Source organism: Photinus pyralis, unplaced genomic scaffold (assembly GCF_008802855.1).
Source record: "Photinus pyralis isolate 1611_PpyrPB1 unplaced genomic scaffold, Ppyr1.3 Ppyr1.4_LG1, whole genome shotgun sequence".
In the NCBI taxonomy this organism is placed as follows: domain Eukaryota; kingdom Metazoa; phylum Arthropoda; class Insecta; order Coleoptera; family Lampyridae; genus Photinus; species Photinus pyralis.
Genome location: NW_022170249.1, coordinates 35803309 through 35875397, shown reverse-complemented (window position 1 = coordinate 35875397; position 72089 = coordinate 35803309). Strand labels below are relative to the sequence as shown.

The 72089-nt window shown below is 34.9% G+C and overlaps 4 protein-coding genes and 2 long non-coding RNA genes across 8 annotated transcripts in view; 5 read left to right on the top strand and 1 right to left on the bottom strand.

Annotated features, from left to right (window-relative positions):
* The window catches only part of LOC116169245, a 7241-nt gene extending 5476 nt beyond the window's left edge, over positions 1–1765 (top strand). The window contains exons 2-4 of the mRNA XM_031485283.1: positions 948–1418; positions 1467–1553; positions 1603–1765. Coding sequence (XP_031341143.1) covers positions 948–1418; positions 1467–1501 — 506 coding nt within the window. The 3' untranslated portion in view covers positions 1502–1553; positions 1603–1765. The remainder of the gene's footprint in view (positions 1–947; positions 1419–1466; positions 1554–1602) is intronic.
* A 15426-nt stretch (positions 1766–17191) lies between these two features.
* LOC116169235 lies at positions 17192–20223 on the top strand. The gene is made up of 2 exons (XM_031485272.1): positions 17192–19780; positions 19827–20223. Exon 1 carries the CDS (start codon positions 17842–17844, stop codon positions 18862–18864), a length of 1023 nt encoding a protein of 340 aa, XP_031341132.1. The 5' UTR covers positions 17192–17841; the 3' UTR covers positions 18865–19780; positions 19827–20223.
* Positions 20224–21745: 1522 nt separating this feature from the next.
* Positions 21746–28290, top strand: LOC116169217. 3 transcript variants are annotated; one of them, XM_031485263.1, is made up of 9 exons: positions 21869–24592; positions 24641–26764; positions 26817–26951; positions 27004–27090; positions 27249–27344; positions 27402–27503; positions 27562–27763; positions 27814–27973; positions 28025–28290. In XM_031485263.1, exons 2-7 carry the CDS (start codon positions 26569–26571, stop codon positions 27660–27662), a joined length of 717 nt encoding a protein of 238 aa, XP_031341123.1. In that variant the 5' UTR covers positions 21869–24592; positions 24641–26568; the 3' UTR covers positions 27663–27763; positions 27814–27973; positions 28025–28290. The 3 variants fall into 3 exon arrangements, with proteins under 3 accessions (XP_031341107.1, XP_031341115.1, XP_031341123.1); XM_031485247.1 differs by lacking the exons at positions 27004–27090; positions 27249–27344; positions 27402–27503; ... (1 more) ...; positions 27814–27973; positions 28025–28290 and adding an exon at positions 21746–21778 and having other exon boundaries at positions 21829–24592; positions 26817–26901; XM_031485255.1 differs by lacking the exons at positions 27004–27090; positions 27249–27344; positions 27402–27503; ... (1 more) ...; positions 27814–27973; positions 28025–28290 and having other exon boundaries at positions 21779–24592; positions 26817–26901.
* An 8566-nt stretch (positions 28291–36856) lies between these two features.
* On the top strand, positions 36857–44391 carry LOC116169207. Its single transcript, XM_031485238.1, has 13 exons — positions 36857–37293; positions 38787–38846; positions 39036–39095; positions 39432–39659; positions 39720–39881; positions 40253–40390; positions 40481–40807; positions 40892–41344; positions 41620–42761; positions 42815–42963; positions 43016–43213; positions 43406–43461; positions 43512–44391. The coding sequence occupies exons 1-13, from the start codon at positions 37255–37257 to the stop codon at positions 43530–43532; spliced, it is 3033 nt and encodes a 1010-aa protein (XP_031341098.1). The 5' UTR covers positions 36857–37254; the 3' UTR covers positions 43533–44391.
* Positions 44263–45450, bottom strand: LOC116169254. The gene is made up of 3 exons (XR_004144912.1): positions 44883–45450; positions 44594–44825; positions 44263–44536 (listed from the first exon to the last, which is right to left on the bottom strand). It is a non-coding gene; the product is annotated as an uncharacterized LOC116169254 (long non-coding RNA).
* Positions 45451–66500: 21050 nt separating this feature from the next.
* On the top strand, positions 66501–67818 carry LOC116169258. Its single transcript, XR_004144913.1, has 3 exons — positions 66501–66967; positions 67023–67541; positions 67627–67818. It is a non-coding gene; the product is annotated as an uncharacterized LOC116169258 (long non-coding RNA).
* The last annotated feature ends 4271 nt before the right edge of the window (positions 67819–72089 follow it).

The following is a 72089-nucleotide window of genomic DNA, read 5'->3' as shown; positions in this document are numbered from 1 at the left end:
TGACATTTTGAAGTTCAAACATGGAAGTACCCAACGAAGTACCTACTTGTACTAACTTGTAACTGCCAACTTAATAGATGAGTTACCAAAAAGAACGACTATAATCACTGTCTTTGTACAACTGCCGAAAACAGTTGTACAAAATCATCAATGTGACACCGAAATAGAAAAAAAATATTTTACACAAAACTTACCTTTAATACAAAATATATGAGAAAATTTAAAGTGAAAGTTAAGAAGTTCAAACAGTTGACCGTGACCGTAATGATAAAATGGAATCTTAATAATAAAAAAAACCACAAACTGGAATTTGTGTTTACCTTTTTTCTATTAATTGGTATACACAACAATGTCTTAAAGGTAAAAAAAATAATATGCTTTGATACCGTTCTAAATAAAGATTTGGTAGTGCGGTATACCTAAAGTTAAAGGTTATTGAAAAAGACCCGTAAATGTATCTATAACTATCATATGTGCATTTTAATAATTACTTATATAATTTTTACTGTGATGTGCAATTTATGGTAATGAAAAACATAATAAGCGACAATTTTTTTACGTTTTTAAATCATACCTTTCAAATGCAATGCCAAAGTTCGTTGGGCATCTTTTTCATCATTTATATTAAAAAATGTATATTAATCTTGCTACAGTTTGTTTTATATTAAATTCTCCAGTTTAATGAATAATTTTATTAAATAAACAGTAGCTATATTAAAAAAAAATTGGTTAACTGTAACGTTACGCTATATATGATAATGGACCTTTTCTAATTAACAAATATTTCAAGATTATTAGCCGTTTTCATATTAATTGGTAAATTTATGATTTTTTCAGCTAATTTTTTAATTGTATTGATAGAATTTTTACCGTTTTTTCATAATAAATCAAAATTTTGTTTGTAATAGTTATATATGCAATTTGGTTAATTATTTGTCTTGTGTTAGATAAAATGGCTGCATTTTTCGGGTTAGGAGACAGTATTTTAAGAAGAGTGCTGGTAGAGGGACAAGGTGTCTCTACTAGTCGAATTTATGGCAAGCTCGTCGTGAACTTCTGTATCGGTGGGCAAACGATTTCGCAATTGAGAAAAAGAGTCGCACGCTCACGAAGTGATGAATCGGAATGGTTTGTGCCTAGAAATACGCCTCTGCTCGTTTTGATAGGAACCAACGATATTTTAAAAAGTGGCAGAGCTTCTGTTGTCTTTAATAATCTTAAACGGTTATTAAGTACATTGGAAAAGTGGTCGTGGATAATAACCCCCATCACATTGTGCACTCCTCCTCCAATAAAGCGTGCAAGTCCTGATGTTCGACATCAGTTGCATAAATACAAACGTCGATTAGAACATTGTGTTCTAATCGATGTGATGTATTTAGGCTATTGGACGCGGAGGATTACGAGGGCCACGAACGGTAAGTTTCATTATAGTATATTGTTGTATTTTAATTTGTTATTTTTAGTGACGGTGTTCATTCGAATAGAGAGGGATTATTGAGAATCTATGATTCTATAAGTTACCTCTTTAATTAATGGGTCTCGTACGTTCGGTAAGTGACTTTAATTGAAAAAATATAATAATTGTGTTATTAATTGTAGAGTACATGGTAACCATTTAGGATTATTTTTGGCGATGGAAGACTACCCTTTTTTAAGATCGTTCGGCAAACAAAGCAGTTGTGATTCATTTGAATGATCATTTTATTTTAACTATAATTGTAAACCAATTTCACTATTTACCTTAACCATAGAGTAAATACAATCCTTAACTCACTTACTGCTGTCTTTCTTTTCCTTACTTGAAAATTTGTGATTTTTCAAATTAACGACGATTACCAGCACTTTCTGAATGTATATGTTGAAAAATGGATATAATAAACCACTCATGCTCATCTAAATACAAAACACATGGATGAAAAAATGGTAGACTGCACAGAAATAGCTGTTATAATCTATTTAATAATAATAATAAATGATAAATATGATTGGCAACAAATAAGAACTATTCCAGCGATTGTCAAAATTCATTCGAGCATGAGATCCGAACACCTCGAATTGAACTTCTGGAAAGTAGGTACTGGCAAACAAAAGACTATGGGGAATGGTGGAACCCAAAATTTACAAACCTAGTGGAATTCTCTCCATATTCGTTGTCCGGCCAAGAATTGCAGTGGAATTTCTTTTTCAAATGTTCAAAAACTAATTCCAGATTCATGAGGCTCATGTTAAAAAACCCCCAGAAACCAAATTCAGAATTTTTTGCACCCCCAAATAGGGGTGCGCCTTTTCATGGTAGGAATTTTGAAAAAAAAATCAAAATCGGATAGGACATACCCGAAAACCTATTCAAAGAAGTGCCACCCATCTTTGTAACTCTCATGGTTGCTGAGAATAAAATTAAAAAAGAAATTTAAATTTCACCACTTCTTTGGGGGTGGCTCCCAAACGAAACACGTTGGACCCTCGATTTATTTGGAAAAAGTGCTCGTCTTGGTCCCCTCTATCACTCACTTTTTTACATGCGACCATGTAACACCCTGTATAGTGCGCAGATATTGCCATTGCGAGATTTTGTTTCCAAATTAGCGAAAGCACCACCTTCAGAATTTCTGGAGCGTGGGAACTAGATAGAGTGCAAACAACGAGGAATTCTGAAAGCGGTAAGCCTATCGACTGGATTTAGTGAAGGGGAAGTCCCCTAAATGAGCGAAGCGGTAGCCCCGCAATCGTCGGCCGCAGCAAACTGAAGTTTCCGGAACCCTCCCGCACCGAAATGGCGCCCCAGGCGGATGGGTATGGGCCGCCCCGACCGTGAAAGACGTATTCGCCTTACAAAGAAGAGAGAAGAGCTATAAGGATACTAATAATATACCCTACCGAAATGACTGCAGTCTTTTAAATAACTAAACTTTAGTTACTAAAGGTATTAACCCCGCCAGGTATGTGTGTGTGTGTGTGTGTGAGAGGGTGTGTGTGTGTGTGTGTGTGTGGTGTGTGTGGTGTGTGCGCGTGTGCGCGTGTGCGTGTGTGCGCGCGCGCGTGTGTGTGTGTGTGTCAATATGAAACTTTACCCCCAGATTTAATAAACTTGAAACAAAGTAAGAGACGCCGACAATTACCTCTCTTTGACTCTAATAAACAAAACCTGGATTGCAATGACTGGTTTAATTTCAGACAAAAAATTGCGTAAATTTCTGTTTTACAAATTGTTACAATTTTAAACAGATAAATGACACACAAAAAAAAAACAAATTACTCAAACATTACAAAAAAAACATGACAAAACAAACACTAACTACTACTTACTTTTAAAATTTGTCCGAGTAACGTACCCCGATACAAAGAGGTATCCGTACACGATCACGCAAACCAAACACTCAAACACCGACGTCTTCTCTCTTCGGGTACCCACAATTATTTTCAAAACTTCCGTGTTTCCGCAAAATAAAAAAAAACAGGACGGCGACAAACTTCTTAAACTTTTCAAAAATTCTTCTTAAACGGCAAACAAAAATTCTAATTAAACCTGGATCCAACTACGCAAGAAACTTCCACAAAATTCAAAAATAACGTAACCGAAGAAGCGCCGGTTGGCTTTGTAACGACCAAAAAGCCCCGCTCTCTTCAAAAATTTTCTATTTAAGCCAAAAGCCCTTCTCCTTTCTTCCACATCCCGTCCGCCAATCACGCGAAGCGTCGATTTTTCAACTTCTTGCTAAACGGCACGTACGCCCGGCAATTCTGCGAAGACAACCTTATCTCTACTTCGCGCTATACCTCGTTAACGGCAAATAAAATTTAAAAAGAAATTTACATCGAAAAAAATTCTAGGAATAAAATAAAAACAGAACACTTCTAAGAAATTGAACCAAAACTATAACATGAAATTTACGCAATCCTGTGTCTCAAATTATTAATAACCCCCCCGGTTAATTAATTGAACTAAACAAAATTGTCACATCCAGACGCTCTATAATTTCTTTCAAGTTACAACTAAAACAAAATAACACAACAATATATATATATATATATATATACATATATATATATATATATATTCTATTGAGTGCATTTTGTTTGCAAAAGACAAACAAAGCACATTCAAAACGCAGGCAGATTTAGGTTCATAAACATAATACTAGGCAAAAGATCCATATTAGAACCGATCGCGAGAATGTGCAAAGTCGGGAGAGAATTTCAGATTATCTAAGACTCAAAACAAATTTTTCAGAAGGTACGTGGGTATCACTGCCCATTGTACATTCAATTCCAAAAAATTCTTATACGTTAAGTGAAGGGTTAAGTTAACTTTAACACCTGTTTATGTGTTTCATAGTTTGTACAATATTCATATTAGTTTCAGTTTACTTAATATTTAACATTTTTATGTATATGTATAGTGCTCTCTTATTTTTCATTTGATGTAACACCAATATAGTTTAAGTTCAAGACTTTTGTAAGCTCTTTTTTTTTTACTTCAATTATAAAACATTTTTAAATGAATATAGAGAGGGCCACTCTTTCAAAATGTGTTGTAGTAAGGGGCATATGAAAGGAGCCGCAAGGAGAATCCAGTCAACAGCAAGTCCAAGTCAATGCCGATACTGATACTGAGATATTATCAAAAAAGAAAATCTGGAGTATGCTTAAAGTTCTGAGTGAGCAAAAAGGAGAAATTATTAATCTTGATTTATTTCGGTGGAATATGCTTCAGAGACATGAATCAATTTCATTAATTGCAAAGGACTTAGATGATCTATTTGGTTTTAAACATGTATACCAAGATTCCCATCTCTGGATGCAACGTGCATATATATTGAACAACAGTAGACTAAACCCACCTGATTACACAGAAGACGGTTTACCAGTCCCTGGACCAAATTGCCACATTAATCAGTTAGGGGGCTTAGAAGGAATGAAGCAGAAGCTTTGGACAATAATGACCCTCATGCTAATAAGAGTTGTAATAGAAGAAGAAAGTCTGAAAACAAGCATAATAGGCCAAGGCGACAATATTGCCATACTTCTCAATTGGGGAAATATCACAACCAGAGAAAAACAGACAAAACGTACGAGGTTCCTTACAAAATTAGCTACTAAGTTCGAAGAGGTAGGTTTAAGATTAAAGTTGGAAGAGACTTGGACGTCTACACGCCTTTTAGAATATGGAAAGATGAGGTGGCTGAATGGAGTTAGCGTCCCAAATGGCACGAAGCGAGCTATGCGCCTTATTTCGGACGAGCATGACGGAATTCCAACTTTTGATACTTCTCTTACGATGATTAGCACAGGAACCGAGAATATAGCCATGCAGGACTGGATACCAGATCCAGCCTTTATCTTATATGGTGTTGAGACAATGTAAACAAGTATAACAGGTTGGCGGCGACCAGCCTATAGATACTTCAAATTCGTCATGCGAGAAAGGATGATTACAAAACTCGTCTGCAGGTGACGCGGGACCTTGGATAATGTTTAGAATTAATTCATTTTTCATGATACGTACGCTCTTGCAATAAAGCGAATGACATTTTGTGGTTGTGATTTTAAGGAAGTATCGAATTCTACTTGCACCGTTTAGTCATCCCAATGAGCCCGTAAACATTTAAAGCCTGGGTGGTCTGGTCATTGAGTGGCAATAAATTAGTACCAGTAATATATACCCAAAAACTTGGAGTCTCACAGAGGCGTAAGTAACATATGTGTGATATCTAAAGTCGTAACAAAAGCATGCCTTCTTTTGTAGTTCGGTTTACGGATAGCCATTAATCCCAAGACGAGTACCCTACCGAAAGATAAATAGGGAAACCGCCAACATTCGTACGGCTATAGAAATGGTATATTAATACCTACCCCCATCACGCTAGTGGGCGAGTTCAGGGATAGTCGCTTTGTCGTTCGGGTAGTTTCACAGAAGAAGGAGCGCAGTAGTTCGCGTACCCATCATTATCCCTCTCTCCGGGAATTGGGCCTACCTTATCGTTATCACGAACATCCAACTTCAGGAATCCTACCTACGTGTAGGGGAAGGTTTTGCATGGTATGTTGTGTGTATGTGTGTTAATGCATCTTGGGTAGCGTATGCGCGTATGAGTGTTTGTTAGTCTGGTCATATTGTATTCTTGTTTATTTATATTTAAGTACCGGCATGAATTGTAATAAAATCTATCCGCCTTTTGCGTTACGTTAGTGAGTGTCTTCCGGTTACTGGAGTCGTACCCGCTGATATTATATCAGGGTTTCGCCGTTCCTCTGTATTGTCCAAACGGCGTGGCGCCCTTATCATTTCCTTATTACTTTGCTACGGGTTGCACCCGATCTTGTTACTTCCGATCAGCAGGTACGATTCAGTGGTATCCACCCCGACTCCCTGAGCTACTGGGCCAGTGACACAAGAGACCGTTACACAAGTAAGCGAAATTTCCCTCACAAATTGAAATTAAATGTGTGTAATAAAATTATATGTTTTAAAAGGAAACCCAAAATACGACCTGCCTCTAACATAGTCAAATCCGTTTTGCCTTTATTAGGCAGAGATTGGTTAAATATTTTATTTCCACGATGGCAAAGTAATTTTACATTAGCTTCGCGATCTTGTAGTCAAGTCGAAACTTTAAAACAAATGTATAAATCAATGTTAAACTTGGAATTAACCACCCCTATAAGAGGATTTGAAATTAAGCTAGCTATGAAAGAAAATGTGAAACCGATATGTTATGGTGAGAGGTACAGACGATTGAAAAACTAAAAGCAGCATTCAATATTAGGCATCCCAAATTGTATTGTGAGTGATAATAGATCTCCGTTCAATTCTGGAGAATTTCAAAAGTTTCGTCGTGTCCAATAATCACCCCCAAAATCCAATGGATTAGCGAAAAGAACTGTAGGAAGTGTTAAAATGCTCTTTTCACATTTTAGATTAATGAGAAAATCTATTGAACAACGTGAACGAGAATACAATACAAATTATGTTTTTACTATAATGACAATTACATTAAGTAACGGGGCCACTATCTCACGCCCCAAGGAATTGCCACGGATCCCGCCAAAACGGAAGCCATCACAAAGCTCTCAGCACAACGTAACCTTAAGCACTTAACGTCATTACTCCACAACGGAAAGAGAGGCCCTTGCCGTAATATGGGTCCTCTCAAAATTCCGGGGGTATATCATCCCCGACCACAAGCCTTTGAAGTGGTTACTGACACTCAAGTCCCCCCACAGGCCGACTAGCACGACGGGCACTAGCAATCCAAGCGCACGCCATAAGCTACGATATACCCCAGGGTAACAAAACGTCGTCGCCGACACACACTCAAGACCGCCTTGCACAACACGCAAGACGATTGCCTCATCTGCACCTTCACTGTTGACCTTCCAAACGGTCGAATCAGGGAGATCCGAAACGGCCAGTTAGAGGACCCAGAAGTCCGAAAAACACTTCGAGAAACCAGGCGACTCGGACTAAACTACTGAACGAAGTTCACGACCTACCCACCGCCCTACATTACGGATTATGGGATGCCATGACTGTTACGCAGCGACAATGGGTCCCAATTCGTTACTAACACCATGCACCATGTCACCCATTACTTAGGGATAACGCAGTCCCTCCCGTCAGTATACCATCCACAGGGTAACCCCGTGGAGAGGAAAACCCACGACTAGCGATACTGGTAAAAGACAATCACACCAACTGGCCAAACAAACTCGCCCCAATCAGGTTCGCTATGAACCCACGAAATGCCAAACCACCGGGTACACTTCAGCGTACCGATCAATGGGAAGGGACTTAAGAACGGATTATTCTCTCGGAATATGGATTATTGACTCGTGATGTAATTAACCCATATATACACACAACACCTATACACAAGTTGCTTTTTATAAAAAAATACATATATCTTTGTCCTACCACTTTAGTGTCCTTCATACTTTCCCTTTTTAGAATTCTGTTTTTGTTCAACACTAAAACGCTATGGTGAATGTTTCAACATACTTTAATTGATGTGGTATGTGGTAGAACGTTGGGGTACATAGCCGGGAGTTCGGGTGTTCGAACCTGAGTTGAGGTGAATTTTTCATCTGTGGCAGAGATGGAAATTTCCTTACATCAGTTTCAAGCATTCTGCGGGTTACTCCGAATTAGGTCTTCCTGCAGTTTTCCTAATTCGTATGGTAACTACCGGAGCAGCATAGAACAACTTAAGACCTTCTGCAGAGGCACCTCTAAAAAGCATTGCGGGTTACCACTCTGTATAATTACACAACAAGAACCACTCCTAACTTAATCAACTAGAAGAAGTAGGAGAAAAAGGAAAATTTGTAACAATCCGTTACACTTCGTTATGAACAGGTGTGTTTTTGTGTCCGAGTCATACTCTTAGTGTTGGAGATTGTTTAAGTTACGTTGATTTAAGAAATGAACAATACGGTGTACGCTTTGAAAGGTGAGTCATTGCTATCATTGCAGGGAAACAACACCAACAATTCGACAAATGAGAATTGCCATTCCACATAATATGAATATCCGAGTGTTCCTGATTATGGAATCAGGGAATGCTATGGAGGCAGTCGAATTTTTAAATCTTGAAGCGCTAAGTACTGCTGCAGAACAAGATGAGCAAGTGGGAAGAAAGCTTACCACTCCGTCAACCAAGCAGAGTATACAAACTGTACCCAAAGCAATAAGCAATGTTACATTTCTGACAATACTCACCAACACTGGAAACGGCATCAAATGTATATGTCGCAGGTTATGTTTGTCATAACATGTACATTAACTGTAAAAATTGTTCACTTGAACTTTTGTGTACAGAAGATAATCTCTTCAATGATCGAGAATTATTATTACTGCAGAAAGAATATAATTTTAACGAAACAATTAAATTATTAAAAAGATAAGTGCTGAGTTTGTGAGAATTTTTACTTTATTATTAAGTGAATTTAACATTATAACCAGCGAGTGAATACAGAATGGTTATTAGACAAGGAAGTGTTGTACAGAGGTCATAGAATCGTAATCCCAAGAGCAATGCAAACATTTGACGCACTTAGAAGTGACGAAGATGAAACAGTTGGCAAGAAGATATTGCTATTGGTCGAACGTTGACAAGGATATTGAGCGCCTAGTCAGAGCATGTGTGGATTGTAAGAAACGTTTACATTATCTACCCAAAACAGATGTCCATGTTGGGAGTTACTCGAAGAAAACTGGGACAGAATACACATTGATTATGCCGGTCTCTTTCGGTCATGATTATTTCCTGCTGTGTATAGACGCGCAATCAAGGTGGGCCGAAATTGAAGTTCTGGTTCAATTCGACAAATATAATAGGACCGTATTTTCAGCCGAAATTGTTGGTACCCGAAAGAAATGGTTTCCGATAAAAGTTCCATTATCACGAGCAAAAACTTATAAACGTATTGTAAAGATAATGCCATTTTTCAAAAGTTCATAGCCCCTGGACACCCTGCGACAAACGGCCCTGCAGAAAGGAATGTGAAACTCTCAAGAACCGTCTGAAATCCATGAAAACTGAAGATTCCACTGGAGGCGAAAGTTATGAAAGTACTATTCCGATACAGAGCAACTCGATTTCTAAACGAACGTTCACCAGTTGATCAGTACTTAAATCGGAAATTTAGGATTCGTTTAGATTCCATATACACCCAGACGTAATCGTAACCAGCTCCTTCATCGAAGGCGTTCTTATCAAGTTATTGGGGAAGATATTTTTCACGAACAAAATTTAGAAATTCAAGAAAAAGTTCGAAAATTTTGTATCAATGTCGCAACGCGTTGGCACAACGTACAAAGAGTCCATCGAGATTTTTTAACGAAATATGGTAGTTGGTTAGAAGGTGACTTTAATTTAGGAATATTTGACGAGAAAAATGAACTATCTATCCACCTCATTTGAGAAAAAAAGGACTCCTTATAAAAAACAGTCGGTTCGTAGAAAAGGACGACATGCGTCCGAGCTGTCTAAGACTCGACATTATGAAACTGAGGTAACTAGAAGATACCCAACGCGTATGAGAGCAATGCCAGATAATTATACCTTGTCGCTTGCAAATCCAACTAAGTTTTTAACTAAAAAGTCAACTAAGTCAAGAGGAAATGCATCTCTTAGAATGCCTAGCATGCAGTAAGATCTTGTCGAGAGCTACCACATTCTCTTTGTCGGAAAATAAGAAAATAAAATTTCACATAAAAAAATGATGGCAATGGATGGCGATTACCTCATCCACCTTCTAAACATGTTTGCCAATGCCTTAAGTAAAAAACTTAAGTAAAAACTCCCATATTTAAACTTGTTGCAGTTATTTTGGATCACCCGATATTAGAATTGTGCCGTAGTGTGCTGTCTGGATAACTATAATATACAAAAAAACGAATCACAAACTAATAAAAAGGAAATAATTTATTGAACCAACTTAGTGAACAACTTGCAAGGCCATGGCTAGAGCGCCGTTTGAAAGTACCAACTTTACAGCATTCGCTGAAAATCATGAAATCATTGTATTTTGCCTTAGTTCGTTCACATCTTGACTATTATTCCATAATTTCGGATCAACATAGTTGTGCGAGTCCGCATTTTCCCAAATGAAAATAGTGAAATCAAAATATAATCAGCTAACTGACGAATATCTCTATATCTCTCATCATGCTTACGATTGGCCCTCGGTAATTACGTTCCATCATATGAAAGGTTGTCGATGATTTGTAGTGCCATGCATCAACATCCAAGATTCAAATAATTATGACTTTAAGTTGGTTAAAATTTAAATGTGCAATAGTTTTCATATATATATATATATATATATATATATATATATTTATATTATATATATATATATATATATATATATAGGGGTTCTTAACTAGAATGGACAAGGGCGGTTTATTTTCTATGTAATTAATTTTCTTAATTACTTGTTTACTTTTAATGGTATGAATGAGCAGCCGAACTTACTTTTTTGGATTTGCAGTTACATTTTAAAGTATTTCTGTACCACGCGTGCAGTTCAATTTTTTTTTAATCTATTCAGAATTACCTGTTATTCCCTTAGATGCCAAGACAACCGGTCATTCCTCATGATGTTTTCAAGAAGGCAATTTTGGCAGTAGAAGGTGTAATCGATGAAGATGGTAAAATTGCTGGGCCAACTAGTGCAGTTTGGAAAAAAATCTGTCACAATGCAGAGTATAAGGTCAACCCTTCATATGTATATCTTTTTGTCAGTGAAAATCGCCATGGTGTGTTATCTGAACTAAAACATCTCAAAGGTATAAACGAACATGTTACACAACACAAATGGGAAAAAGAGCATAGTGAAAGCTCATCTTCCGAGTCATCATCATGCAGTGAAGATATAGATGTGCCCATCAAACCACAGCGGACATTTACGATAATCATTTCGCCATTGCAATGGCGAGAAATGGAACCGCAAAACCAGACATACATACGGAAAAAAAATGGAAGTAAAATTCATATTTGCGTTCTCCCACCGGGTAAGTGGACACCATTAATATCACGTCTTCTGTGGGAACAACATAAAATTCCCTGCCCCTACACTTTCAAGAACGCTCAAGTTTCTAGTAACACTTTTGAAAGATGCCAGTACATAAAAATCTTGTGGTGCGGAAGGCACAGGTAGAATTTTCACTGGAATGGAAGGCCAACGACACGCGCAATGTACCACATTCGAAAAAAAGGCACTTATCTGGTGCTGAAAGGCAATCTGCCGCCATAAAACTACAGCAGTCGTCGGCTGTAGTTTATAGAAGACACCAGGCTACGCTCTTAATGAACCTTGGTGATCAATTCTTTCTAGTCTTTCAGTTCTGAGGAAAGCTAAACAAGAGGGGAACAGAAATCCGCGTGTGGTGCATGGAGTATGAAGCACCAGGAACCTTATGCAGGAAGTATTCAAGATATATCCCTAGATAAGGTGTATAATACCTAAACAGCATGAAAACGTATTAATAGTTATTTGTATCAGAATCTCACTACTATATCACATTTCATCAATCAGCGGTTCGGAGTCTTGTTTGGGCCTTTTTTAAACGTATTTTGTCACAATGTAAATTTATGTTCGGAGAGTACATAGTTTCCTCTTTTTTTCGACATAGTTGACAAGTTTGTTCAAACACTTATCATACCTCTTAACGGATTTTAAAGTGCCCTCTTCATAGAAACTTGCCACAAGCTCCCATAACCAAAAGTTCACTGCCGTATACGTCGTCATCATTGTAATGATTGTTCCTGAGGTGATGTTTGAGGTGGAGGAACAGATAGTAATCGCTCGGTGCAGGATCGGGACTGTAGGGTGGGTGGTTTAAAACTTCTCAGCCAAAACGACAGTGAACTTTTAGTTATGGGAGCTAGCGGCAAGTTGCTATGTCTATAACTAAACTAAATATCAATAAGTGTAAAGTCCTTACTTTTACTAGATCGAAAAATCCCTTACTTTTTGACTATAAGATGAATGGAAAGGTCTTACTAAGAGTCACCTCCATTAAGGACCTGGGCGTGTTTTTCAATACCAACCTTAACTTCAACTTACACATTGAATACCTAACAAATTAGTGTTACAAACTTCTTGGTTTCGTTATCAGAAATACACTCAATTTCACGAATATACAGACAATGCTAACCTTATATAATGCGTTTATTAGATCCAAGCTTGAGTATGCTGCATGTATCTGGTCTCCTCAAACTCTCAAATACTCAGACATGATCGAAAAAGTGCAGAAAAAGTTCATCCGAATAATGTTTTTTAGGTCATCCCAAAATTATCCACATTTGATCTCTTACGGTACCCAGCTTAATTACTTAAATAGTACTTTCGGCTTAAATATAACGAGGTTAGAAACCCGACGGTACATTGCCTCCACAATTTTTGTCTTCAAAATTTTACACAATTTGCTAAACTCTTCCGAATTACTTCAAGAAATTAAGTTTAAGGTACCATTTGTTAAGCTAAGGCAAAATGATACTATTTTTGCAGTTAACAACACAACTTCCCCACTTATTAAGACCTTGATCACTTTAAATAAGTTGACCTCAGTTAATGATACCGACTTTTTTCACGATCCCTTAAATTCAATAATAAATCAAATTAGATCTTAAGTCCTAATGTTTGTTCAGAGCCCCAGTGCCATGTAATTGGAGTTTTTATTCTGTATAGTTTCTGGTTAAACAAATAAATAAATAAAAATGAACTTTCAAATTCGTTGAGAGGTATGATAAGTGTTTGAACAAACTTGGCGACTATGTCAAAAAATAGAGTAAAGTACGTACTTTCTGAAAATAAATTTAGTTTATTTGAAATAACTTTTCGTGGTGTACTTATGTTAAAACGGTACTTACTTGAAAAACATGCCCTGTATGTATTATACGCTACATATGCATACTGCAAAATTGAAGATATTTTCGATATTTAATAGAATGGCGCTAAAATTAATAAACAAGTACCTACCTAATGCAGTTCCTCTTTTTACTGCAAGGGACGGGTGAAATCTATATTTGCAAACAAATTAGTGGAGGACTAGTCAATCTGGTTCTTGTTAGAAAACTCAGAGGACTGAGGAATACAATGCAACGACTCATATTTCAATGTCGTACCGTTAGAGGGAGAACATTCACGGACGGACGGACGGACAAATCGCTGATAGTTATTTTTTTTAATTTGTTTAAAAAGGTGGCTTCAACCTTGCCCTTGATGCTTTGTTATTTCACATTTCCCATGCAAAATTAATGTGTAAAACGCGATTCAACAATACAACAATCGGAGTGCTGCATACTAACAATAAATTCTGATATACTAACGTACACTAACAAAATACTGACGATAGGTAATATTTTTAATGTATTTGACTTTAGTAGCGGAGCCAGGGTGAAGTTGGCACTGTAATTTTGAATTTTTTATAAACATTGAAGGCATTCTATACTAACGAAAATGTTTCTTTTACTAACGTATACTAACAAATGAAATAACTCTGGATGCGGCACGATACAGTGTCAGAGCCAACTTCACAGACCTCTTGTTTTGTTTAGATTATTTGTTTTGAGTTAGTTTGTAGTGTATATTTTCAGTTTACAAAACATGTTTTCCTAGTGTTGTTTATTTATTTAACTAATAATTCGATTTTCCATTATTGAATTTCTCTTGACAATACCTCTATGGCGTTGGGCACGTTCCTGAATGGGCTGATTCCTTACATTAACTTCTGCAAGTGGTGTGTTTATTGCTGTTTCGTCTTCTCGTAAAGTGCATATATTGTGAATAATGTAACATGCTACATACAACGTGATCAACAATCTCTGACCCAAAAAAATTTTAAGGTACATGCTAGCAATATTTACTTGCACCTTTGACATTCCTGAACGCGGCCCTGCTATTTTATGACATATACACAACCTCTCTTGTTTGTGTTTATTTACTCCTTTTTACAAAAGGTAAGGAAATTATTTCTACCGCTGGTTCATTTTTTGTCGTTTTAGCAGAATATTCTGTCAATATAATGCCTTTTATATACAATTCGATCAAATAGATCATTATTTTGAAATAGCTATCGCAATATGGATGGACTTTGTGTCCACGTCTGGTGTTCTGCAGGGCTCAAACTTGGGCCCTTTTCTTTTTTTGATATTTATTAACGACCTCTCTTCGCACCTATCTTCGCAGAACCTTTTATTTGCCGACGACTTGAAAATATTTACGAAAGTATCCTGTGTGAATGATTGTTATCGGCTTCAAGAGGATCTAGATAATCTACATCAGTGGTGCGAAAGTAATAGACTACGCTTGAATATAAGCAAATGCAAAGTAATTACATTCTCCCGTAAGCGTACAGATATTGAGTTTGATTAGCATTACCAATACTCCCTTACTTAGGACTAGCTATGTCAAAGACTTAGGCGTCGTGTTAGATAAACGTTTATCCTTTTCACTCCATGTAAATGAAGTAGTCAAACAATCTTTGAAGGCCCTTGGGTTTATAATTCGGTCAAGCATGGACTTTGAAGACGTTTCTACTATCAAGTGTCTATACTGTGCTCTTGTCCGATCTAAGTTGGAGTACTGTGCTTGCATTTGGCAACCATACTTTAGTAAATATATCGAACAAATCGAAAAGGTTCAACGACGATTCTTAAAATATCTATTTTTTCGATGTGAGGGACGATATCCAGTTAGAGGATATCCCCGAATCGCAGATGCTGGAAAAGTTTAATCTATTACCACTTTGTGTTAGACGGAAACGTATTGGTATGGCGTTGTTCTTCAATCTAATGAATAATAATACTGACTGTATAGCACTACATAATTACATAAAACTAAGCATACCAAGATTGTCGGCAAGGCGTGCCCTCACGTTTCACATACCAAAGTGTAACACAATTAGCCTGAAGAATTCGCCACCCTGTGTCACAATTATAATTATAATTTAATATGTCATATAGTAGACATTTTTAATTGTACATTAAAAACGCTAAATAGCTTCTTAGTTTGAAATAATATTTTTTGTTTTTATTTTTGTTTTAGTTTATACACAGTAATTATTGCATTTTCGTTCACTTATATACCTGATCTTTAGTTTTATATCTAATTAACATATTCGTTGTCACAGAATTCTATAGTTTTATTTTTAGTTAATTGCACTTCAACGTTTTTACTGTTTCTTTAAACATTTTGAAGTTGTCCAATATTGGTGTAATTGCTGTATGGACAATAAAGATTATTATTATTATTATTATTATTATTATAGAAGAGGACAAGAGTAACCGTAAAAGAAACGTTTCTGTCTCTATTTCTGTTCATAGACAACATCCACCATCTCGTCTTTAATTTCTGTTTTTTTTTATTATTACTCAACATCAATAATTGTATTGAAGAAAGAAGTAAACAACCACTTGCGACCACCGTATCGTAATCGTTGGCGTCCATGTTCTTAATGTTGGCATATAATCGCTACATATTGGCCATGTCCACGATACACTCACGCATGCCCTATGTTGGAAGTTGGCGATTTGGCATAATTTACATGATAACTTATTAATTCCTTATAGAGAAAGGCCTCAAGCATATATAGCTAAGAGGGATTTGGTTTGTGAGAGACTACGTATAAGAGTTGCATTTTAAGACTGAATCAATTAGTTCATGACAACTGCCATCAATGTCATGTGAGATTCATGAGTATGGTACTGTTCTATGCGTAACAGAATGGCTCTATGTTCCCATTTGAATGCTAAAATACATATCTTCAGGTAATTTTATTTAGCTAGTAGCATATGTTAAATTCACATTTTAATAGGTTTGAATGAGTAGACCTAAGTCGCCCTTTAACCGCAAGGATAGATAAAGGGAAACATATTACTATGTATTCTAGTGATATCTGTCATTCATAATTTAAATAGGACGCGGAGCGCGATATAAAATGACGTTCACAACCTAAGTTTGCTATTTTTGACGTCTAAATTAAATTCAGAATTGTCAGAAGACAAATAATTGAGTTATTAATAGGTTAAGAAGCACAAAAGCATTTTAAATTATTGCGTGAAAAATACATCCGTATAAAAAGAGACATTGATAGAAATCAACGCAGTGGACCTGTAATTATCGACATATGGTATTTGTTCGATCTCATTATGTTTTAAGTGAGATCACAAAACCTAGAAAGTATAAATTTCAGTTCGTATGAACTTGCAAGATTTTAACTAAGGAACTTCAACCGTTTTGTAAAAGTGCAAGATCGTATATTACAAACTAGTTACACTTTTCGGATAAAGTTAAAAACATTGAATTAAATACAAGTGATATTCCTACGTTACGTCCTGTTTACAAAAGTTCCAATTGAAGAATCCACTAATCCGGATCTTATCAAATTAATGGAACATTGCAAAAGTAAAACAAAAACACCAATATACCACAATAATATATTAGAACTTCTAACGCGTTTCGATAGCAAGACTGTCATCATCAGCGAACAACTGAACAATAAAATGCAAGTACGACCCTATTTATACTAATTACAAGTGAAAGTTTACGAGCTCTGTTTGGCCTAAAGGACCTCCCTCATCATTATTCATTGGGAAGCGTCTTTTTTTACGAATCTCTAAACTTTCAATCAATCTAATCTATTTTGACGATTTACCTGTTTAACTAGGCAAATGTCAACTATAACACAATTTTCAAGTATATGTGCGACAACGCTAGGGTTGTCCCAACGATTATTTTTGGTGGGCTGTGCTCTTTAAATATATCGTCGGCTTAATCCGCAAATGTTGTAAGTCCACTTTTACTTGAAAATTACATTTTGGCGCCATCTGCTTGTCCTGGATTGCATCCATTTATACAAAAAAAATAACGCAACTAAAAATTAAATAACCCTGCTTTTTCGACCGATTAACTTTAGACGTAAGTCCTTGTCGCTGTAGTTAGTAGGCAATAGTCGTATGTCCATGAACAGTAATGGCGTTTGTGTCACTGTGTAATTAACGACGGCTGAGTACTCAAATTAGGTGCTGTGTGGCAATGGATGATACCAAAATTGCAGCTGTAAGTATTATAAAGAGTTTTTAAAGTAGTGTTATTTCTCCAAACAATGTTTTATCTACATGGGTGTGGTACAAACTTGTGAGTGGACTTACGTCGTTTTCCACTTAGTGATATTTTTCCTGTTCTATCGTGAAACTGACGTATGTCCACATTGTAAGGACTTACGTCGTTTTCTGTACCTGTGAGAATATAAAAATTTAATGTTGTTTAGGTGAAATTACTTAACATAATTTTTGTAAGATCTATACTAAAAGGTTTTTTTCCCAGAAAATGCTTAACAGCAGAAGTATGAAAATTTTGAGGATGCTCAAACCCTTAACAGAAGATCATGAGTGCAATGTTACTGGTCAAGTTTCGGACAAAGAAAATGTTGCACCAAGTCAAAATACTGATGAGCATGTTAAACGATGCGAAGTGCAAAACATTGCAAATTACTACCAGCAAGAAATAGAAAAATCCCATGACATAATAGTGATACCTGTCATTAACAGCAATATTACAACCGAGTCTGATTTGTGCAATAATACCTCTTTGCCAGAAAATGTCGCATTCAATGAAGAGATTGAAGGTGATCTGTTGTTAGATATCCCAGAAGTAACAAATTTTCTATTAACTGATCAAACTCAGAGAGCAGGCTGCGATGAAACTTTAATTAATTTACCACAAGGGGACACGAACTGGGAAAAGGAAAATTCTTCTGCTTCCAGTGATCATTCCGTGCGAGGTTATACAAATGATCTTGACTATGGTAGCATAGATAGCAACGACCTGGATAAATCAAATTCGGATTCAGACAATAACAATCATCGTACAAAAAGAAGGAAGAGACATTTTGTAGATTCAAATACCTGGAATGAAACAGCCCAACAAAGAAAACGCGAAAGTGGACAAAAATATAAGGGAAAAAAGAAGGTGGACGGTAAGTGGGTTTACAATGTAAAAAGGGAAGAAAGAAAATTAAAGGAAAGATGCAACTGTAAATTATCCAAGAACACGACGCAACTTAAATGTAGCAGTATCACTGATAGTGATAGGATGCAAATATTTACCACATTTTGGTCGAAAATGAGCTGGCTCGAGAGAAAGGTGTATATGAGTTTTTTAGTGAAAAGGATTGCTGTAAAGAGACAACGTAATCGCAAGGACGATAATATTTCAAAAAGAAGTACGTCACTTGAATATTATTTAAAGCTGGACGATGAAAAGATCAGAGTTTGCAAAAAAAATGTTTTTAAATACTCCTGGTGTTGGAGAAAAGATGGTTTCAAACTGAATCAAGCAAAGAAAACTTGATAAGACGACGACAGTTGGTACAGATGATGTAAAGTGTCAATCCGCGGTTACCATGAATGATCAATACAGACATAAAAAAATTCTTCTTGCAGAGTTTTTTAAGGAGCTGCCAAAAGTCGAATCCCATTACTGCCGAGCCTCCACTCAAAAGCTTTACCTTGAACCAAATTGGCGTACCAAAATGGAATTATATAGATTTTATAAAGATGAATGGTGTGTAAGCAAAAAAACGCAGGCACTTTCCATTGCATCATTTCACCACGTGTTCCAGGAAGCAAATCTGGCTCTGTTTACACCAAAAAAAGATGAATGTGATATTTGCATCTCATACAGAACTGGAAATATATCAGAAGAGGTTTATAACATTCATCAAGAAAAAAAGCAAGAAGCCAGATTACAAAAAGTGCAAGATAAAACTTCAAACAACAAGATTTTTTGTATCGATCTCCAGTCAGTACTGCTCAGTCCCAAATCCAATGTATCCTCGCTATATTTTAAAACGAAATTAATTGTACATAATTTCACTGTGTACGATATGAAAACGTCTGAGGGATATTGTTATCTATGGCATGAAGCAGCAGGAGGAGTGACTTCAAATAATTACGCCAGTATCATCTGCACGTTTTTAGAGCAACACGTTGTAGGAACTTTACAATCTGGACAGCACATAATCTTGTACAGCGATGGATGTGCTGCCCAAAACAGAAACGTCACTTTAAGTAACGCTTTACTGAACTTGTCAATACTTCATAATGTTACCATTGAACAGAAGTATTTAGAGCGCGGCCACACGCAGATGGAGGTGGATTCTATGCACTCAACAATTGAATAACAGCTACGAAACAGGAAAATAAATGTACCAGCAGATTATGTTCAAGTGTGTCTAAAAGCTAGGCAGAAGCCACGTCCTTATAAGGTGAAATATTTAAACTTCAGTTTTTTTAAAGTTTGACGACTTGCAGTTTTTAACGTCTTTACGCCCAGGACGAAAAGTTGGCGATCCAACTATAACCGATATAAGAGGGCTTCGTTACCTACCAGATGGCCAGTTGTTTTACACTTTAAGACATGGACAAGAATACGAAAACTTAAATAACGGCAAACGTGGATCTTCTAAGTCTGTGTCAATGGCAGTTGCCATAGAAAACCTTCCACAACTATATAAAGGCCCAATACCGATTAAAAAGGAAAAATATGAACATCTACAGATCTTAAAGAAGAGTCTGGATAATGATTATCATGGTTTTTATGACGCCCTTGCATACAAATAATTTAAGTAGGTACCTATACATAATGTAAATATTTGTCATTTTAGTTCTTTTGTTTTACAAACCAAAGTTTTTCATTTCTTTTAGTAACAAACGCTGTTTATTTTAAATACTTTAATTGTTAAAGATTTAAATAAAACATTCAAAGAAAATGTTGTAAGTCACTTGCTGTTTAAAATATATTGATGAGAAATGTCCAATTAAATTTTGATTAAACATTTTTTTGTCTACAAAATGGTTCCTGATGCTGCACAAATGTGAATTAACTGAAAGTATAGAAAGTGAAGATCCGAATCTGTCAATGTGTAAGTTTTAAAAAGTTTTTTTGCTCTCCTGTAAAGTTGTCATAAATGGACTTGAGACGTTTGCGGATTAAGCCGACGATATATATATATATATATATATATATATATATATATATATATATATATATTAATATATATATGTATATAGCACAGCCCACCAAAAAAAATCGTTGGGATAACTCAGCGTTATCGCACATATACTTTTATATATAATATATAAGTATATGTGCGACAACGCCGAGTTATCCCAACGATTATTTTTGGTGGGCTGTGCTCTTTAAAATATATATATATATATATATATATATATATAAACATTTTAAAAACATTTGAGTTAATTAATTTGTCCGTTTGCTTTGATGAAATACATACGCATTTCTCAATGTTTTGATTTAATTACATTAAAACTAAAATATCTTGAAATCTGAGAACTTCAGAATGTTAAGACCCTATACCATTTTGAAGCAGCTCGTTTAGAGGATCATAAAAAACTAAAAAAAAAATACAGGGTGTTCAATTAAAAAAATATGCTCAACATGACAACTTGAAACGACGTCATTCGAAAAAATATCTGTGTACGTCAAAACATGCATAATATCAAACAACTTTCATATCACACGTTATTCAATATAACGAATGGTTAAGGCTGTAGCTAAGGTGGTTTTAGATTTATCAGACAGTGTTCCACATCCAGAATATCACATCGTTTATTTAGATACCTTCTACACCAGTCATAGTCTTATGACGACTACGCTACGGGCACGGTACGCGGCGCAATGGTACTAAAAACGGTCCCTTGCCAGGCGAAAAGCAAATGAAGAAAGAATCTCGCTACAATTACAAATCTTATACGATAGTGAAAATTTTCTGACATGCTTGACGTTCTTGAAAATCCCTTCAGTACACTTAATTCAGAATTTAAACGTTCTAAGTACCTACTATGAGCAGTCTGAATGTTTTATTAAACCTATAGAGAATTTTTTATGCGTTTTACTTCGCGTCCAAAAATAGCAACAGTGGTGAATTAGTGCTAAAAGTTAACAAGATACGAAGAACCTCATACGATTTTCATTAGGGAAATTTTTTGCCACTCCGCTCGTATTCGGTTGATCCGGCTCATATTCAACATTAATCCTTTGTAACGTTTCAAGATTGAGCGTTTAAATTTTAAATTGAAATTGGCGGTGAAGAGTTTTAAGAGTTAAGCGATAGTGGGAGCGGGTATGGACTTTTCTGCGGAGACTGTCTAAGATAACGCAAGCGAAAAGTCGTACTTTAATTGTTTGAGTTTTATTCTACAGCGAATTCAATTAATTTATTCGGTACTACAGATTATATTACGTAAGTTGTATATTTATTTTGGGTTTAGTAAGAAACAACTTCGTTTTTAGGACAATTTGCGAATCATTTAAGGCCCTGTTGCGAATAGAACCTTCATCACAAAATTAAGTTACAGAAATAACTTAACACCTGTTGGCCACATGGATTAAATGTCGTAATTTTTGTCTTTTTGGCTTGTTTTGTATTTTGGAATATGTAATCCTAGTCAACTTTGTAATAATAGAGCTATCCCAGCAAACACAAATGTTTCAATAAGATCTCCGAGATGTTGCAACTAAAGCTCTGATGAGATGTGTCGATGAGACGTATATTAGATGTTTTTGAATCCTTAATATCGCATGTGTCTGAGATGTCACATTTTCAATGCCCCAGGGATAGTTCGCCTAGTGCTCAATACAAACATCTCAGTGGGACTTGTATGCCATATCGCTGGGACTAAACAGAGGTATCTGAAAAACGTGTCATCTAGCTCCCAGAGCTGTATCAATACGGTCTCTGAGATGTCACAACTAAAGCTCAAATGCTATGTCTCTACGAGGTACAAGCCGAATCACCGGGATTAAACAAAGACGTGTCAGAAATATATCATGTATCTAACGTAGATGTTTCAATAAGAGGTGCTGTAAAATATATGTAACTTCTCAACGCGACACACGTACGTGTAGTAGTAATATAACGGGTGATTCATATAATGATTGCGGACAATTTGAATTTTCAGTTGGGTACACAAAACATTCATAAAGTGGGTCACATGCCAAATGTCATTTATTTAAATGCGGATTAATTTAATGGATAATGCCAATGCCTTACGTAAAAACCACTAAAATCTACAATCAGTAGGTTTTGTACATCAAGAACTTAATTATTACCGAAGCGGGTCGTTGATGAGATATGAATTTCGAACCGAATCATAACAGACAAATTTATTTCATATTACTAACTTAGATATATCTGTTAAAATACCATAGCTGAACTAATTTTTAATAAATACGATTTTTAGATAGGTATAGTATGAATTAAATATAATTTTTGGGGTTTATTCGTTTTTTTTTTCAGTAGGCCACGAAATATTATAATCGCCGTGCGAGTACAAAGTCAACAACTTTGTAAATTCTTTGAATTGAATCTTGTTTACTTAAGGTACCTGTTTAGCGGATCGAAAAGTGTGCTTAACCGGTTCTAGGGTGGATATTCGTTTTCGTTTTAAGGGTCGTTCATTCATTGATTTCGTGCGCGTCCTCGTGATTGTTAATTTTGATTTGTGTTCGTGATTAGGTACATTTCCGGAATCCGGTTGGTTTGAAGGCATCACTATAGGTAAGTACGTACCTAATCTATCTATTTTTGTTTGTGTATTTAATTAAGATTGAAATTATATAAGCAAAGATAAATGCAAGTTTTTCGATTTTGATGCACATTAGATAGATGGACAGGCGAATTACTATAAAATCTTAATATTTGTGTGAATATGTAATCACCGGCAATAAATTAGCGAAATTTCAGACAAATTCCGTTTACACAATCAATGGAACGTGTGGGTTAAAAATATTGAAATTAAGAAATTTCTCCCTGTAACTGTAAACAGTTTACTGTAGATTTTGGCGCTGAACTGTTTTTTCGCATTTGTCCTTACGGGTCACGGAATTATTATCCTGATGAGCGTACTTCTCGCGATCAATATCCAGTGAATTTTTACCCTACTGATGATGACCACTTAGTGGTCGAAATACGTATTTAGGTTTTTTTAAAACTTATTGTGGTAAAGGGAGAAATTTCTTAATTTCAAAATTCCGTTTAGCCTAGGGTTGGTATAAGGAAACAAAATTGCCGTTTCTACAATACAATTTTGATTCTATACAATCACACAATGTATAAACTAGAAAAGGATTTAGTTTAATTTATAATGTTAAACATTACTTAAGCAATTTGGAATTGAAAACAAAGTGTTGTTCAAGATCTCTAGGGGTATGTATCTGTTTCACGCAAACCGTTGCCTAAAAGTATTCAAGCTCTCATTGACAATATGAATCTGAAAAGTTGCTACCAATATAATTTTTCATAATTTATTGAAGGAAAATATTATCGTGATCGTTACATTTCCGGTTATACCGGATGTCGATAGCAATTTTTTTATTTTGAATAGAACACCCCATATTTTATCGCATTTTAGAAATCTACATGAAAATCTACGTCTTTTGATAGAGAGAAAATATTTTTGATAATCTAATTGACTCGTAACTATGGATCACTGTTTTTTTGTAGCGTAGGCTGCATAGTAAATTCCGAGATAAATGCCGCAAAAAGCAATATGGGCACGATGCCCGTTTTTAGCGCATTTTTTTTAATAATTAACACACGATTTACCCGTCATGGTATTCTAAGGAAAGGACTCATCAAAAGGAATTGGTTTCTATACAAACTATAAGTGTACCACAATATTGTTGGTGAAAATTTAACTTAATTGGTATAACATTCATAATTGAGTTGACTTCACATGAGGTACTTATTTTGCATCTATGCTGGGAATGCATCTTATACTGAGGTTGCCATATTCTTTTGTGTTTTCGAAGGTCTAAGTAAAAAGGTACGTCATGAGCAAGAAAAGGAAGCCATTTTGTGATCTATCCGATAGACAAAAATGGAGACTAGTGGAAAGAGAGATGAATCCTAACACAGCCATTTGTTCGCGTGCCACTGTTTCAGTCCCAACTCCAAACCATATAATGGAGAAAACATCTCCAATTCCGGTGGACAATTACGTTATAGACCAGGGCTGCGATACCGCTACTTGGTTGGGTTCTGCATCATCAATAGGTTAGCAATAATTTACATGACAAAAAACATCAAAACTTCCTGCTTTAGGTGAACATAGTACAGGCACTAGTTTGCCAGCTGCTCATTCCCAGGCTAATTCGGTAAACTCGGAAACATTCAGTGTTTATGTAAAAGATATTGAAACTAACACATATGATAGTTCTAGTGGTTTACAAGAAGATCTGAGAACATGGGTTATCAAGTATTCACAAATACCCAGAACTGCAGTGAATGATTTGCTGGCTTTGCTAAGAAGGAATGGTCACTGTGATTTACCAAACGATTCCAGAACATTATTGAGTACACCCAGAAACTCAGCCAATTTTATCGAAACATTTAGTTCAGGTCGTTACGCACACTTTGGAGTGTATGAGCAATTGAAAGACTCTATCGTGAAACACTACCCTAAAAACCAATACCCTACTGAAGTGAATCTACTTATAAACATAGATGGGCTACCACTGTCAAAGAGTTCAGCTATTCAATTTTGGCCTATACTATGTGCTATCCTTTCTAGTGAATTCTACACAACCCCATTCCCTATAGGAATTTTTGAAGGAAATACGAAACCAGATGACGTAAACCAATTTTTAAAAAAATTTGTAGACGAAACCAATACCATTCTACAGTCGGGTATAATTTTAGATCATAAAACCATTGTGGTAAAACTGCACGCTATTGTGTGTGATGCTCCAGCCAAGGCGTACGTATGTGGTATAAAAAACCATACAGGCTATTTTGGTTGTCCCAAATGTATTCAACAAGGCGAATTCATTGAAAATAGGGTTGTGTTTACCGAGACAAGTTCAAGTGAGAGAACTGATGCATCATTTAAAAACAGAATTCACCCCGAACACCATAGAGAAACGACAGCATTGGAAAAATTACCCATAGGAATGGTATCACAAGTGGGACTGGATTATATGCATTTAGTTTGCCTGGGTGTTATGAAACGTCTGCTTCAGTTTTGGGTGAAAGGAAAATTAAATATCAGATTGAAGCCAAATAAATTGGAAGAAGCTTCCAGTAAACTAATATCGATGAGAGCCTATATTACTCTAGAATTTGCACGACAGCCAAGGAGTTTAAATGAAATTGATCGTTGGAAGGCGACAGAGTTTCGACAATTTCTGCTGTATACGGGGCCAATTGTAATGAATAATATATTGTCTGTGAAAACCTATAGACACTTTATGTGTTTAAGTGTAGCTATTAGAATATTGTGTGATGGTAATTCTGATACTGACTTGATAGATTATGCACATAACTTGCTTCTATATTTTGTACGAAAATATGGAAATATGTATGGATTACATTATCTATCATATAATGTACATAATTTGATACATTTAGCGCAAGATGTAAAGAGATTGGGACAGTTAGAAAATTTCAGTGGTTTTAAATTTGAGAATTACTTATATAACTTAAAAAGAAAGCTCCACATATCGGGTAGACCCCTTGAACAAATATGCAACAGAATTATAGAGGAAAAGAATCACAACAGAAATGTTTTACAAAAGTATCCTATTTTACATTCCAAGCTTAATGTAATTTACAAAGCAGAGTTTGAGTCGTTCACCCTAACTACGACTGCACCAAATAGTTATTGTATCCTTTATGACGGGAGAGTTGTAAATATTTTGAAAATATCTCAGAAAACTAATGTCTTATGTTTCACCGTGAACACATACAAAACTAATAAATCTTTTTTTTCTGTTCCATGTAAATCAGAAAGTTTAGGCATTTTGTATGTAGCAGATGTGATGGAAGACACTTTTGAAATACCATTTTCTGATATAAAAAATAAATGTATGTGCCTTAAATATTTAGATGGATATGTTGTTATGCCATATTTGCATTAATTACCAATTGTAAAATTATGTTGTACATTTTATTAACCACTGTATAAATGTACCTATACTCTACTTACTAACACTTAATCACACCATTTCTATACTATCTATAGGAAGAAAATTATGTCTTTAAAAAAATTCGCAGTGGTGTATTTCGAAGAAAACGAATCTTTCTCCGAAATTCCATCCTCATGGTTAAACGAGGACATGAAATATTGCAAGTGGCCAAAATCGCTGAATCCCACAGCGTTAATGGTTAAGGGGATAGAACCCTCTGACACATGGGGGAATTATAAAGTTAGAGTTGAGAAGTTTTATGGTAAATTTTGTCAGATATTGCTTACATGTTTTAGTTATTACGCTCATTATAGATACGCTGGAAGCTGCACGAAAGCATGCTGGAACAGATTACACATCAAGTGAAGAGGTCGAAACTGGAAGGGGGAAAAGAAAAAAGACCAGTGTAACTAAATCAACGTCTACTGACGATGAAGAGTCTACTAAAGGTTCGTCAAAATTTTGTGATTACTTACATTAACGTTAAATTGTCCATTTTAGATAGTCCACCTCCAACTCTTAAGAAAAGGAGATCTTCGCCACGTTTCTCTAAGCGAGAAAACACACGCCAATCTTCTACGAATAACGGTAAGCTCTTTGTGCGACTTTTTAAAACGTACTAAGCAGAAGTCAACTTACTTTAGAGATTTTTGTACTTAACCCGTTATCACATTAACGTATCAATTTAACAAAGAACCGTTACTAAGAGTTGAGAATCTCCAAAAATTTATACTAAATTATTTCAGTTAATAATAATGAAAACTTGCTATCATCATCGCAAGAACATGGACAAAATGTACCGATGGCATCAAATACAGGCAGCATCATTGAATCTAATGAAGGTATTGTCATTATGATAATGATTACACTTCTTGAAACTAATGGTAGGATTATTCAAGGTGCAGACCAGATACGTCCACTAGACAATTCCATAGTGCTCGATTTTGGAAATTCCACGTTGCAGGAACTAATACATACTTGCGATCACAGACACGATTTTGGTATGTGAATATTTACAAATAGAAACAAGTTATAAAAATAATTTATATTATGCTTCAGACAATATTCATACAAACATGAAAAAAATATTCGTGCAGATAAAATCTCTGGAATCCAGATTGGAACAATTGAACAATCAAAACCAAACATTATATCAATAAACACAGAGGAGGTTCAGACAAAGCTCCCATTAAATACGCTAGAGGAATTAAGCACCTTGGAAAACATTGTGGCTGAGGAAGGGGAGTTTTCACATAAATTTGTGAGTTGTATAATTTACTCAACACTAAGGTTTTCATTCTTTTATTTTAGACCTCATACTTACAAACCATTGGCGGCAAAAATGCAAAAGACGCCCTAGTTAACATGCTTCGGAAAGTATTCACCAATAAATTAGCAGTAAGCTGCTCCTGGCATGGCCTTAGGGGGAATTTTAAATTATCAAATTTAAAATTTATGAACAGGATAATAGGTAAGATATTTGTTTAATATTTTTATTACTATCCGATGCCTATGTTAACAGCTGCTGAACAACGTATGTATAACAGCATCCAAGAGCACGAAATAATTACCATTATAAATGATTGGTTTCGTCAAGCTAGATTAAGAGAAACCAGGGAAAGAAATTAGCAGCCTAATAAATGTAATAATAATAAATGTTGCTTTTTTGTTTTTATTTTACCATATTGGTATCTTAGTTTTTTAATTATATCCCGTAAAATAAGAATTTCCTTGTTTAATAAGTGTGCTCATACATAAATAGTTCTTTGTAATAAATTATTTACTTTTTGCGTGACGTTCTAATTGAGGTAGTTAGTAAACCCTTACTTCAGGTATTTATCGTAGATATCTCGTCAGTTCATTTATACTTATACCAGAAACATGTCATTATACACATATACTTTATATCTATTAAGATATCTAGGTATATTGTATAGGTACTTAAAGAACGATGCCCATTTTAGATGTTAGGGGAGTCCATTAAACTCTAAAACACTGTGTTATATAACACTGATAGCTTATTTTATTCGAATTCGTCTTTTATTAATATTTCATCATTAGAAAAAAAACGTTTCTAAAAGCTGGCGTAGCTAGTACGTAATCATGGTAATAGAATCAAAAAAATTAGGTAGGTACGGAAAATTATTCAAAGATGTCTCATTCATGCGTCTATGGCCTGTCTTTAACACCTCATCCAAGTATCCGAGATGTCTCATTCACGGGCTTAGTGATGTACCAATAGCATTTCCGTGAAGTGGCTGAGACATAAAATAGATGATTCAAAGGTGTCTCATTCATGCGTCACTTGGTGCGCCATGTATGACTCAGCAAAGTATCAGAGAGGTCCCATGCATGTGTCGAGTAATGTGGCATAGATGTGTCAGGTAAGTCTCGGAGACGATACAAACCACGTTTCATTAAGGTGTCAGGAACGTCTCTGTACATCTCTGGGATGGCTCAAATGCGCGTGTCTGAAACCGGCGTTTTGTATTACATGTAACGTAAATGTACACTACATGACACATCTCTGAAAGCTATCACATCTCAGTTGGGATGTATCAATTACATCACTGAAAAGTCTCCGTGTTTACTGGGATGTTTCATAAATTTAATCTATTTAATGTGATCACCAGTTTCGGACCAATATAATAAATTTTCTGATGAAGGTTGCAACGTCAACCGAAATATATTAAATTTATCAAAGAATGGTCTTTAAATTTGGCTTGCCACCTTTATGCCTACTGGACTAGGACTTCCCCCAACTTAACCACCCAATAATAGTTACCAGTACCTAGTGCTAAAATAGATTCTGGACCTCGGTGCAAAAACCAGTCATGACCCTCACTTGGAGTTTCGAGTAAACAAGAAAAAATCACTTCTAACCGTTGTTGATAATGCTTGCTGATTGATTCTTTTTGAAAGCTTGTAGGAACTGTCGACAGCTATTTTACTGATGGAAATAATGTTTTAAATTTTTACACATTTACTATAATTAATGATTTATTTTGCACATGACTGGTTCTTGCAACCAAGGGTTCCTAATTTTTTTAGCAAAGGTAAGTATAATTCATAAGAAATAGATGTTATTTTTATTTTAAGTCAGAAATGTTAAAAAATAAAGAGAAATAAAAAACACGACAAACAAACAAAAAAGTAATCCTGGCACTTATATGGGCATTCTGTGCACCTTACTCTGAATCCTCCCCACTGGATTCGCCTCTCCTTAGTGCGCTGTAAAGTGATTGGGCTACTTGGGGAACGTATTTTTGCACTATCAGCATGATACTGTCATATTGCTTGTACTTTATAAGTAGGTTTTCGAAATAAGCCCTCGGAGCTTGGTTAAAGTCACGAGAGTGAATCCCCGTATGGAGTCCAAGCAGTGGCTTTCTGTTACAAAGACTTGATTTGGATGTTCACTGCTATACACGAAATTTTTGTATTTCGATACGGTAAACGGGATTTTATTCACCGAAACGGTTTTTTTGAAAAATGGCTGAAGGAATGTTTTGTAATCAAAAATCATTTCTTTGGTAACCCGCTGCACAACAAAATTTTTCCCACATTTCTCGACCAGTGAATACCATTCGTCTGGAGTGGAAAGCAATTCCTTTCTGCGCTTTTCTTTCTCGATTTTTCCAAAATCCCTGTCACATGGCAAGAAGCTGTGGCCTGGTTCGAGCACATGGTGGACAATTTTGGATAAAAATCCGTTTTTAACCATCGACAAAAAAAATGAATTATCACGTTATCTTGTTCTGCCCGGCACAGTTATCTGTAAAAATATATAGAGCGCGGACGTTCTTGCTCAAATAGTTGTCGATGTAGTGCTTTAAGACGGACACCGTTTTTTATTATTTTTATAAAATTGTAACCAGCTTTTTATGGGTACTTTTATTGCATCTCTTAAATATAGGTACCTAAGCTGAAGGGGACTTATAGAATAGCCCCAAGGATAGTTTCTGTTCGCTTCTTGAGTATGCCTGTTTAGGCTTGTGAAACAAGCACATATTGATTAAAGTGTGTAGCTCGTTCGGTTTCTTCTTAAGCACTTCTAATGTGGTTCTGTTAGCGGTAATTTTTTACAACATTCTGTCTTTGTGCAGAAGTTGCTTTCGAAGATTTTTAATGGTGCCTTTTAATTTTTCAATTTTCGGCAATAGTTGAGCTCTTGAATGTTTTCGTTGACGAGAATTTTGCAGATGTCAATTACTTGACCTTGTGGCTAATGTAAAAGGATATTTATCGAAATTTACATATCTATAAAGTGACATCTTTCGAAAGTGATTGACTTAACGGAACGTCTTAATTTCTAAAGATGAAATTGCTTTTAATTTTAAAAACCTTTACTTAAATTTGTCCTTTCGTATCTTTTTTTTTTTTAATTAATTTTTATACCGGATCAACAACTAAATAGTTGTTATACACAGGATCAATAACTTATGGTACTAAAGAAAAACAAACATAACTATATAGCTACTTACAATAAGTTAATAGTGAATTTTATGTAATTATACGTATATTATAAGTACATGTCTTGTGACATTTTCCTTTTTAGTCTTTTGTAAATGTTTATTTTTCCGATGTTGTATTCACCAGCACTTTTGCACAAGTGCATGTTTTGTTTAAATTTTATAACACTTTCTTTTATAAAATCGTGTATTGTAGGAATTTTTAGTTCGTTGTGTATTTGATCGTTTCTTACAAACCACGGCGCGTTTAATATCACTCGTGTCACTTTATTTTGGAGTTTCTGTAATTTTTTAGGTTGGTCTTTGAAGTATTTCTCCATACTTGGCACCCATAGCAGATTATTGGTCGTATCAGTGAGGTAAATAAGAGTAGCGAACACTTGTTTTTAAGAGATGACCTGCGATTGATTAAGGGATATAGGTTAATTAGTCTTATATGTGCTTGAGTTAGCTTTTTATTAATATGGTAGCTCCATGTTAAGCGAGTATCGAGATATACTCCTAAATATTTGACGGCTTGATCTCTTGGGTTCCATTGTATGGGTTTTCCATTAATAGCAATGTTCTCGATGTTTTTGATTTGCCTCAGTGTAAAAACAGTGACACATTTGTCAGCATTAATTGTTGTGTTCCACTTATCGAACCATTTGCATGTGTTGTCTACTGCTTTTTGTAGTCTGCGTACTGCTTCGTGGATGTCCGAATCTTGTATAATTAAGACAGTATCATCTGCGAACATCGCCACTGAAGAAAGGTTAGAGGGAATGTCTCTCATATAGATGTTAAAGAGGAGTGGCCCGAGGATGCTTCCTTGTGGAACTCCGGCTTTTATATCCTTCTTTTTTGATAATTTCGAATTAATTTTTACTGAGAAGGTTCTGTTGTCAAGAAATGATAGGAGTATGGCTTTTATGTAATTTGGTAGTTTTAGTAGTAAAAGCTTATATTGAAGTTCCTCTATCCATACTTTATCAAAAGCCTGGGCAATATCCAAGAAACAGGCCGCAGCATATTGTTTATTTTCAAAACTTTCCTCAATCATCTCAGTTAATCTAAGTAGTTGGTGTATAGTACTGTGGTGTTTTCTAAATCCAAATTGGAAAGTGGGAAGCACATTATCTTCCATACTAGTTTGAATTCGATCGTAAATGATTTTTTCGAGCAGTTTAGACATTGTTGTTAGCAGACTTATTGGTTGGTAGCTTTGGGGTTTCTTTTTATCTTTTCCAGGTTTATGGAATACTAAAATATTAGCATGTTTCCAGGATTCCGGAAAATACCCTAATCGGAGACAGGCATTGATGAGTGATGCCAGAAAAGCTAGGAATTTGTTAGGTAGGTGTTTTAGGACTATATTAGGAATAAGGTCATGACCGGGACTTTTCTTTAATGGTAGGTTGTTGATAAATAGCTTAAGTTCAGAGGGTGACGTGGGTTTAATTTGATCAGGAATAGGTACGTGTGTTTCAATGTAGTTTGTGACTGTATTATGGTGATTACTGTTGCTATAGTTTGGGGTAAATACTTTCTCCAGATGGTGACTAATGTGGCATTTTTCTTCATCTGTTGAGTATTTCTGATTATTATCCATTGTTATTGGTGGCATGATTTCGTGTTGATTAAGGATTTTTTTGTCGCTTTCCACATCTGTGGGTCATTGGGTTCGAATTCCTGTATATATTTTTGATACGATTTAAGTCGAATTTTGTCTAATTCTCGTTTAATCTTGTGCGTCAAGTTGTTTAAAAGTGTTTTGGTTTGTGGATTTTTATTTCTTTGGTAGTCTATTCTTGTTGTGCTCTTCATTTTTATGAGCCATAATATAAGCTGGGGTATGCTGTTTTTGTCTGATGTTTTTGGTTTTGGTGTTTGTTGCTATTTTTACACTTTCTATTATGTTTGCAGTGTAAACGTTTACAAGTGTATCTATGTCTTCTTTGGTTTCTAATCGTTTACGGCCAGCAGAAGCGTTATTCAGTGTATTTTGAAATACAGGGTGATTCCTATAGTACCTGCCACCGTTTGGGAGCGTGTAGGTGGTGCGTAGGGGAGTATTTTGATATAGGACACTTGGGGTCGGAAATCTAAAATAAGGGTGCCAGAGCCAAATTTACCTTCTGGAATTTCGCGCCTGTAGGTTGGCAACCCAACCGGCCGGCGGTGCACACGGGCGCTAGTGGGCTGCGAAATAGGAGGAGGTCGGTGTAAACAAACAAACTTTTCGAAATGGGTGCTTAAATAACCCAAGTATCGATGTGCATCACGAATCTGTGTGTAAAGTTAAGCCTCCGTCAGCTTACCTGCAATTGCCCTGTCTCGCACAGTCGGAAGTGAACTTCTTGAAAGACCTGTCTGCAGGGTAATTGACGGTTTGGATACCGCTCAGCGTACGCTCGTCGTGCAGCTCGTGCGTTACCATTTGCCAATCCGTACATGAAGTGCATGTCCGCGTATTCCGTGTTAGTAAAACGTGCCATAGTGTTTATTCACTTAATACGCGTCGTTGCAGACGGGATTTCGTGGGTTTAAACAAAATTCTGATCAAGTGTCAGCCACACATCGCCGCCTGAGATCGCTCCGTGTGCACCGCCGGCCGGTTGGGTTGCCTACCTACAGGCGCGAAATTCCAGATGGTAAATTTGGCTCTGGCACCCTTATTTTAGATTTCCGACCCCAAGTGTCCTATATCAAAATACTCCCCTACGCACCACCTACACGCTCCCAAACGGTGGCAGGTACTACAGGAATCACCCTGTATATACTTAATTTTTTTTAAATGCGAACAGAGGAGTTTGCATGCAATGTAATTTCCCTATGTTCGATTTTAAAAAAAACACATCAATCTATTGAGTAGTTCAAATGAGTAGTAGATACAATTGACAGCTGTCATATTTTTAAAAATACCGCCGTCCAATTTAATTACGAAATCGGTTAGGTTATTGATTATGCTCAAGGAGGACACTTCGAACATTTATTGTAGTTGTTTTCGGTATTTATTTTCTTATTTTCTTCATTTATGTATTGAATAGATCAAATTAGTACAATACCAGGTGCAGATGACCTACAAATAATTGAAGGTTGGTTCACAATGAATTGTGATGTCAGGGCGTGCCATGTGAAGTCAAGTTTTCGTAAGTTTAAGAAAAATGTATCCTAAAGTTGCTATGGCCTCACGTGGCTTATTTAAAAAATCTTACCGAGCGCTCTTCATCATAACGACTATAGAGTTGCTGTTCATAGTCACACAAGTTGCGCGATTTGGGAATGTGAACCGCGCACACCTCATAGATTGATGTGTTTTTTTAAAAATCGAACATAGGGAAATTACATTGCATGCAAACCCCTATGTTCGCATTAAAAAAAAACTCACTGTATATAGTATATATGTGTTACGGCCCAAGCTCGAAACAGGGCTTTATTAATAATGACTGGGCAGTACCCGAAATGGCTAATTTATAGTGTCAAAACCCGAAATTATGTTACCGCATATTCTATTTCGGATATAGGCCAGCCATTATGAGTAATAACGTTAACAAGACGGCCTTTTCTAGAAATGAGGGGCGAACCCGTTACACACTGCTAACATCTGTTCCTGTTCGCATGTGTTACTTACTCTTAGTGTTTGTGCGTCATTCGGTCGATTTCCGAGATTAGTAAAACGTAATGGAGAATATGAAAGAGAAGTTTAATTCTAATATACAGACTCTCTTAGTTAAGAAATGTAGTACATAACTTTCTTTGCGCCCAAACAAGTTAACATAATTTCATAACCTAACTTTATTAGATAATATCGTGTTGTGGTTGTTGTACGTTCGTATTTGATGGTGTTGCATTTTAATAGATATGATTGTTTTGTAAAGCAAGGAAAGAGGAAAATAAGACACTTTCAAATAATTGTAACTATACTTAAAAATGTAGTAAAACGAAAAAAAATTAAATATGCTATGAATAAATATGTGTTGTTCTTTTCAGCTGATAGCACAAAAATTTTTACCCACGACGTTTACTGTCGATTAATTGAAGAAGTAAAAGCAGCCAAAATCAAATTAAAAAACAGCCATTAGATTATCGTCGATTGGCTAGATTTGACGTTATTACCGTAGATGGCAAGACAAAACTCATTCAGCCTTTTACCACGGATGACGCTACAATTTTATACTACTTGGAAAAAGATGAATTATTTGATGTTCTTCACGAAACCCATTTGAGTATTGGACATGGTGGGCGCACTAGGATGTTAAAAGAACTGCAGCGAAAATACAAGAATATCACCAAAGAAATAATAATGACATATTTAACTTTATGTAAACCTTGCCAACAGAAACAATCAATGCCGCAAAAGGGTTTGGTTTCCAAGCCGATGCTATTTAAGCAACTGAATTCAAGGTGTCAGGTAGATCTGATCGATATGCAGTCAAACGCAGATGGAGAATTCAAATATATTCTAAATTACCAAGACCATCTAACAAAGTTTCTTTTTCTAAGAGCTTTAAAGTCAAAGACAGCATCAGAAGTTGCATACGTTTTACTTGATATTTTTACCGTGATTGGTGCCCCGAACGTTCTGCAATCAGACAATGGTCGCGAGTTCGCCAATCGTGTAATTTTCGAACTTACCGATATGTGGCCAGAATTAAAAATTGTCCACGGAAAACCACCCCACAGCCACAGCCAAGGATCAGTGGAACGGGCAAATCAAGATGTGCAAAATATGTTAACAACTTGGATGCAAAGTAAGAACAATACTCACTGGGCTGAAGGTTTGCGGTTTATACAATCTATGAAAAATCGGGCGTACCATAGTGGAATACGTCAAAGTCCATACGAAGCACTATTTGGTTGCAAAGCAAAACTAGGTCTCAGTGATTCGTGCTTTCCCAAAGAAATAATTGCTTCCCTTAAAACAGAAGAAGACTTGGAAAGAGCTGAAAGTGATTTGCAAACCGATTCATCAAGAACTACAGAACAAGAAATTGCTGATACCGATTATACAGATGTTAATCAAATGGAAGCATCTAACTCAGATGATATTGAAATTGAATCAAATAACCTTGAAGACGTACAAATCGTAAACGTAATGAACACATTCACCGAGGAACAAGATTTAATAAGCAACAACGAAAATATTAAAGTAATTAAAAATATTCAAGAACAGATAAAAAATAAACGAAAAAGTGCGTATGAAAATTTGAAGATTCAAGGATCTAAAATGTTAAAAATGTCAGAAGCAAAGTTTGCAGCAATAAATGTTGGAGATAATGTAAAAATTCATGTTCCTGACGTAGATAGGGGCCGCGGCGATCCAAGAAGCATTATTGGTGTTGTTTTAAAATCAGAGGACGGGTTTTACAAAGTTGCTACTGACAGGGGAATTTTGAAGCGGTTGTACTGTAGAAGTGAATTAGCATTGTGTCCAGAAAAATTTTTGAATGTTGATTCTGTTCCGAATAAAGAAATTTCACTGCGACAAGTGGCATCTGCACAATCTCTAACAGGCGGCCAGGGATATACTAGGTGTCACTGTAATAAAAAAGTGCAAAACAAATAGATGTAAGTGTAGAAACAAGTCGCTTCTTTGCCGTGACATATATATATATATATATATATATATATAACAATACAAATATAAGTATATATATATATATAATTTTTATTATAGGAGAAATACGAAACACTAATTAAAGGAAGCATAACATATTATTTAAATCCGCCTGGGATTTAAAACAAACTATATAACAACAATGTGACTCAATAAATGATAATAAAGGCAAACTCTTTGCGTTGGGTTTTTTTTGAGGGGAAACAATAATCTAGGGGAGGAAAAAGGGATGGGGGCTAGGTAGGAACCATTGTATATATATATATACACAATACGTTGTCACTTCAAAAATAGGCACGCACAATTCGAAGTCACTTCATATACGACGTTGTCACTTCAAGAATGTGAAGTGACAACGTTTTGCGTTGTTTTCGCGCCATGACGTCACTAAACACCATTATCCGACATTTGCCGAAACCGAAGTTTGAAGTCACATCGCCAACTTGGTACCAAAAAAAATCTTTTTTAGTTGTGGCGTATATCGAAGTCGCCACTGTCGTATATATGATAAATTACGGACCACACGAAATCACTTCAACGCGTATTTAGCGAAATTTTCCGTGAAGTCACTTCATCGAGAGTAGGACATTTGACAACGACGCATTTATTCTCAAACCGTTAGCGTGAAGTGAAGACGTGCACATTTTTACGTTCTTTTTTATACATTTGGTCTTTGAAAACATGAATTCCAGAACGAAGAAAATTTTTCACAAAGCAATGGTAAGTTTTTGAGATGTCAGCTATCTAATTTTAAGTTTTTGGTTATATTTTGTTTCATGTCTTTTAATTTTAATTTTAAGGTGGGCGTTGAGTAGTGGTCGAGTTCTCTCATTTAAATGGGAAATCTCGCCTGCAAAAAAATGAGCAAATTTTTCGAAAACCTCAAGGTATCTTAATACATGATACACCATTTGCAAGAGGAGAGTCTGTAGGAGATCTTAAGGTAACTTGCGGTTCATTTTGAGTTTGGTTTGAAATAGGTAAATAATTGTGGTCAAAGAATCGCGTAAAAAAATTTTATGTTTGCTTATTATAAGACATTGTTTACTTTATGTGTCTATTAATTATCCTTATTATCATCTACATAATCTCTTCTTTCAAGTGATAAATCGTTTTATTGAAATAGATAAAGCAATTAGAAGGCTCATGTGGTGCTGGCGCGATTTCCATTTAAATGTACAAGTCCTACCACTTACTCATTTTACATAAACAAATTTTAAAAGAAGCTATATTATTCACGCTTTGTCTAACCGGATAGGTCTTTTGTTGTCTTAATCCCTTAGCCTTTTTTCACACTTAGGTACCCATTTATGGCCGCACTTTGTCCATCTGTTCGTCTATTTTTCAATGTACTTTTTAGCGCATTTTTCAAAGAAAAAAAAATGCGCTATTACGGGCGTTTTTCCGTCCGTCCGTCCAAGAGAAGGCCGAGATCTCAGCACTGGAAAGTGCTAGAAAACTCGTTAATGTCTCGTTTGATAGATAGTAGTATCCGATTAGTGCAGCAAAAAATGAGTTTGCCAAAAAACATCGAGATGATGCGCAAATTTGATAAAAAGTATCATGTATTCACTAATTTCACTATGGAAACGGCAAAACGCACTGGTTCGATGGGCCCAAACTAAATTTTGTGCTGTTCCGATGTTGGTCATCATTTGGAACAACTATATTTATTTACCATATATGCATGCGCAATGCTAACTTTTTTTTTATTAATGAACGTATTTTAATATAATTTTGTGTATAGTTACCTGGAATAAAATCAAAATTAATGCCGTTAACAAAAATTTCAAATGCGCATGCGCAATGCAAACTTTTTTATTTATTAAGGTACTTCAATGATATTTTGGATGTAGGCACCTGAAATAAAAGCAAAATTAATGCCGCTAAAAAAATTGAAATGCGCATGCCCATTGCTAACTTTTTTATTTATTAAGGTACTTCAATGATATTTTGTCTATAGGCACCTCGATTAAAAGCAAAATTAATGTCGTTAACAAAAATTTGAAATGCGCATGAGCATTGCTATCTTTTTATCTGCCGGGGCAAGGTACCAAACCACGTATGAAAAATGCGCTATCGTTGTTGGTACATGTGCGGAAACTTTACCACTTGTTTTAATTTCATTTTTATCTTTTAACCATCTTCATACCTACTTACCCACTTGTTAATGGTATTGATTGTTTGTTCATTAACTTCACTTGTTTTTTTAGGGAATTTCTAAGCAATATTTACCACCGGCTAGGAATACTGACAAAATGGAAATAACTAGAGTAAGTTGATATTATTTTGTTAAGCGGTTGGTGTAGTATTCGCGCTAACTCCCTTAAGGTGGATTTATATGTGCGGAAACTTTACCACTTGTTTTAATTTCATTTTTATCTTTTAACCATCTTCATACCTACTTACCCACTTGTTAATGGTATTGATTGTTTGTTCATTAACTTCACTTGTTTTTTTAGGGAATTTCTAAGCAATATTTACCACCGGCTAGGAATACTGACAAAATGGATATAACTAGAGTAAGTTGATATTATTTTGTTAAGCGGTTGGTGTAGTATTCGCGCTAACTCCCTTAAGGTGGATTTATAGCTATCCGTTTGTACGTCTCCGTTGGTCCGTTAACCAATAAGGAGACAGTAAAATTTTAAATTTAAAAATTTACTGTCTCCTTATTGGGTAACGGACCAACGGTGACGTACAAACGGATAGCTATAAACCCACCTTTAGCGTATTAACTGTTTTCACAACAATTTTGTCTAAATTGCACATTGTCAGTTTTCTGACAATGTGAGTGACTGTAACACCTACGTGTGGGTTTTGAACAATTTTTTATTAAAAACTTGTTGTTATTGTAGGATTGGATCGAAAATAGTTTTCATTTAGATGCTGCTGTTCCTTTAGAACCACCTAAAAATACACAAACAACAAATGATAATAAAAGTAATTCTTCTCCAGAATTAGGAGCTGACGTTAATATACCTGAAATCAATGACGAAATTCGCATACAAAGTGGCTGTTGTGAACTCAAAAGCTGTGATTGCAGTCTTATATCCGGAACACCTAGCAATACCCTAACTAGTGAGGTAATGAATATATATCGTATAAAATACCAGTTATTTCAATTAAAAATTAATTACCTAAAGCATTCATCGCCATTTTGCATTGACCGGCGTCGAAGTAAGACAAATAAAATATCTCCAATACTTACTGGTGATATAGATAAATCCGATACTATAAATCCTAGTTTTGGAACAAACAATATTGTTGATACAAACCTCGATACTAACACAGGAACCGAATTTGATGTGAGTATATACAATTAATTTGTATGTTAGCCCAGGAACATTGCAAAAGTTTGAAGGTGCATCCGAACAGGAGAGGGGATAAGCTTAAAATTGCAATACAGTGTTCTGATGCAGTACAGAATATAGAGAAAAAACTCCCCGAAAATCCAAGTGGAGTTTCATGATAAGGTTCAAATTAGGACATTTCTTTTTTTTTATTTAAATATTTTTCACTAAAACTGACTCCTGATAACAAAATTACTAAAATGTCATAATTTAAAGCTTATTTGGCTTATCTCCTTTCATGTCCGAGTTTCAACCTATTATTCCTGGACTAAAGAAAAATATTCCAATTCGACGTATTGAGAAGTTTACTCTTAAACTGCTTTAAGATTTTGCTTGGTTTATCCCAATGTCACTCAATGCAAAACAATATAACTCCAAACACTGATCATTTTAACTACATTTCTGGAGATTCTATTTTGGTAACGAACAATATAGTCGATATTAACACAGGAACGGAATATGATGTAAGTATGTGCTATGCACATTTTTTTTTTGGTATAATTTTTTAAATTGGACGCATTTAGATGTTTACTCTTAAATTGATTTTCTTTAAGACTTTATCTGCCTCTTTGCAATTGCACCCAATAGAAAACAATATAAACACAAACACTGATCAGCATAAATATATTTCTGGAGATTCCGATGATAGCCGAGATAGAGACTACGTGTGTGAAAGTGATTTGACGTCAGAAAGCTCCCAGTCTTCTGCTACCAAGGATTCCGAAAACGAAGTTATAGACATAATGGAAACTGAAAAAGAAAATTTTATTCCTAGAAAATCTAAGGAAAAAATAAAGGATAAAGCGAAAAGTAAAAACGATCATTTTTCCAATACAGAAGCGCAAAGTCGAGTGTTCAACATTGATGAACTAATAAAACAAGTCAGTGGCATTTTTTTCTATTTAATAGATTTACTTTTTAATTTTATGTAGATAAATCTTCAATTTTACAATTTTTATTTTCAGAAAAGAAATGTCAATGACAAAAAGCAAGTTTTATGTAAATATTGCAAATGCAAAATTGCCACAAAAAATTTCGCAAGGCATTTGGAATCGCACCATAGAGATGAAAACGAAGTCAAAAAGATGTTACAGTATCCTCGCAAAAGTAAAGAAAGGAGACAAGCTTTCAGTTTGTTTAGGAATCATACTAACTTTGATCAGTATATTGAAGGCGTGATTTGTCCATATCGCGAAACAATAAAAAAAAATTCTTTGACATATTACCCTTGCATATACTGCAAAGGAGTTTTTCAAAAAGAGTATCTAAAACGCCACTCGAAGTTATGTGTTATGCAAAACAGTAGAAAAGAGTTATCTAGCAATGGACGAAATTATTATATTACTAACTCCCAAACTGCAATTGCGTGTGCCATGGATACCACAAACGTAATCTCAAGATTAAATGTAAAGGAACTGGTAAGTATTACTTATTGCATTGCAAAACTGAATATATAGGAATCCTTTTTAACCTTCTTACATAATTTTTCATACTTGCGTGCATTTTTCAAAAAAAAATTTTAAAAATAGCTATTGTGCACTCTTTGTCAATTCGTCTATCCCTCAATCTACTTTCTTTATGGAAACGCCTTTAGATCTTAACCCCTTAGCTTTTATTTATTAAGTACTTATACTCACCCATTTGCAAAATTAAAAAAGTAAGTGTCTATTTATTCCCCAATCTATTTTTTTAGGTATTTTCTATCATGAAAGGGGATGAGATATCCTTAGTAGCAAAGAAAGATCTTCTTATCGCCAATTTTGGAGAATCGTATCTAAAAAAACATAAAAGGGAACGCAAAGAGTATGCTTGCAGCTCTAGGATGCGTGAACTTTCGCGTCTACTAATTGCGTATCGGGAAATTGTTAACGATTCTAAATGCTGTTTAAAAGATATTTTAAAACCAAAAAATTTCGATCATTTTTTGGCAGCTACGAGAAAAATTACTGGGTATAACCCAACAAATAAATTATTCAAAGCTCCAAGCCTTGCCATGCATTTAGGAACATATTTAAAAGACATATGTGACGAATGTACTCATCTCGTATTAAAGGAAAGCCCTGGATTTACTTGCCAATCAGAAAGCGAAACCGAACTGTTATTACAAGAAATTAAAAAATTTAAAAAGCTACTAATATCAAGATGGAACACTGAAATTTCGAGTTTGGCAAATAAAGATTTGCAAGAAAAAAAATGGAATAAACCGCTTCTTGTGCCGCTAGTCAATGATATAAAGATATTTAGAGAAGAAGTACTGAAAATGGCAGAAGATTGCGTTAAAAAGTTTGTAAATCATATCGATGACATACATACGTATAAACTATTAGTTCAATGTTCCCTGTCACTTTTAATACTTTTTAATCGCAGACGTATTGGTGATGTACAGTATCTGAAAATACAAGATTATATGAGACAAAATAAATCTAGTATGAAAGATTTTGAATCTGCCCTAACAGAATCAGAAAAGGCTTTGACAGCTAAGTATAGACGAATAGTAAATAGTGGCAAAGGTTCAAGGCAAGTTGTAATATTATTGCCGGAAACATTAGAAAAATATATTAACGTATTATTAGAACACCGTAAAAAATACATGTTGGAGAAAAATGAGTATGTTTTTGCGATACCACAGAGCAAAATTAAGTGGGGTCAGGGGGACGTTGCAATAAGATACCTTTGTAGCAAAATTAAATTAGAGTATCCCGAAGCAATTTCTAGTAACAAATTAAGAAAACACATTGCCACGGTCACACAAATATTAAATCTGTCAAAAGAAGATATTGCTCAGTTTTCCAAATTTATGGGTCACACGGAAAAAACGCATGCCGATTTCTATGAGTAAGTGGACATTTAAAATTTGTTGTATTGTATTATATACTTACCGTATGTAGACTGCCAGTGGACATATACCAAACTGCCAAAGTTTCAAAATTGCTACTTATGATGGAAAAAGGATCCTTACCTACAGAATTTAAGGGAAAAACATTATCTCAGATCGAATTTGACGAAAATACAGAATACGCTGAAGAAAATGTTGAAGGTAACAAAATGTTTAGCAACATTCTTTCAGTGCAATTTTTATAACTTTTTAGAACGTGCCATGCCAAGAAAAGAAAGTATTGGTTCTACATCCGCTGCTACGGATTTTATTGATGAGGGAGAGAAATCAAAAAAAGACATTGCTTCCACGTCCACTGCTTCGGACTTCATTGACGAGGGAGCGACACCAAAAAAAGATCTAGCTCCCAGATCTATTAATTTACATCATAATCGAACTTGCAGTGTTCAAGGTGATCATACATTTTATTATTAGATAGTACTATCAAAAAAGATTCCGTGTCAGTGACGCGGTACTGTGTAGTACATTTAACAACGTAACAGCATTGATTTTGAATAGGTATTCCTTATTATGTAACAAATCATACAATTTCTTACAAACAAGGTATTTTTTGGTTTTGAATTTTTATAAAATTGACTTTTAGATTTGGACTCTGATACAGATGAGCAAGAACCAAAAAAACAAAAAATACAAAAAAGAGTAAGGTTTCCTTTTTAATGAATTCAAACTTTTAAGGTGCATTTTTTTAGGTTGGACCGCACATGAAATAAATCAGGTATCAAAAACGTTCGGAAATTTTATTAAAAAGAAAATCTATCCACCCCAACAACAAATCTTAGATTTCATTAAGAAGATGGGTAGTAAAAGATCTCCAGCGCAAGTGAAATCCAAATTGCAACATTTAATAAAAACAACTACTTAAAAACTATCTTGTTTTTGGTTAAGTTTTATAATCACTGCACTTATATAATATATAGTATGTCCAAAAGATCGTGTTAAGCATGGGGATCTCGGAAACGGTAAAAGATACAGATTCGGTTAAATGGGAGAAAATGTTTAGCACAAAAATATTGGTTAACCGGTACATTAACAGTTTAAAAAATTTTATTCGTTTGGGCCCCATAGCGGAAAAACTAATATTTTCCGTTTTCATCTTTTCCCTGTAACTTTTTTATTTGAAGAGATACCTTCAAAATTATCTCAACCATGGTATCGTTAGAAAGGAAATTGAGAGCACTTTCGATTGATGCCATAGCCGCCTATTATTTACATTTAAAAAAATATAAGTTTGGGTTATAACACCGAAACTTGGAAAGGTATTGAAAATCTAATAAATTATTATTAATCTGCGTAAAAAAGTGCCTTAATAATGCCAAAGAATTTTGAAGGTATCTCTTCAAATAAAAAAGTTACAGGGAAAAGATGAAAACGGAAAATATTAGTTTTTCCGCTAGGGGGCCCAAACGAATAAAATTTTTTAAACTGTTAATGTACCGGTTAACCAATATTTTTGTGCTAAACATTTTCTCCTATTTAACCGAATCTGTATCTTTTACCGTTTCCGAGATCCCCATGCTTAACACGATCTTTTGAACACACTGTATATACAATAATAGACGTAGGTACATGCATGTAATATTTTGATACTTTAAATATATTTCTTATTAGAAATTGCTTTGTATTATTAATACCGATTAAATTAGTGAGACATAACAATATGCAACGCCTTTTGGTGGAATGCGGTGGATATCAAATGTTCCGGGAATAACTGCATCTGGAAATGAGAGATGTTAGATAAGAAAGTTCAGTAATATACAAAGAAAGTACTTACCTTTCTAGATAGAGTTAACCTAAAATACAAAATTTTGTTTTATTATGACCATGATTTCGACGCCCTAAAATCAAAACAAAAACAAAATAAGCGTTAATTTTTGCTTCATACATTTCATTCTTATTAGAAATTGGTTTGTATTATTAATACCGTTTAAATTAGTGAGACATACAATATGCAACGCCTTTTGGTGGAATGCGGTGGATATCAAATGTTCCGGGAATAACTGCATCTGGAAATGAAAGATGTTAGATAAGAAAGTTCAGTAATATACAAAGAAAGTACTTACCTTTCTAGATAGAGTTAACCTAAAATACAAAATTTTGTTTTATTATGACCATGATTTCGACGCCCTAAAATCAAAACAAAAACAAAATAAGCGTTAATTTTTGCTTCATACATTTTCAATGTTTCATTGAAAATGTTTCGAGGGAATGAATTAAATAAGTTAGCTTACATAATGCATAAATACATTAGATAACTTCAGTTAACTACAATGCTGTCATCATCAGCAAACAATATGGTTTTTGTGGATTTTGGCGTAATAATAATAGTAATATAATGTAATCATAGAATGTAATATGAGCCAACCGCATATATCAGAAAATGGGAATTAATCGTACCTTCCGACTTCACAAATGATGCAACACTGCATGAAGTGACTTCGTCCGACAAGTAACTAACAAAATATATATCCCGTGAAGTAACAACGCATTTAGTTTAACTGTTATTAATATACGATTTTTTTTGCAAAAATGCTTTCCCCTCTCTTGAAATTTGGATTACATGGGGTCCCCTCAACAGAGAAATGCAAAGATATATAAATAAAATTCACAAGTAGTGAGTGAAGTCGGGTCGTCATATGTTTAACTGTGAAGTGACAGCGAATTACCTATACATATATATATATATATATATATATATATATAATATATATATATATATATATATATATATATATATATATATATGATGATTGAATTTTACACGAAATCGTATTTCAATAATATAAAATTTCAATTTTTATATAGAACTTTTGATTAATGTCGATCTGTTAGTGATGACAGGAGTCATTATAGACATTCACAAATGCGGCTGGTAAAGTGGCGGTGCGGCCAGTAAAGTGACAAGCGACAGGAGACGTAGTCTGCTCTGCTCTGAAAGTAGGCATGAAAAAGGTTTCAGGACGATTTTGGGTAAAAGCATTTTTTCTTGTACCTTGTTCCTATATATTCACAATATGTATCGTGAATATATTGAGTCCTGCTATGTTAGACCGCATATTAGAGTAGCACTAGTTCATAATTGCATATGTACTAAAAATAGAAGCGCCCATCTCTTATGTACTAGCACAGATTTAAATATACTATAGATATATCATGCCAAACTAAATTAGTGTTATTCCGCGTCCACAAGGAAGCGCTGCAGAATGAATAACTTGCGCGTGGTTTACAACATAAGAAAGACCAGAGAACTCTCGCGATAAACAACCCAACTAGCAAAGATATTTTATAATTCCTAACTGTTCGTGCTATTTTATTATATAATTGCTTTATGCAATATTGTTTTATAAGGGAGTCGTAAGAACGTTCTTTGCGCAAAAATACAAAACAGTTTTAAGACAAATTATAATAATAATAATTATTTTATAAACGTTTACACGAAAACTTTATACGACATTTTAGCTTACCGAACAAATTTGTTTCATAATAGATTTATACTGGTGTTATCTGATACTAGTTTGTTCCTTTGCGAACATCTATAAAACTGTTTTATTAGCGCTATGTGAAACGTTTATAAAATTAATTTATTAATGTTTTCTTTTCGATATTATTGCTGTCTAAAGCATATTGCACTCAGACGTAACCTTAAAAACATTATTATATAATTATCATGAACACTGTCATAACATAATACTACCTATATATAATAATTATAAATTGAAATTTATTATGTTTTAAAACCCCGTTCTTATATGTAATTTGTTCTTGTTCTATTATTTTCATTAAACAATTTGTTCCTTTAAAAAAAAATTAGACCTTATATATTTAAAAAAAAAAAAAAAATTATAAAACAAAAAAATGTTTGTAAGGATACAATAGTTATTTATATAACAAGAGCGCGAAGTTCAATTTCGCGCATTGAGACTGAAGGTATTTTGACGAGGCGAAGCCGAGTCAAAATATCAGTCAAATGCGCGAAATAACATCGCGCTAGCGTTATATACAATATTTTTTCTACAACTGAACCGATTGTTAATTAAATTTGCTGTTCAACTTTGTCACGTGCGCGAAATACTTTTTTTCACTGTTGACGATTTCGCGCACGTTGTCAATAGCAACCTTACTTATTAATTAACCGTTTCAAAATCTAGTACTTCGCGTTTCGAAATCCGTCAGAAAATGACAGGTTTTTTTAACAGTTGTAGAAAAAAGCATTTATTAATACATTTATAAAACGCCATTTTACTATTACTTTTTGATCTCAGAAAGTTAAAAAAACTGGAGCATTTTACAGTAGTGAAGAAGTGCTACCAAAATATCTTAGGAGGTGAAGTTATTATTGGTAATAATACACTAGATCTCTCTATAAAGGAAGCAGCAGGTGACCCATCAGATACACCAAATCATTTCACTTCACAAGTAACGCGCCGTCCAGCAACTATCGTCCTCGTACCGAAAACTGACATTTTTTGTACTAATGAAACAAATAACTATTTGCTCAATAAGGCAAGTATTAATGTAAGAGTTTCTTGACTTGGCTACATCAAGCAGTTAAGAAACCATCCTGGAAAGTAATAGTCCACGTTTAATTTGAATCATATTTCAGAAGTAAAAATGGATGGAACAATAACCCATCTTGCTTACAATTTATGAGAACAATGAGGAGATTATTGCTCCACACCAAAATTAACCAGGGCTCCGGGAATTGTAAAGTGTTAGGCGCCACCACTGTTCTAAGTGTACCAAGCACTGCCACACATTCTGAACAAGCAATAGATGTATCATTGTACCGAAAATATAATTATGCTTTTGAGCCAAAAGATCAAATACTCCATCATGATTATGTGTGCAGTGAAACAATTGACCTAAGTGAAATCATATCAAATGTTGTCACTTATATGTGGATATGCAATTAAGATAAAAAAAAACTCGACATAAATGTGAACAATGTGTGCTGGCATGTAAATCGCAGGAAGACATTACAAAAGGTTCCTATTCTCTAATTTCCTTTAAAAACAGAGGTATAGTCAGATGTTTGAAAAGTCCTTATTTAACTAATATTTCTTTAAATTGCAAGAGGCTTATATGTACCATCAATTGCAATTGTGAAAATTTGCACAAAAGTAGAGATTGCAATTAGAAACATTCAACTGGAAACAAAATTCCAAATGAAAAAGGTTTCATGGAATATTTTGTCACCGCCATTGCACAAAAATTTTACCAAGAACTGTACACGTTATTTCCTAGTTTGCGTGATCATTTTCTAGAATTTAATATTTGTGACGAGAATCACGGGTTTTTACTGATCAAAAATATCATTTTTTCGTATTGTAGAATAAGGTTTTTTAATTTGGCGAAAAAGTACACAGAAAAAATACAAGGTTCTGCGGTTCGAAGAGAACTAAACAAATTGATACTGTTTAACCACCAATAAAGTATAATTGTCAACCAGTTTCCAACTTCTCAAGAACCAAATTAGCGAACGTATGACGTTTCATGTTTGTGGTCTTGACGCTTCAGTTCTTGGACTAATTATTAACATTGTAGGTAGTTTCACAACTAGGGAATGTATCGATGCATTGTGATATAGGCAACATAATATACTTGTTCAACGTGTAAGGAAACGCACGGGAACTTTTTGAAAGCACATTGTATGTAGTTTTTAACAAGTCCCCGTAGCATATACTTAGAAGATGGCGACATTCAAAATCTGACTATTTACGCATGTTGACACACATCTCCCCACATCTATATCTCTGGGTTGAACCAGTACTAAATCGAAAATGTCGTTTTACGAGTAGAGCGGAGTTAACTCCGGGAAACTTAACATGCCTTAGTGAGATGTAGTCTTCTTATATATATATGAAAACTTCCTAACACACTGAAACTACCCACACAACTTACCCTTGCTAGCTCAATTTCACTAAAACTCTTTGAAACACAATAAAACATAAATCTCAGGGCCCGTAAAATGAGTCCGACTACCCTTTTTTTCGTCCGGACTAGGGGTAGCAACCTCGCCAGGTCGGTGGCTACCACCTCCCTTAAATTCCAAATAAAATAAACCCTTGTTAACTGACTTCTGGAATGAAATTTAAGTCCCACCGATGATCCAAACCTTTTTACGTTACCAAACTCGTTTCACACTCGGGATAAAAAAAGAAAACTTAAAATTTGAGAAACTCGAATCGTTGACCTTTACTTTGACACACAAATAATAAATGACAATAAAATTTACAAAGCTAAATGCACAAAATCTGAAAATAATAACTTAACACGAATTGAAACACAAAACCGTCTTAGACGGCGATTCTTACAATTAAATTAAAACAAAAATGACAGTACTCACGATCTGTGTACAAGCTAATCCTTTTTACAAATGCACAAACGACTGATGCACACAAAAACACAAACACAACCCCAGGTATGTGCTGACACTGTACAGCTACTCCAACAGCTCCTCGGCGATGCTGGAGTTAAACAAACGTTCCGCCATGTCCAGACAATGTAAAATACAATGCAAACGAAGTCTCGCTGCTAAAATGGCGTTATTGTACCGCTCGTTTCCCTTCAACAAACTCCTTCCAAAGACCTTCTTAAACTCCTCGATGCCGGCGTAATTCAAACGTTCCCGGACTTTCAAATAACAATAAACGATGAATAAACTGGCGGAACTTTAGCAAACGCCGCTACAATAAACTTTCCAAAAATTTTCACGTAAGACAACACGTAGACTTCGCGAAACGGTACAATAAGCGCCTTCTCTTCGCTGTTCAAACCATTTATACGCCACCCATCGTCAAATCTCGTTGCGACGCTTTTCCATATAAAATTTGAATTTCGGAGCCGATAAAACTAAACGGTCGACTCCGCGGATCAATAACATAATTGCATAAATAAAACTATTACCGATCGTAAATCAACTTAGACTGGCACTTTTACGAGTACACGCCAAAATTCCTATGAAATTCGCTCTTAAACAACTAAACGTTTCCTTATCTAAAGTAACACTTGTGCAAAGCGCGTGCACTCTGCTAACTTCCACGAATTTAACAATAACAAGACAAAATTTATTACATTTAAAATTTTAATTACGGATTCGATTTTCCCAGACTTAAGTTTCTTAATTAACTCCGGCCGAGCATTAATTGAACTAAAACAACGATCCCATAAAAATGGGAAATAAACTTCTTTCCAGAGTAAATAAATGCCGTCCAACTGCGGCCTAATAAAAAACACTATATATATATCGCTACTGCGCGTGAAAAAGTGATAAGTCAAAGAAGCGGCTTTTGAGAAAACTTGCGTTTAAATTCTGACTAGACTTCAAATGCTTCTGACGTGGCGTTTTCATGAATGATTTTAATATTGATTTCGTGCATTATGTTTATTTATAGTAAATTCGACGTCAAACTGAATTTTACTTTATGCCCTAAGGACTTCTTGAGGACTTAACTCATTTTTCACAGCTTCTTTCTGACTTAGCTTAGTTACCACCTTTCAACCAAATTTTTTAAAATAATCTCACAGTATAAAAACTTAAACGTAAAACACATAAAAAAGATTACAAACTTTTATTTAAAAAAGAAACAGAGTAATTATCAAATACAAAAGAAATAAAAAATGTTTTTAATCATCTTCATCATCGGATGCATCCGGGTATACATCAGCTTCTTGTTCGTTTGTTGGAAGCGTTAAGTAAAAGTTTCTGATAGACTCGGAAATATACGGAAGAAGCTCCACAAGATGTTTTTTCTTTTCGGTAGATATAGGAACTGGCCTATCATATGCCACCTTCGGTTCCAACACCATATTAGCTTTTCCCCGTTTTTCAAAACTTATTGATTTAAAGTCTTCATTTTCGTTTAATGTTGTTTTGTAGAATACCGTTTTCTCGCCTTTTGTGTAACGTATCCAACGAACTTCCCTCCAGTTAAGTTTTTCCCCCATGTTTTGTTTCCTGTTAGTGAGCGTTTCTCCAAATAATGAAGCAAAATCCAAAAAATCCGTAGATACCATTTCCGTACATTTAAAAGGTTTCTTTTTTCCTACTTGCCTAATAAGCTGCGCCCAGTCATGGGGATGCTCAATCTGGAGGTGATATCTTTTCTTTTGTTTTTCTATCATACTATGGTCAGTGTCACATTCCATGTGCGTGTGACCAGGCAGTAAAAATTTGTGGTCGATTGTTTTGAGATTATTTAAATTTTGGAGAACCACAAAGAACGTAGCCGAAATAAAACTATTTTTATTTTGTCCGCCACACGAGTCCGAGTACATTATAATGTGATCCACATTCGCATCTAAATCGTTGGACAAATATTTGTATAAGCATGATCCAATTTCATTGGCCCCACGTTTCGCCAACGATTCATACCACAAATAGCAGTAGGCTTGGCTTTCATCACAGTCGTGTATTGTGAGATCGAATGTCCATAGAAGACGTTTATAGAAAGATTCACCACTCTGCAAATCTGGAGTGGGAAGACACTGTTGTAAATCAAAGCAAATAGTTTTCTTTGTGGGATCTGATTTTGTTAGTTCTCTATCTCTGCTTTTCGAAGAATATCCTTTATCTGCGGTCGCATGATGAGATGCAAGTTCTTCTTGACTGAGTCGTTTTTCCTCTTCAGTTTTGCTCATCTTGATTTTCATGTTTAGTTTGTCACATGTTCCACACGTGTCTTTTTTGGGCTTTTTTATCTTAATGTTGAGGTCGTGGAATATAGTTTCATAACATTTACGATTGATGGGTTTTTCAGGGAATTTTTGTTTGTAAGCTTCATATAAACTAGCTAAGGTGTAGTATGAGGGCAAATACTTTTTTGAAGACCGTTTTCTCGTGTAGTGACTCTCATATGCAGGTACTGACAAAATATGATTACGCGCTTGTTCTTTGTCTTCTTCAGAAATTCTTTTTCTGTTATTGTGTGCTCCTCTCATATCCTCCCTAATTATTCCGGAGAGCTTTTTCATCTTTTTTTTCTTTATTACAGTTTCAACAAATTTGTTGCTGATATCGTAAGTATTTACAAAACATTGCTTGCACGTACGTTGTAATACTCCATTGATGCTGAAATAGTACAATGGCGACTCAGTCCTTGTTCGGGATTTCTGAGGATCGGAAGTTCGAATACGTGTAGTTTTTTTCGGTTGTAGCTGAACTAGGCTGCCAATGTAGGCTGCTCTTTTATCATAGTCACCAAATGCCCACAAATCTTTGAATAGTGAAAATCGATCGTCATCACTATACTTTTCAGCACATTTATTTCTACATTGTTTTAATTCTTTCATTTTCCTAGCCGCTACTGTTTTATTCTTTTTTGTGATGTAATCCTCGCCGGCATTTCTTCTCTTTTTTCTATCTTCCCTTTTCTTTCTGGTATCTCCCTTAAGTCCCTTTGTCTTGTGATGTTGCGCTGGTTCCTGGACAATGTAATGTTCGTCTCGTGCAACGTCCTCATCACTTTCTGCTTCGAAATTAGGATCTTTGATGCTATCATCCGAATCAAAGTCCATGCCCTCAAATACCTCATTGAGCTCTGCAGGTAGGGATAGAGCTTCGCTACTGACATCTGAAGGTAAATAAAAGGAATTGAAAATAGATCATAACACAAATACCCAACAATATTTTTTAAACCAACACTTCCATTCAATTTGAGAAACAATTTGTTTTTGGTTATATCAAAGTTTTGCTTTTCCCGGTTTTTTTTTTACATAAATACATACATTTTACAAAATAAAATTATAAGACGTAAGACTAATCGCACAGAAAAGTTTTGATATCGGTGGAATCACGAAATTACGATTCATAGTTATTTTTGTTGATTTTTTATGACATTTAGTCCATAACCGAGTTAAATAGAAGTAATTTTATCATAAGACGAAATCATAAGTATTCACGTACCTGTACTAGTTTCAGCGGTAACATGTACATTAATACTAGCTTTCACGAGGTTCACCATTTTTTTCCCCGTGAAGCCATTATTTCACTGTAGTTATTACAAATTATACCTTTGTCCAGCATTCATCACAACAATAATACAAGATGATAGGTTATGAAAAACGCGGTAAGTCACCATTTTCAGTGGCGCAGACGTAACTCCATCATGCGTAAAACGAGTTAAGTCGACATATCTCCTTGTGCGCCCATTATAGTGGTAACATAGTATGCGTTAAATGCGACAAGTCGAGATACGTCGTTATACACAAGTCAAAAGCTATAATTTGTGACTTAACGCTATAGGTCATATTCATTTGTAACCACGTAGGCATGCTAAACGACTTAGCCCCTTTTACACAGACGCAAAGAATGAAAAACTATAATGGAATTTGACTTAAACTCAAATACGCCATAAATTGACTTAACCCCTTTTTCACGCGCAGTAGCGATATATATATATATAAATATATATATATATATATATAAAGTTCAAAGGGCTGTCTTTTGATCTAGTAGTCCAATCTTGGAACTGTTTTGAAATTATTGATTCTACGGGCCAAACTCTATAAGAAAATGTTTTTTCCCGGTCGATCTCAGACAATTTTTTTCCAGCCTCAAAAAAAGGCAGTACCTTCCTTTTTTACCAAAAATCGACTCTTCCAAAATTTCTCACTAATTTTGGTGCCTAGAATCCAAAACGATTCGTACTTTTTCGATCAGACCTCTCAATCAAAAGTTAAGGATATATATATATATATATATATATATTCTTACAAGAAAGGTTTCTTAAAATAAAAAGAGTCGCTTGTATTCTTCTAGTTTGTTATACGAAGAGGCGGGTGTATACGACATCAAACAACTTTTTTTCTATAAAATAGTAATGAAACAATTCCGTGAAAAACACTTAGCAAACTTTATCTGCCATCCGCATTTCACTAGATTAAGTCACCGGAGTAATATAGTAACATGTGCAGCCAGAAAAAGGATTGGTCAAAAATCTATTTCTTATTTATTTTCTAGATTTTTTAACATTTTGCCTGAGGATATAAAAAAAAAACTTCCCTCAATAGTTTCAAAAATAGTGTCAAAAAATTTATTTTAAATAGGAAAGAATTTTATAAGCGTTGTTATTGATATGATATAGGGTAAAGGTTGAGCATCAGTCAGTCTTTATTTTTAAATTTGGTCCATGTTTATTTTTTATTTATTTATTTTTTTTTGTTTTGTTTCAATTCGGTGTATACCATGCTTGAACCCCCACGCACAAGCTCTGCTTTTGTGGGTACCATTATTTTATTTTTCTTTTGCAAAGTTATTGTAACCATATACACTTATATATACATAAAAATAAAATAAATTATTATATATATATATATATTGTATAAATCCTGAATTTTAATTGATGCTAGTGGGTTCTTCTCGCATACTCCCATCAATAAAGTAATTTTTAATCTTATCTCTAAAGTCCCAAGCGGATCTAGTCGCTTCCTATTTCCAAATATTCGAAATCTTGCAACCATTATTCCAAAGGTATTTTCAATTGTCCTTCTAGCGCGTGATAAACTACAAAATAATATCAATCATTCAACAACTAATTGAAAATTAATATAGTTATCCTTACCGATAATTAAAAATCTTTTCATCCTCGGGCATAGGTACATTACTTTTTTTGCTGTAAGGTCTCAACAAATACGTTTGTAATGGGAAAGCTTCATCCCCTACAAAGTACGTAGAAACTGCTTCATGTTCAAATGGGAATACTTTCCCACCAGGAATATTCAGTTGCGATAATACTTTCTTCCCAAGAGGGGAATTTCGAAACACACCGCCATCACTATGTATGCCATATGACCCAATATACACATATCAAAAATTATACTTTGCGTCGCCCACTGCGAGGAGAATTGTGCTGAAGTATTTTTTGTAATGTAGATCCCAAATTTGATGGTGCTCTAATCCTCACATGCTTGCCATCGATCGCCCCAAGGCAGTTGGGCAATTGCCATAGTTCATAAAATTGCTTCGAAACTTCCTGCCAATCTTTTTGTGATGGAGATTTTAAATAGACTGGTGACAAAACATCCCATATAACATTGCATGTCTCTCGTACTATATTGCAAACTGTGGATGGATGTATTCGGAAAGAATTTCCCAAGCTATAATAGGATATGAGTCTCCAGTAGCAAGGAATCTAATAGCGTTTTCGACTTAAGTTTTTGTAGTTCGCACCAAATGCGCCCTATACACGTGACCAGGTTACATGTCAAATGGACAGTTGCAACACTAGGGCATGATAAGACGAACACTCGATAGATGTTGGTGCACAAGAATTATAGGTTATGTTTGTTTATTGCTTTATACACGCGAACTATTTGTGCCTGAAATTGTGGTTATGGACACGCTTCAACTAAGATTCCGTATAAATAAAGAAATGACCACACTTGAAGTTCCATTAAGTGAGGAGGAATTTTTAACCTCACAAGTGAGTGCAATTAGAAAACTTTTTAGTTTTATATGTGATTTTGTGCTCTATTATAGACAATTATATACTTAATGCAGTAAGAGTAAGATCATTTTGTTTAAATGGATGATATTAGTTTATTTACTTATTTATAGGAAAATGGTTTCGTTTTTGTCATACTTATTTAGAAATTTATAATTTATTTAAATTATCTATCACATGTATTTTTCAGTATGTTCAAGCTCAATTTATTCTCTCTCTCTCTCTCTCTCTCTCTCTCTCTCTCTATTTCAAATATACGTTTATTATTATTATTTATTGAAAAGTATTAGAACTAGAGTCAAGTAATACATTTGAAAGATGAATAATACCACTGCTACCTTCTGTAACATCGTTCAAATCTGGTAACGGGGGTATCAAGAGCGGTGAAGTAACAGTGTTACACTCACGTGTTTCACTTGAAGATAGCAGTTGTGAATTTGTAGGTCGAGTATGAACGGTATTTTTAGTAAGGACTATCCTACGGTACATCTGACGCTTGCCAACAAATGGTTTTAATTTGTATTTGATTTTCTCTGACATTTTTCTCTTTCTTTCTTAGAACGATCTGTAGAATGTTTCAACCAAACCTTTATTGCGTCTTCAACTTCTTTATCACTGGTATTTGATACGCTGGTCTTTACTGCATCTAAAAACGTAACATTTAATATATTGCATAAACACAGTGACACATGTATTTACCAACAACTAACTTCTTCAGACACAAAGCTGAAAAGGGTCGCTTTTCAGAACGTTTTCCAAAACAATTAAAATGAATAGCTGCAGTATCGGCAATGAGACATTTTAAAATCCTATTTGTTTTCCCTGCAATTAATGAATGAAATTGCAATGCTGGAACAATCTGCAAAAAATAGCATGTAGATACCCGAGCATGAACCACTGCTTTTGTTAAGGTGCGTACAGCACGCATGGCTAATGGGTCGAGGCAGTTTTCCTGTACTCATGCTAAGTCTGTACGCAGCTTTACAAGAATGAATTGTGAAAGACAATAAAGTACACCAAATACGTACCCTCTGCGGGAACTATTTTCCTTCGTTTAATGAGTGGGGGGTCGTGGTAACTGCGTACCTGTAACAGTGTCCTCTTCTGAATCGGAAAATTTTCGCACAACCCGTTTCCTCTTTTCAGAGGGGCCAAAGCTTCATCTTCGCTTTCAACGTTTGAGGTTACAAGTGATTCTTTTGTCCTTATTTTACTTCCCAAGTTTGATCTGCAGTCTCTCCTGTTCTCAGGGCTCTATCAAAACGATTTTGCTCTTTGTGAGGAGGCCAGTACACGTTTTTTTATGGGAAGTTAACCAACAACTATTTACAGCGGCTACACCGCCGCCATGTTCTTGCGCAAATTCGACCACAAGGTATGCCATTTTTACCGCAAATCCTACAGAAAATCCTTAAAGATTCAAACAAAAAAATTCGACCTTACCTTATATTTCTAACAATTGTAAATTTGTACAACGCGAGAAAATAGTTAACAGGAGCGCTTAAAATAAATGAAAATTTAAAATTGAAGGTTATCAAGCACTGCAACTGCGACTTTGGTTGATTCTTGACAGTATTCCGTATTACTAACAACCAATCAGAATCAGTGAAAAAAATTTAGTATTGACATGCGCATATAGTGATGCTACCGCGGCAATCATTTAAATTTCACAAAGTACATCAAACGCAATAATATAACATTCTTTCGCAGCGTTTATTTACGTTAATACAAATTTTTGAAAATGAAATTTTATTTCATACGTGCAAAATGGAATTTAGGATTACAGTCACGCAAGGTAACGTCAAATGTACGCCGTGGTTGCAGACGTCCATTTAACGTCATAATTTGGTCATCAGCTAGCTGGGAAATAGGCCTAGTGGGCTTGTTAAGAAAGGCTGGTATCAACTGTCCAGTATTTCACTGTATTATACACCAGGAAGCTCTCTGTGGGAAAATCCTGGAAATGGAAGACACGATGAAAACAGTCATGAAATGTGTTAACATGATTAAAGGAGGTGGTAATAGGTCATTGACTCACAGAAAATTCATGGCTTTCTTAACAGAACTAGAAGCAGAGTATGGAGACTTGACACTCTCACAGAAGTACGCTGGCTAAGTAAAGGAAACTGCTTAAAGCTTCGCTTTGAGAAAAGAGGTAGCTCAGATTCTCAATGCACATATCAATACACCTATCTCTTTGGAAATGCACGAAAAGCTACTAGATTCTAAGTTTGTGCAATATGGCGTTCTTAACAGACGTAAGTCACCACATGAATGAGCTTAACTTGATGTTACAAGGTCGAAATCAAACCATACCTGAATTAGTTGGACACTTAGATGGATTTGTAGATAAACTAAAGGTTTTCAAATTAAGCCTAGAAAAAGCTAATCTAGTACATTTTCCATCGTGCAAAGAAATCATGGAAGAAATTCCAACCAGTGATTTCAGTTTTTGCCTACCAAAATTGAATAAGCTTTTGGTATCATTCAATGAACGGTTTTTGGATTTTAATGAACTGCGACCACATCTTCTTATTTAACAATCCCACGACATGTGACATTTCTCAGCAAGATGACGACTTACAGTTGGAGCTCTGTGATTTGCAATGTGACCCTCTTTTCCAGAAAAAACCGGAAAGCACTTTTTCGACAATGAAATTTGTAAAGTCAACTCACCGAAATAGACTTACAGACAACCATCTTCAAGATCTGCTAAAGGTGGCCACCACCTCAATACGAATTGATTTTGATGAACTGGTGAAGGATTGTGCCCGCCCTCGGTGTTCTCATTAATGAGTTTTTTCAGTTAAATTTTGGAGAACTTTAAAGAAATTCATACTCAAGTCAAGACGTTTAAGAATGTTTGGTTCAATACTATGTTTATTTAAACTAGAACTGAGTACCTGTTCGCGCGTGAATTGTGAACTCGAGTGCTTTCGGTGAGAGAGCGAGCTAACAGTCGACGGGGAGAAGCGAAATTCTAAGTGATGAATGCTATAACTATAACACGCAATGTTTGGCGTTCATTAGCAAATATTATTAGTTTATTTTCATTGTACTTACGTTTGTTCTACTAAAATTAAATACTGCATTCCTAAGTTTACCCTTTAATTAAAAATCAAGTGTATACAGTCCATTAACAAACAAACAGTACCTATTTAATATAACTTATATGTCATTTTGATTTTGTGCTGCTAAACTTTTTTCTAAAATGCTATATTAAAATTAAAGAGTGTTCAATAGCATTTGTTTTTATATATTATATATTTATATAGCCTAAATTTGCCTTAAATTTTTTGTGCGGCCCCCGCTTTTAGTGAAAGTATTGAAGTGGCCCCTTGGGCAAGAGAAGTTGGCCATCCCTGACTTATGTAATCCACAATCTTTCCATTTTTAGTATCTTAACAAAAATTTATGTAAAACATAAAGTCGATAAAGAAAATGTAACTGTAAAACTAAATGAGTCAAAACTCCTACTAGATAAAGTAGAACTATACCTTGGCCAATTTAATCGTGATACCCTAAAAGCCCTCTGTATACTTCTCGTTGGGCCACTCTGTATATACTTTAGTTTATTTATAATAGTAAAAACTGTTGTTGGAATTACAATGTGAATATGCATTCCATAAATGAGTTTGTTACAACACCTACGTAATAATAATATAAGAAATGCAAACTGTACAAACATAAAAATAAGCGGGCAAGGTAGCTTGGGTTTTGTGCGTTTGTTAATTCACCATTCTTTGCTTTCGAACATTGAAGTGTGAATATAAGCAGACATACAAATATGGATTTCGTAATAACCAAACTAAAGGAATGGGAGTTGGAAAATTTGATTGAAGGTTTTACTCGTAAGTATATTAATAACTATGTGTAATGAAATTTAATTCAATAAACAAGTACATTTCAGATTGAACCTTTTTGACTCATTTATCAACGCCAATGGCGCGAATTGCAGACTTGCAAGTTGCAACGTTATTATCATTTTGTGTCACATAGTACCATATATAGATGCATAGTACGACCACAGCCCTCAAAAAATACGAGGCGATTGATTATTAAAGGACCGAACCACACATTTTTTTAGTACCCAGTTTGTAGTGTACAATTTCTATTCATTGTGTGATACAACGGGTTAAAGGTTTTTTTTAGAAAACGAGATCGACAATGAGGTATTTCGAAATTTAAACGAGTCCATGATAAAGGAATTGATTCCACAGATAGGATTGCGATTCAAATTTTCAAAACATTACAACAACCTATTTGGAAATTCTCTAATAGTCGTAAGTCAACTCCTAATTTTCAAAGTGCATATAATAATTATATGGGAGAGTTTGAAAACAAAACTGTTTCTAACACCTGAATGACAATGCAAAAAGGGTAGCAGCTGCCGAACTCATTGTGCACAAAAGAAAGGCTAAAAAATTTTACCTCAAACTTCAGGAAATTAAAACAAAGTGTCAAAACAAACCGGAAGTTATGGGAATTACTTTCGATTTTATGTCAAATCTCCCACTCCCAAATATTCCTGTGCAGGAGATATTCTATTACAGGGAACTCTGGTTTTACTCATTTCAGATCCACAATCTTAGCGATAGTGGTACATTTTATACATATCATGAAGGACAGGCTCTCAAAGGGCCAAATGAAGTCTGCACTTTCCTTAAAGACTATATCGAGAATAAAATACCCCCAGAAATAACCGAATGGCATGTGTTTTCGGATGGTTGTTTCGGGCAAAACCGTAATAATACCGTTGTAAGATTTTTTTAGCACTTGCGGCCACTAAGAAATTCAAGATCATTCACCAATATTTTCCCGTGCGTGGACACTCCTTTCTTCCATGCGACAGGGATTTTGGATCAGTTAAAAGACTCGTACGACGTTCGGATCGCACCTAACTTCCTGAAGAGTATGAACAGATGATCAAAGATTCCAGAAAGAAACTCCCATTTACTGTTAATAGTGTTACCAATAGGGATATTATCGACTTCAAATCCTGGTGGCCAAATTTCTACAAAAAAAATTCTAAAAGTATTGATACAAAAGAAAATAAAGTTCCATTCACATTATCGCAATACAAACAGCTTCCATACAGTAGTGACCAGGATATCTCACTGTCTATGACTTTATAGGTGGTATGGTTTCCCGAACCTTTAAACTGCTGAAGCCTAATGCCGCTCCGAAACTCCCAAATACCTTAGCTTACAGTGAGCCAGTGACTATTAAAGAAAAGAAAATTACAGACATAAAAAGGTTTTGCAGTATATTCCACCTGGAGAAGTACTGGAATTTTATTATCATATAATTTCGTGGAAAACGGGCACTAACGAAGAAGAAGATGATGATGAGTGAAACCCCTGTTGTATGACTACGTTGTATTTTGTATTAGAAAATAAGCTTTTTGTTTGTCTAACCTAGCCTTAGTAAGTTGTGCTAGAAGTTAATTTTTTATTTTTGAAAATATAAAATCACAATATTAGTTACCTTACTAGTGTTATGCATTAATCCCTCAACGAAAATCTCACATAAGTCCAACTTCTTTTTTTTATTCTAGTTTTCACAGGAGGTCATTTTCTTCCTCTTTGATTACATATTGATACCCCAAATTTAATGTAGTAAAACTCTCCTGTGAGTCAGAATGTCAAAAATTAGAAACTAACAAAGTTAAACAGTTTTTTTCGTTTTTCTCAAAACTACATTTTTGGACTTCTACTGTTCTTCCACTCACCAATTCAATTAATTATAATAGCTAAATAGTAAAAAGTTTTCGTTGTGCACATTACCATAATTGCAAAATAATCATTTATTAAATAGTAATCTTTTGCCAGACATACGTACATACAGACATTAATATGAAGTTTTATTAATTCTTTTTTTGAAATATGATTACAATTTTTAAAATGTTTATTAATTCTTACGTGTAGGACACTCAAGAGGAACAATCGTCGACATCAAGTACATGTACATTACTACTACCAGTACTACCGTCAAATGACGTATTGCGGGTACATTAGGCAAGTCTGTACATGCAAATGCAAATATTTGATAAACTGAGGGTCCTCTACATATCTAGATCTCTCAAACCCACAATTTCGGTCAGTAAACGTTCCACAAGGTGATGAGCCAGGAAAACTTAATTTGTTCAAGGTATTAGAGAACGAACCAATACGAGGGAAAGAAATCTTGCAGAGCTTCAAACTGTTTAAAACTTTTAATAGATCCGTCTTAAGGCGCGTATTCACCAAAATCCGATTTTCAAACGTGTTTCAAACATGTTGCAAACCGGTTTACAAACTTGCGAGTTTAAATGTTCATGCGTATACACACCGACTTTTAAACAAGTTTGAAACGATACGTTTCTTTCGTTTGTTCTCGGTTCGATCAGAGTTTGATCGTTTTTTCTCTACAGTCGCGTCGGCCGGTCCAGGATTAACGGTTAAATTTGATAAAATTATTTGCTGTAATTTTGTAGTATGGATCATTGCAACAAGGAAAAGATTGAACAACCAGCACAGCTATTTAGAGAGCAAACCCGTGGTGTGGAATACCAAACACAAAGACTACAAAAACCGCAATAAAAAACATGATGCACTGAAAAGCATTGGTGACATAATGAATGTGCCAATCATTGTTAGAACGCAAAATAAACGTAATGCTTGCACAATTTCGACGTACTAGAAAAAAAACGCTGATATGAACAAATCCGGTGCAGGAGCCGACGAGATTGAACGGAAAATTTGGTTTGGGTACAAACTATTGTCATTCCTGGAGGATTGTTTTAATGTCGCACAGACGAGAACAACAGTACAGGTAGGGGAGACCGGGGATAGAATGGACACGGGGATACAATAGACAGCTTTGTATTTCGCGCCCTATTGCAGTTAAACGTTTCAAACTCATACAAAAGATGACCCAAGCGTCATACTTTATAGTAAATATCCATACGGGTATGTAAAGTGCATTCAACGAAAGTTATAAAAAGGTTGTGTGTGTTTATAAAAATTTCTTTATAACTTTGGGCAGTAGTATTCTAATCAATTGTGTGGTAAGTGTTGGAGCTGTTGCAACTGTTTTATTTGGGTAGGTAAGTAACTATATCATGGGCCTTGCATTCTATGCCAAAGATACAGCTCTTAGTAAGATCAAAATATTTTTACGAATTTTTTTATTATCATTCGCAATATGAGGATAGATTGGACAGCTGTCCAAACCATCCCCATGGTATGTCCAAAGTACCTCCAATGAATTATAGGGCGAATCATTCTTTTATTTCAGGATTAGGTATGTCGCGAAGTTACAAAAAGGTGACAAACCGTGATTTTTCGAAAGATGCTATGAAAAGAGCCCTATCCGCTGTAATAATAGAGGATTTGAGTCTCAGAGCTGCTGCGATATTATATATATGATGTAAAAAAGTCTTCACTCACCGGCTCGCGTGGCGCAGTTCAGTTAAAGCTGAACTGTGGTGCTAGGGTCCCTGGTTCGAATCCGGGTTCGGGCATGGATATTTGTAAATGTATAGTGGGTTGGGTTGGTAGAGCAGCATTGGCTGAAACGCCGCCCACTCAAACATAAAGGCAAAATAAATAAATAAAAAATAAACTAATTATGTAAAAAAAACGGGTTCCGGAAAGTTCACCGATTGCAAATCACCGACTTCAATTTACCGATATGGCATTTCACCGACAGTACAATTCGTCGATATTAAAAATGCGAAATATTTCAATATAATTAATAGATAGGAATGTTATTTCAAGAACGTGTAAATAAATGGGGTATATGATTTTTATTCGGTCGTCCAAATAGAAGACAACGTCGTCCTCCACAGTATCCTTTTTCGATGTGGAGTGTTTACCAAATAACACTAGATGATGTACCGAGGACAAACAATTCTGTCGAAGGATAAGGATGGCATCCGTGGAATAGTGTGTGGAATACATTTGACCAACGTCAAATAAATGAGTACACATTCTAACATGCCATTAAACTACTAATAAACCTACTTATCATGAATAAAACACAATTCGCTGCTTCACACTAATGAGTTATGACTCATCATTGTCGCTCAAACTAGTATCTTGGCTTGATACAGGTAAGTTCTGCCAAAAGATCTTGCGATTTTCCGGCATAATGGTTGTTAGCTTCGAAATAATTTTATTTTTTCTTTCAAGAGTAATTCCTCTAGGGGTATTTTTTGATTTTGGTTTCGGAATACCTTGTTTCATTACCTTTGCACTTAAAAAATTTAGAGTTTGGAATGGATGGTCAAAATTTATTTTATATTTCAAAAACATACTGCCTTTTTCAAAATTGACTTGAACAATATCATTTAAATAAGGTCTTGGGGTGGTTTTTTTGAGTTGTGATGTGTGGGTCTTTCCATAATAAAAAATGTTGAAGTTCGATGTCTATGACATTCACTTTCTTTGATGCATTTTTAACTGCCCTTGAAAAGTCATTAAAGTCATAAACTTTTTCCCATACGTTTTAATGATTTTTCCACCATATGGTGGAATGAGTCAGCTGCCATAAAACTGTGCCCTGGTTCAAAATATTTTATTTCCAACAACTTGAGCGCAGTTTCAGACGAGTTTATAAAGTAGATAAAGAATGAATAAAGGCACCAGTTTTTATTTTGCGCGCTGCAGTTGTCAAGCCAAAGAATAATGTATTCTGCATCTCGAACTGAAGAAAGAAAGGTATAAAACGTACTGATAAGGTCTTCTTTAGAACGCCCACTTATGGCTTCGTGCCATAATACCGCAGTTGTTTCCACATCTTTTTGCCTACTTTTTGACACTGCAGGTACAAAGCTCTCGTTAAATGCTATTATCCGTGGGGTGAACAACATCTCTTTAAATGTGTCGCATCGAGGCAACATAATCACCTGGAATAACAAAAATAATCAAAATATTGGAAAATTTAAGATAATTGGTTGTTACCTTTTGTAAATCTGCGGTAAAAACATACTTGTCGGTATCTGCAGTCTCAGCGTCGTGTTGGTATTCTTTGCGAGCGTTTCTATATTTTAGTAGGTGTTTGTTGAAGATTTCACAACTTTTGCATTCTAACACTAAATTTTCTTTTGTGTGGCCTTCTTTTTTCGTATGAGTAATGAATTCCTCGCATGACCAGCACTCTTCATGCCCAAGTTTAGCAAAAGAAATGTTTTGAGCCGCCACTACTTCCCTGTACAAATAGTATGAAAAATGTATGTGCGGATGTTTAATTTTAAAGTCCTCATACATCAATTTGATGGTGATGTCATTGGGGAGGTAGCGACGTTTTGGGGCATGCTCGCGTCTATAGTGTGCAACGGTCGGGTTAAAAGAATTTATGTGGTCAATAATTACATTTCGGTCGAGTTTTTGAGAACGATTTTTGTTTTTCTTACTTGGTGGTGGTTTAATACCACCAGATTCGAGAACTGATGCTGCGTTTCTTATTATTCTGTCATTCTTAAGCTCATAACCTAACGTTCCCAAGAAAAAGGATTTACATACTTCGTGCGACACTCCTTTTTCGTCCGACAGAAGGTAGTGTATTGTTTTAGACCTACGTGAGCGTAAAGATTTTGATACCAGTACAGTTCTGCGTTTTGGACAATTTTGACTAATGTGGCTAACGGTAAAGGCTTGTTGTTCACTCTTAGTCATCTTCCAAAACTGATTATTAATACTTTGTCGTCTTTCTGTATCTATTTTTTTACAAGATTTGACACACATTTTGCCGCTACATGATTATCTATTTTCACCTTCTTTCGTTCTTCTAGAGATGCTTCGTATTGTTTCCGTTTTCTAACTTCGCCTTTCTTTGTATACCCTAAATTAGTTACTTTAACAGAGCTTTCTACACTATCCTCTACAATTGATTCAATAATGGTGACTGTTGGTTTGTTACTGTCTTGAAAGGGGGATAATTTAACATTGTCAAAAACTTTGTCTAAAATTGTTTCATACATTTCCCTAGCAATTTTGCAACTAAAACTTTCCGTATCCGAGTTTAATGAAGGACAAGAAGAATTGTCTGCAGTTGCTATTACAGGTTCTTTCTCAATATTCGAGGGATTAATGAGAATGTCACTTAAAACAACTATTTTATTCGTTTTTGTCTCTATGTACGGAAAATAATCTTTATCTTCTACAATCTTTTCTTTTTTAGGTGCACTTTTTCTGTAATTATTAATTTTTTCAGACAATTCCTTATTTAATGCCATTGAGAGTATCTTTTTAGTACGATTCATGATATCAAATCTGCAATAATTACATACAATAGTATATTAAAGTAAATAAATAATCACAGAACACCTTACTAACTGAATGTGAGGTTATGAACTTCAGAAAACCGGCTGTTTATCATCAAAATGCGCATGCGATTTGTACTTACGATCATTAACTCTAACAAGCGGAACAACATAACTATTGAGTTGTGTTAACGATGATTGTCGTATCTACAGGTACTGATGTAGATACGACATTTTCATGTCACAATGTCAGATACGCCAATGTTCTCTAACATATATGGTGATTTCGTAGTTACGACAAAAATTAAATTTACTTTTGTGAGGTATGGAATGCACTTACGACAAAACTTGCTTAACAAAAAACATGTATTTTGGTGTAATAATTACGATTATACCCTTAGCTGGAAAACGTGCAAAACTGCAGATATGACACTTGGTCTTAACACAGCAGAATTGTATGGTTTTTATAGTGTTTTAGTTTTGTTTAATAAATATTGATATAAATCGAACCCGAATTTATAAATCACGTTACATTATATTGTGATAAACCGCGCTTCACACGGTTTATCCACCTATCGCACCTGCATACAGTTGACTATGGGAAGTGCCTTTAATGCACTAGATTTCCCTAGAAATCTTCACATTTAATCGCTTTGATATCTAACTTAATATTTGATTTCCTTGATAACTAGTGATGTATATTGTTACGAACCTGTTTCAGCTAAGATAAGACTTTCAGCATTTTCTGGAATTATACTAGAAAGTAGGATAGAGGACTGTCCTATGTAATCACACTATACCATTTTACAAATGACTATAATTACTTTATTGAAACTACTTTCCATTAATTCAAACTAAAGGTAAGGTGATTATGTTAAAGGCAGTCCATCTTAAACTTCGAAATGGTAAAAACGTAAAACTTGTAACCTGCATGTAACCTGTGTGTGGAAGATATTACCTAATGAATGTGTACGAAATAAAACGTAACTTCAATCCGAACTTCATTCTTTCCATTATTTCGTCATAAGTCCTACACAAAAAATTCGCAGTGCAACTCAGTGGGGTTGCACAACAATATATACACTGGCAGACATTTATAACAAATTTGATACTGAAACCAAAAAATGAATTACGAGATCTTTATGTATTAGAATTAATCGACATTGTGGCGAAGGGAGGTAAGATTTTTATTGAATGTTTGACACTTTATATGAAAGGGAGCTGTGATAAAAAAAACTTAATAATTTGGTACCATTGTACAACATTACACAATCAACAAGAAATTATTATAATCAAAGGCTGTTATTCCTTTTTTTTGTTTACAGGTGATAATAATGTTCCTGCTCAGTTGTATCTCCTGAACCAATTTGTGCCCCCTACAGGAAAATCTAGAGTGGGTAAAAGTACTTGGGAGTTCTCTACCTTGGAAAGCACGCATGGAATATTTCTACATGTGAAGGTACTTTTGGTAACTATTATAGCATTTCTTTACATTGTTGATTTTATATTATCAGCATGCGGAAGATGTCGACTCTGAAATGAAGAAAAAGGCAGATGCAGCATAGCAAAAGGGGCGAACGGTACAGCCTTATTTTATTTTCATTGGACCAACTGTGCAATTTTGCACTAATTTTAATCTAGTATTCATTATTAGAGTTTGTTATTTTGAATACAAATAGAAATGTCACAACGTACCATTAAAAATTTCAATACAGTTCATTTAATTCAACAAATTTGATATTATTCTCCTTAATTGGAGTGGTCCTTCGAGACACAACAAACAATACATAATTTTGGCCATATTCGAGCCGGATCTAGTGCGACACCAGCAAGATCATCAATCAGTACCTATCATCATTCGCAAGTGGATACAGTTTGGAATTCGTAAGAAATATTGCAGCAGTAACGCATGGAAAATCAATTTGCATGCCGTGGATAGAAGGTGACATTAACAATCTAAGAATCGACAGTGAGTTTCCAGTTGTGATCTGCTTCAATTGGATTCCGGTAAACGAGACATATCTCGATTTATTGTATGTTTATGTTCTCATATTATCATATTCTTTTTGCACATTTTAATTCATTCCAAATACGTAACATTTGATTTTTTTTAGATAGATTTATTATTTACGCAGAACAATTTCATTTGAATATATTCATGATGGAGCCAGGAAAAGAAATAACATCATTACGACATTCACGGGCTATTATAAAGGCATCATTAACACGATTTGTTACCTTTCTCAATAAACCAGAGAACAGGAAAGATATCACGCAGTTACAGTTACGATTGAATAAAATTCAATCCGATTTTCAGGAATATAATATCATTCAAAATCAGTTAGAATTGCTTGATCAAAACGAATCAGCTGATCGCGATCAGATTGAAAATTCGTTTTTCGAAAACATGTCGCTTGCGAAACGATTTAATAAGTAATGTTAAAATAGGCACGACTTCCTCACCAGAGGGTAGTAATCAATTTCTTCAAACAGGTGTACACGAAAACTGTCAAGTGGATTCAGTCACAAATCTCAAATTGCCTCGCTTGAGTTTGCCAGAATTCCATGGTTCGTATGATACATTTGTAAACTTTGAAAACACATTTTCATCATTGATTCACGAAAACAAAAATTTAAATAAAATACAGAAAATGTTCTATTTAAAAAGTTGTTTAAAGGGTGATGCACATCGTCTAGTACAATCATTAGAAATTACTTCAGATAACTATGACGTAGCTTGGGATATGCTCAAGAAACGATACGAAAACAAACGTGTTATTGTCAACAGTCACATAAAATCATTATTCGAATTGCCCACAGTCACAAAGGATTCTTATATTTTATTACGCAAGTTACTAGACAGTGTTTTCCAACACATGAGCTCATTAGAAAAACTAAATGTTAACACGAAGGAATGGGATCAATTAATCATTTATTTTATTTCAACCAAAATCGATCAAGCAATGAAGAAAGAATGGGAAAATTCGTTACCAACAAATTCTCTTCCCACATTGCAGGAATTCATAGAATTTTTAACAAAAAGATGTTTTACCCTCGAAACTTTGTATAATCATTCACAAACAAATATTCACAACACAAAATCAATCCCAAACAAACAATTACCCCAATTTTCAAAGCCTTTTAAGGATAGGGAACATTCATTTGCTATAACGAATACCATTTTATGCCCATATTGCAAAAATAATCATTATATTTACAATTGTTATGCATTTCTAAATTTGCCCACAGAGGAAAAATTCTCACAGATCAGAAAAATGAAATTATGTAGCAATTGCCTACGCTCAGGACATCTCAAAAACTCTTGTCACTCTAGTAAATGTAGAAAATGCAACAAATCTCACAATACGTTATTACATGATGACAATTTTAATGCCCATAAGTTCAACACATCTCACAATGCTCGCAACGATACAGCTGCAAACATCCATCAAGCACAATCATCAGTTATGCAGGTTATAAATAGTGAAACATCACAGCAACAACCAAGCGAATCACAAAATATTACTCGTACATATCATTCATTTACAGGCATTTGCCAAACCGAAGTTTTACTATCAACAGCAGAAGTCTTCATAGACGACCGTTTTGGACGGCCACACAAATGTCGCGCTTTATTAGACTCTGGAAGTCAAAGTCATTTAATCACGCAAAAACTATGCAATAAATTGCAATTAAATCTCGAAGAATTCAGTTTACATCTCAAAGGTATTAATCAAGCATCTACTAATATTACGCAAAAAGCAACCACAAATATCAAATCAAAATTTTATTCATTTCAAGCTAGAGTATCATTTTTAGTCGTACCAAACATAACTAAAAACTTGCCTCTAGTAAGTTTTGATTCTAGAAATGTTGTACTTCCACGCAATCTGAATTTAGCAGATCCAGAATTTAACATCTCCAAAAGTGTAGATATTTTATTAGGTGCTAATTTGTTCTATGATTTATTATGTCACGATCAAATAAAGTTAGGTAAGGATAAACCTACATTGCAAAAGACACAACTCGGGTGGATTTTGTCAGGGACGGTTAATCTCAACCACGCGATAGTACGTAGATCAATTTGTAATCTTAACACAGAAATTTCAAACGAAACACTTAATAAAAATTTGTTAAAGTTTTGGGAAGTGGAGGAATTGCCACAAAAACAAATACTAACATCAGAAGCGCAGTATTGTGAAACATATTTTAAAGAAACGACAACACGTAATGCAGAAGGTAGATTTATTGTAAGATTGCCATTTTCAGATAAGATAGATGAACTTGGTAATTCAATGTCAATAGCCTTAAAACGATTTCATGCAACCGAATCGCGATTAGAAAGGAATAAAAATCTCAAAAATGAGTACCACAAATTTATGCTGGAATATGAACAATTAGGTCATATGTCTCCTAACACAAATAACTCAAAAAGTATCGAAGAAATATCGCATTTTTTACCGCATCATGCAGTAATAAAAGAATCCAGTACTACGACTAAATGTAGGGTAGTATTTGATGCTTCAGTAAAAACTAGCAATAATATTTCACTCAACGACCGGTTGCTCATGGGACCGATCAGTCCGATTTATTCCATATTATCATTAGGTTAAGACTCAGAAAAATTGTGTTAAACGCCGATTGTAAAATGATGTTTAGGCAGATTTTAGTGCATCCACATGATCGAAAGTATCAGCAAATTTTATGGCGATATGAACGACAACAGCCTATCATGACATACACTCTTAACACATTAACTTTCGGAACAAAATGTGCGCCATACCTTAGTACACGTTGTTTACTGCAATTGGCAATTGATAATGAAGAAAGTTATCCAAAAACAGCTCAAATAATTAAAAATTCATTTTACATTGACGATTTGTTAGTTAGTGTAGATACCATCGAAGAAGCTTTGCAATTATATAAAGAGCTTACAGTCATTTTTAGTACTGCAGGTTTTCAATTAAGGAAATGGTCATCAAATAATCAACGCATTCTTTATGATATTTTAGGAAATGGAAATAATGATGAAAAATTGGTTCAATTTTGCGAAGGCAAGGAGTTAAAAACCTTGGGTGTGGTCTGGAATTCGATTTCAGATACACTGCATTATTCGGTAAACATAAAATCTATTCCTACACTAATTACCAAACGACACGTACTTTCAATAATTAGTCAAATATTTGATCCGATGGGACTTATTGTTCCAGCCATTATAAAACAAAAAATATTAATACAAAAGTTATGGACATTAAAACTCGGTTGGGATGAACTATTGCCAGAAGAACTACGTCTTTCTTGGATCACATTTGTAGAACAACTAAAATCATTACACGATATAAAAATACGCAGACATGTAGTATGTGAAGAGGCAACACGCGTTGAAATTCACGGTTTTAGCGATGCTTCTGAAAAGGCATACGGTGCGTGCTTGTATTTAGTATCAATAGACAAATACGGTAATTATTACTCACATCTTTTATGTGCTAAATCCAGGGTTGCACCTATAAAAAAAGTTACATTACCAAGACTAGAATTATTAGCTGCAGTTTTATTAGCAAAACTTGCAAATAATGTAATCTCATCTCTGGGAATTAAAATTTCAAAAATAGTTTATTATTGCGATTCAACCATAGTACTCTCATGGATAAAAATAGATCCTAGCCAACTTAAACCATTTGTTAGTAGCACACAGGGTAATAAAAATTAACGAATTAACAGATAAGGATAATTGGAGACATGTAAAATCGGAGCATAACTCGGCCGATATTATTTCACGTGGTATCAATCCAGCACAACTCTCACAGTTGGAGATTTGGTGGCAGGGACCTTCTTTTATATTCAGCGGGGAATCTGAATCAGATATTTTTATTGAACAACCTATCTCATCATTACCAGACATCAAACTAACTCTATTAAATGTTCGGGATGATCAATTTAATCTCTTTACTAGATATTCAACGCTAAGTAAATTGCAACGGGTAGTAGCATATTGCTTCAAATTCAAAAACATTACTTTGGGAAAAAACAAGACATTGACAAATATTTTATCAGTTTCAGAACTCGAAATATCACTTACAGCTTTAATTAAGATTGCTCAACATGAACAGTTTTCACAGGAAATCAGACTTCTCCAGAAATCACAGCCATTAAATAATAATAGTAAATTAATTTTTTTACATCCATTTTTAGATGAACATGGTGTTATTAGAGTAGGAGGGAGATTGAAAAATTCTCTACTGAACTACGAAAACCAGTTTCCCATAATTTTATGCGGTAAACATATTTTTACAAAACTCATCATTAAACACGAACATCTGAAACATTTACATGCTGGGACACAAAATGTATTATCAATAATTCGTTTAAAATATTGGCCCATTCATGGAAAAAATGCAGTGAAGAGTGTAATCAGGTCCTGCGTACGATGTTTCAGGGCAAATCCAAAACCTACAAGTTTTCTAATGGGGAATTTACCAACTGCTAGAGTAATACCCAGTAGAACATTTTCCAAGTGTGGCATAGATTATGCCGGACCAATTTTTGTGAAAGATGGAATTTTACGCAAATTCAAATTGGTA

Coding starts and splice junctions, on each gene's coding strand:
- LOC116169235 (XM_031485272.1), top strand. CDS start 17,842: ATGCTTAACAGCAGAAGTATGAAAATTTTGAGGATGCTCAAACCCTTA.
- LOC116169217 (XM_031485247.1), top strand. CDS start 24,370: ATGAGCAAGAAAAGGAAGCCATTTTGTGATCTATCCGATAGACAAAAA. Junction 24,593..24,640: donor GGGTTCTGCATCATCAATAG/GTTAGCAATAAT, acceptor TTCCTGCTTTAG/GTGAACATAGTACAGGCACT.
- LOC116169207 (XM_031485238.1), top strand. CDS start 37,255: ATGAATTCCAGAACGAAGAAAATTTTTCACAAAGCAATG. Junction 39,882..40,252: donor ACACAGGAACCGAATTTGAT/GTGAGTATATAC, acceptor AACTGCTTTAAG/ATTTTGCTTGGTTTATCCCA. Junction 42,964..43,015: donor CGCTGAAGAAAATGTTGAAG/GTAACAAAATGT, acceptor ATAACTTTTTAG/AACGTGCCATGCCAAGAAAA.